The sequence below is a fragment of the Triticum aestivum genome, chromosome 3B (assembly GCF_018294505.1).
Source record: "Triticum aestivum cultivar Chinese Spring chromosome 3B, IWGSC CS RefSeq v2.1, whole genome shotgun sequence".
Taxonomy (NCBI): domain Eukaryota; kingdom Viridiplantae; phylum Streptophyta; class Magnoliopsida; order Poales; family Poaceae; genus Triticum; species Triticum aestivum.
In genome coordinates this window covers 756,358,436-756,430,524 of record NC_057801.1, presented here as the reverse complement: position 1 = coordinate 756,430,524, position 72,089 = coordinate 756,358,436, and the positions used below count along the sequence as shown (strand labels likewise).

The window sequence follows — 72,089 nt, the reverse complement described above, 5'->3', positions numbered from 1 at the left end:
CGCAGATAGGTTCAACTATTAGTGCTGTAATTAAGTACTTGTCATGTTTTAGACCTTGAATCTCGGTGTGATTATATATTGTACTCAATTAAATTGTGTATTGATGTTTAGACCATATTATGTCTATAAATCATTATATGTTCAATGTGTTTGCAATTCGCAATCCCTATAACATGTACAAATGGTACAATAATATTATTTTGCAATTGAAAAAATCTTTTTTTAACTCAAATACTAATTTTCCATCAATTAAGTCCAAAAAAATGTCTATGTAGCACAAAGTAGACTTAATTCGAGTAGAATTAATAGGCAAATATATATATATATATATATATATATATATATATATATATATACTAAATAAAGTTCAAGTCTTTACTTAAATTCACAACAATTGCAAAATTTATTACAACATGGCCATGATGATTTTAATTTACATACAAGTAAATTGATCAAATATTTGGTTCTCAATCTTGTAGGACAAAATGACCGTCAAAGAATTTGAAGAGCTTGCGCTCGACGGACACAACTATCCTACATGGGCTATGGATGTTAAAATCAGTCTTTCATCTCGTGGAATTGCAGCTGCACTCATACCTCCCGCAGACCCTCCCCAAGAGGGAATTGCACAATTAATCGAGCAGCAACAATATGCTGCGTTATACATAATAAGGCACCATATCCATCCAGATCTAAAATCTAAATATTTGATGGAGGAATCTCCAAGCAATATGTGGCAATCGCTTAAGACTAGATATGAACAGCAAAAGGCAGTTATACTTCCTAAAGCGAGTCATGAATGGACCTATTTAAGACTCCAAGATTTCAAATCGATCGGAGCTTATAATCATGAGGTTCATAAAATTTGTTCAAAGTGGCGGTTTTGCGAGAAGGAGCCTACAGAAGCACTTAAGATAGAAAAGACTCTATCCACTATGCTCCCGGCTGACAGGATCCTACAGCAACAATATCGTGCCCGCAATTATACAATTTACTCTGAACTTATACATGTGCTCCTCCAGGCTGAGAAACACGATGAACTTCTGCTAAAGAATAGTAATCAACGCCTAGTTGGGGCCGCTCCTCTGCCTGAAGTACATGCAAATTTTCAGAAAAACACCAAGTTCAATGGTTCTTTCAAAGGCCAAAACAAGAACTTTAAGGATAAGAGCAACCACAACAAGAAGAACAAGCCACAAAATTTAGACAAGGGGAAGGGCATAACAAAGAATAAGTTTGATAAAACTAAACTTTGCCAGAAATGTGGATGCTACAAGCATGTCACCAAAAAATGACGCACCCCAAGACATCTGGTAAACCTCTACCTGCAATCCATGGGACGTAACAGACCTGCCCAAGGAGCAAGATATGAAGCTCACTTCAATCTTCAACCTGATAACAACAAGGAAGCTGGTTGTTCGCAAGATGTTCAAGGAGCACCAAGTAACAACAAGGAATTCCATCGATCGCAGGACTCCATGGACACGGAGAATATGATGACCGAATACGCCGCCGACATGTTCGGGGACTTTGACTAGTCAATTGACTCCATTTAGATATTTTATTTGTTTACATCCATCAGATTGTTGTAATAAAAACATATTATTATTGTTGTTGTCATCGTTCTATATTGTAAAAACACAATATATATATTGTATCAGCACTTTGATATCAATAAAATTTGTATGTATTCTATATATCCAATAAAGTGTTTTTATTAAACTAAAAATTCCACATTTAATATATAGATTTCTACGGGAGTCAATCCAATGGAGGAGGAAATGTGCCTTGTGGACAGTGGCACCACAAACTCTATACTTAGGGAAATAAAGTATTTCCAAACTCTTACAAAATTGAATGGAGATATTTTAACAATCGCTGGACGTGATGCGGTAATTGTTGGCAAAGGACGTGCCATATTTACCCTCCCTATGGGTACACAAATTGTAATTGAGGATGCTTTATTGCATCCCGATTCAACTCGTACCCTCATAGGTTATAGAGATATCCGCAAAAATGGATTTCACGTTGAAACTTATGAAGATAACAAAGAGGAATATCTCCTCTTTACCAAAGACAATGGATATGGCAAACATATATTTGAGAAAAAACGCTCTTTATCATCAGGATTGTACTACACGTACATAAAACCCGTAGAGCATGTTGCGTATAAGGTAATTTTTCAGAATGTAAATGCATTCCAAACTTGGCATGATCGCCTTGGTCATCCTGGTATAGGGATAATGAGGAAAATTATCTGCAATTCCAATGGTCATGACTTAAATGAAGCTAAATTCCCACAATCTTCAGATTTTATGTGCACTGCATGTGCTACTGGGAAACTCATTTTAAGACCCTCATATCTTAAAATTCAAGCAGCACCACTACAATTCCTTGAACGAATTCAAGGCGATATTTGTGGTTCGATCCAACCATTGTCTGGACCTTTTAGGTATTTCATGGTTCTAGTAGATGCATCTACACGATGGTTGTCACGCCCAATATGCGACCCTATCCAAAAGGAACTCGAAGGTCCCACCAAGGATAGACCCGCATATTGAAATGCTTTTGCAAGGTGGATATCATTACATCAACATTACATAATAGATGGGGATACATACATAAGGCATACAATGCCACACGAATACAACATCACAATACATAAGAGCATCATCCGACTACGGATGAAACACAAACAGAAACTCAAACGACATCCACCCTGCTAGCCCAGGCTGTCGACCTGGAACCTATCCCCTGATCAAAGAAGAAGCAGAAGAAGAACTCCAAATCAAGCAAACATCGCTCTCGCGTCATGATCATCGCATAACATGTACCTGCAACTGTTGTTGTAGTAATCTGTGAGCCACGAGGACTCAGCAATCCCATTACCATGGGTATCAAGACTAGCAAAGCTTAAAGGGAAAGGAAGGGGTAAAGTGGTGAGGCTGCAGCAGCGACTAAGCGTATATGGTGGCTAACATACGCAAATAAGAGCGAGGAGAGAGCAAAAGAAATGGTCGTCAACTAGTAATGATCAAGAAGTGATCCTGAACTCCTACTTACGTCGAACATAACCCAGAAACCGTGTTCACTTCCCGGACTCCGCCGAGAAGAGACCGTCACGGCTACACACGCGGTTGATGCGTTTTAATTCGGATCTGGTGTCAAGTTATCTACAACCGGACATTAACAAATTCCCATCTGCCTATAACCGCAGGCACGGCTTTCGAAAGATTATACCCTGCAGGGGTGTCCCAACTTAGCCCATGATAAGCTCTCGCGATCAACGAAGGATATACCTTCTCCCAAGAAGACCCGAGACTCAGAATCCCGGTTTACAAGTCATTTCGACAATGGTAAAACAAGACCAGCAAAGCCGCCCGATGCACCGACAAATCCCGATAGGAGCTGCACATATCTCGTTCTCAGGGCACACCGGATGGGTCAGCCTACGAGTAAAACCAGACCTCGAGTTGCCCCGAGGTGGCCCCGCAGTCTGCCCGGTTCGGACCAACACTTAGACAAGCACTGGCCCGGGGGGGGGGGGGGGCTAAAATAAAGATGACCCTTGGGTTGGCCGACCCAAGGGAAGGGTATAGGTGGTGGTGAGGCAAATGGTAAAACCAAGGTTGGGCCTTGCTGGAGGAGTTTTATTCAAAGCGAACTGTCAAGGGGGTCCCATAAATCACCCAACCGCGTAAGGAACGCAAAATCCGGGAACATAACACCGGTATGACGGAAACTAGGGCGGCAAGAGTGGAACAAAACACCAGGCATAAGGCCGAGTCTTCCACCCTTTACCAAGTATATAGATGCATTAATAATATAAGAGATATTGTGATATCCCAACCAAAATCCTGTCCACCATGGAGAAATCTTCAACTTCACCTGCAACTAGCAACGCTATAAGAGGGGCTGAGCAAAAGCGGTAACATGGCCAAACAATGGTTTGCATAGGAAAGGTGTCAAAGGTTAGAGGTTCATGGCAAAATGGGAGGCTTCATAAACAGGTGATAGGTAGCACAACAAAGCGATATGAATCGAAGCAACTAGCATAGCAATGATAGTAGTGAGATCCAGGGTAGCGGTCATCTTGCCTGAAATCCCGCAAGGAAGAAGAAGAAGTCCATGAAGAAGATAAACGGATGAAGCCGAACCAAGCGTAGACGAACGAATCCTCACGATCGCAACGAAACGGGAACTATCGAGAAGAAGCACACAACATAGTAAACACACCACACATGAACAAGGCATGATGCACAACAAGCATGATGCATGACAAGGCTACATGAAGCTACTCATGGCAAAAGATGATGCAAACAAGAACAACACCTCAAGGCAAGTTTAAATGAGGCCCGGAACAACATATAACAAATCCGGTAAGTCCTCATATGCAAGTTTCGAAGTTGGTCCAGATCTGAATAGGCCTTATGTTCAAGTTGTTAAACAGCAAGTTAAGATGCATAAATATGATCTACACGAGATTCTAGTCAAGTTACATGTAAAGTTCATTTAGTTCGGAGCTACGGCCTAGAAGATATGAGCAAAACAAGTTAAACATGGCATTGATGCAAAATGCACCCAAACATCAAGCAAACACCTCAAAACAAAGATGCAACATGATAATATGAAGCTACATGCAATTCTAAGCAAGTTTCATATAGAGCACACTCAAAACGGAGCAACGGTTCAACACACACACATGAAACAAGTTTAAAGGACAAGCTGTCCAAAACAGCAACTAGGCATATTGCAAGCATCAAAACAATATGCTACAGCACCCCAACATGAAAACAAAAGGCATGGGCATGATGTACAGGTAAAGCATATCAAAACATGAACACTGAGCTATCTCCAGAAACTACTAGAACATGCTCAAACACACATGACAAGATTGCAAATAATATCCATTCAGACTTTGCAGAAAATAACATCAGGTTGCAATGTTCAGAGCTATCAAACAACATGTTACAGGAACTTATCATGGCAAACAAAGGCATGCCATGATACTACTAAATGCATAGAACAAGAGTCCCTTACTGACAATGAGCTAAAAAGGATCAGAAAATATGATGGCACTCGTGTAAACATGGCAAGTTATATTACAGATTCAAACATGGCAGAAACAGAATTATGAAGGCATGTTGGTGAGATTGTACCACTCACCACAGAGCAATACATAGCATGGCAAGGCAACCAACAGTAAGAAGGCATGTTTATTAAGCTAAGCATGGCAAGAGCAAGTTCATAGGGTGCATGGATCACTAACAACAACCTTGGCAAAATTGAATAACATGTAAACAATCTGCCAGGAAACATTTTGGAGCAAAAGTAGAGCACGAACATGACATTCTAGACTACTCCATAATTGCAACCAAGGGCAGGGATGGATAGAGCATAACCATATGTTCAAAACATCCTTACCGAAGTATCTCAAAATATGCATGGATCTCTCTGTAGCATCATGTTTACATGGCATCACAATAACAGCAGAACAGGGACTAAAATCAGCAATATCACGAAGCCTAGTTTGCATGATTGTGCTAGTCACCACATTGATCACAAAAATACATGGTAAGCAACTCTGTAAAGAAGACATAGCATAAATCAAAACACATGTAGACATCAACCTCATAGGATGCACACATCAATCATGGCAAAAATGACAAATGAGCATGTTCTGTTAACAGACAGCAGACAACATCATGAAGCACTCTTACAACGATGATTCAGACATCAAGATGAGCTCTAATGAATATGATGCAATGGAATGAAATGATATACTCGTTGAGACGAACAATTTGACATATTACACGCACAAAATGGAGCGACGGATGCAGAGATACGATGCGATGAACATGGCATGGTAATGTTAACATAACAGGGACTTAGTCAAATTCAGGAGAAAACAGATGAACGTCATATAGTTAAGCATCGCACGGGCGAAGGATAGGGGGCTGCTCACCCACGGGCTTCGGCCCAGTTCGCAAGGGAGGCCAGGCGGGCCGAGGAAGATGGGCCAGCTGGGCCTGGATCTGGGCCCGGGCGGGAGGTGCGGATCGGGCTCCTCCCGATCCCGCACGACGGCGGCGCGCGCGGTCGCCGGAGAAGGGCGGCGCGGCTAGGCGCTGGGCGACGGGGCCGGCGAACCTCGGCGGCACACGGGGAGGCGGCGCTGGCGCGACGTCGTCCGGCGACAGGCGTGCGAAGGTGGCCGGCGGGCGGAGAGGTGGCGCACCGGTCGGGGCGGCCGGGCGCCGGCGGCGGAGGGACGGCGCGGAGGAGGCCGGGCAGCGGAAGGGCGGCACCGGCGGCGGAGACCGAAGGCGCGCCGGCGGCGGCGGCCGGGCCTGGCGGGCCGGATCTGGGCCCGCAGGGCCTGGCGCGGCGCGGGAGGCCGGGGCGATGACGTGGCGGCTGTGGGTTGGAGGAGACGGCGGCGGAGGCGACATGTCGCGGTGCGATTGGTCGGCCTGAGGTGTCCGGTGGACATGTCCGGCACGGGCGGACATGTCCGGCGGCGCGAGGAAGAAAATGGCTAGGGTTCATCCGCGAATTCGGGGGAGGGGACTAATATATAGGTAGAGGGAGCTAGGAGAGTCCAAATGAGGAGCGGTTTTCGGCCACGCGATCGTGATCGAATGGCGGAGAGCATGGAGGTGAAAGTGCGTTATGTCGATTAGAGGGGGGGTGAATAGGCGATTTTTATGAATTCTTCACTCAGGAATTTGCTGGTGAGGAAATTCCTTAACGAAGAACTATTAGCAGCGGAATAAGTACTCAGAAGTAAGCATAACAGAATACAAGCATGGTCATCATGATGAAATGAAGACAAGCACAGAGTACAGAAAGCGTAATCACAGGATAACACAAGATGAAGACAAACAGACTGAAGAAATTGAACTGAGGAAATTGAGAAAGTCTTCAGTCAAAGTCTTGAAACACAGATATGAACAAACACTCAACACAGTAATGAGGAAATAAAAGGGTTGAGGAAATAGAACCAGTAGGTTGGTGAAGACAATGATTTGGTAGACCAGTTCCAACTGCTGTCTCAGTTGTATGTCTGGTTGGAGCCGCTGAGTATTTAAACTCGAGGACACACAGTCCCGGACACCCAGTCGCTGAGCACGCAGCTCAGGACACCCAGTCCTCACCGTATTCTCCTTGAACTAAGATCGCACAGATCCCGTCCAATCACTCGTGGTAAGTCTTCAGGCGACTTCCAAACCTTCACAGACTCGGTCACTCGGCGATCCACAATTTCTCTTGGATGCTCTAGACCTTGACGCCTAACCGTCTGGAAGAAGCACAGTCTTCAAAGGTAACAAGCGTCGGATCCATGCAGGATCAATTTTTTCAGTGATGCTCAATCACTTTGGGTTTGTAGGGGTTTGGTTTTGGGTTTTCCTCACTTGATGATTTTCGCTCAAAGTCCTCGAAGGATGGGTTGCTCTCAAATGACAAGTGTCAAGTTCTCTCGGAGCAGCCAACCAGCTAGTGGTTGTAGGGGGCGGCTATTTATAGCCTAGGGAGCAGCCCGACATGATAAGACATAAATGCCCTCAATGATATGACCGTTAGGTGGATAAGATATTTTGGGACAGCTGGCGCGCAGCACAGCAACGGTCGGAAATTTGACTCTCAAATTCCTCAGGGCTATCATGTTCCTCACTGTGTAGGTAATTCGCACTGACGAATTCCTAACTCCTCAGTCAGAACAAATTCATCAGTGACCAGAAGAACTTCGTCTCTGTCACTGAAGAAAGTGACTGAACTGTATGAGATTTCCAAAGGCTTCACTCGAAGGGATTGGTAGGTGTAGGATTTTGAGTTGAGCATCACATGGAAATTTTTCCTTAGTATTTCCTCGACCCCCTTTAACAGTACGGTGTTTCCTATGACTCAAGAAGGAGAAAATGAAACTACGAAAACAAAAGTCTTCACGCTTCATGTTCCACAAATGAATACCAAGTCTTCAAGGTCACACCAATTTCTTCACTTTCAAAGTCTTCAGAAAGTCTTCAGAATATCAAAGTCTTCAGTTGAAGAACTTCATTTTTAGGGGTCGACTTTCTCTGTAAATATCAAACTCCTCATAGACTTATAGACCTGTGTACACTCACAAACGCATTAGTCCCTTAACCTATAAGTCTTCAATACACCAAAATCACTAAGGGGCACTAGATGCACTTACAATCTCCCCCTTTTTGGTGATTGATGACAACATAGGTTAAGTTTTCAACGGGGATAAACATATGAAGTGTATACACTGATATTGAGGAATTTGATTACAAGATATAGTAGAACTCCCCCTGAAGATGTGCATAGTGAGGAATTTGCTTTTGAGGCAATGCACATTTGAAGAGTTGAATCATGGAGATCTCCCCCTATATCTTGTAATTCATACACGCATTTGATATATAATATGAAGAATTTGAAATGCATGATGAAATATGGTGCCTGATGAGATTCAGCATGCGTGCAATGTCATTAACGAGGAAATAAGCATGCAGAGCATAATGCAACAAAAGTATCAGCGCACCATCGGGTTTAAGATTACAACTCGATCCAAATAAAAGTTTCAGAAGAACGAGAGTTGTAACTTAAAAAATGCCCTTAATATAGACCCGCTTGAAGACTAACTCAGATTTCTCCCCCTTTGTCATCAAATGACCAAAAGGATTGAAACTGAGGACTAACGCCCCTGAAGAATTTCAAGTCGATGGAGGAGCGCCAGCGTTGTCGGGGTTGTTTGTTGTAGCAGGGCCTGCCGCAGTGTCGTCCAAATCTTCATACTCATCAGTGTCACGCGATGAAGAATAAGAGCTGGCCACCAAGGAAGGAACTTTGACCTTCTTGAATTTCTTCGGTGGAGGTGCAGACCAGTCAAATTCTTCCTTGAGACCCATATTCTTCAGATCTGCAGCGCTGTAGACATGAGAGAGAACAGCCCAGGTACGGTTGAAGGTTTCATGGAGGTAGTATTGGTTTTTCTTCACTGCATTGTGTGTTGAGGTCATGTTGTGAAGAATTGAACCAAACTGACGCTTGACCCATTTATGATTGCGATCAACCTTCTGATGAAGACTGAGGAGTAACTCACGGTCAGTCATCACCCTGGGTGCTGTGGCTTGAGGATTTTGCTTGGCTGAGGTATTTGCGGCAGAGTCATGTGTGGCAGAATCGTCATTGGTAGAGTAAGATGCAGCCTTGCGAAATTGACCATCCAATGGACGAATGCCTTCATCGATCACAGCAGCGGCCTTGCCTTTATCATCAGCTGATGAAACTGTCCGTTTGAGGACTTCAATGGGAGGCAAGTAGCTACCGTGGTTCAAAGTGTCAGCTTTGTAATTCAGTGAAGATCTTGCCCTGATGAATCTCATAATCCAAGGAGCATAGGGCTTCAGCTCGAATGGTGACATAGCAATATTGGCCAGAGTCCTCATGAAGAAATCATGGAAGTTGACTGGAACACCATGAATGATGTTGAAAAGCATATTCTTCATGATGCCAACGACTTCTTCATCATTTGAGTCGTGGCCTTTGATGGGACTCATTATCTTCGTCAGAATTCGATAGGCAGTCCGAGGTACATACAGTAATTCCTTGACGAGGAATTTGGTTCGTGGGGCCTGCCTTGGCTTCAAAGGCTTCATCAGCACTTGCATATAGTGATTTGAAAGTTCTGGTTCGTTGTAGATACAACGAGCATCATCAAGTGGAGGACTGAGTGGTAGAGCACGAAGCAATTCAGTTGCTGGTGCCTTGTAGTGAGTATTTTCAGACATCCAGTCTAATACCCAGGAGTTCACGTCTTCAGCGTCTCCGGTGATGTGCAGAGTTGCATAGAATTGAAGAATGAGTTCTTCATTCCAGTCACAGATATCAATGCAGAAATTCAGAAGTCCTGCATCGTGAAGAACACTGAGGACTGGCTCAAAGCCGGGCAGAGACTCCATGTCCACATGAGGAATATGTGCATGATCGAAGACTTTGTCTTTGTTGAAGAGCACTGAGGAATAGAAATTGGCTTGGCTGGCAGTCCAGAAACGCCTCTTCCTTATGCGAGCAGAATCATATGGATTATAATCAGTGAAGAATACATGCTCGGCAAAGAAATCTTCAGCCTTAAACTTCTGTTTGCTTGAGAACGGATTCTTTTGCTTTGGCAGAGGGGTGTCAGTGAGTTGCATCACCACCTCAGGAATCGCGAGCTCAGGTTCTTCAGGCTGAGGAATTTCTTGTTCCTCAACAGGTGCAGTCCGAGGATCAGCAGCAGCAGGTTCATCAGCACTAGTGGCTGGAATTTCTTCATGCACAGAGAGAGTGGGTTGAGTTTCTTCAGAGCCCATTTGAACTGTTGGTGCAGGGGACTGAGGAATCTGTTGGATTGGGGTGAAGAGAGGAGTATTGGGATGCTGACTTTCCCAAAAGTCATCATTCATCACAGGTGTGGTGCACCCTATATCCACATCTTCATCTTCAATTTCCTCAACACCAGCCTCTTCAGCTGTGAACTGAGGCATAGGTGAGGAAATGACTGGCGTTGAAGGGATTGCGTCCACTTCAATTTCTTCATCAATCTGCTCTGACGAAGCAGCAGAATGATGTTCTTCATCAGATCCGATTGGGATCTCATAGTCTTCTCCAAAAGGAACAAGATCCTTTGATGGCATGGAGGAAATCGGAACAACATCAATTGGATTTTCGAGTGAGCTGGTCATTGACTTCATTTTCTTCGCAGCCGAAGAACTTGACACAGCTGATGCCTTCCTTTTCTTCACTGCAGCTCGCTCTGCAGCCTTGGTCTTCTTCACATCAAAGGCAGATGGAAGAATTGGTGTTGGTGTAGGTGCAGATGGAGCTGAGGAATCTGGTTGATTTTCTTCAGGCGCAACTGATGCAGTTGCCCTGTCTTCTTCAATTTCTTCAGGCGCACCACTAGTGGATGCCCTGGCAATTTCTTCAGCGGCTGGAATGGGATCATCAGCCCTGGAACTAGCATTTTCATCAGCAGCCTGAACTTCATCAGCGGTGCTGGCATGTTCTTCAGTCGGCTGAGCTGAGACTTCAGCCTGAGGAATTTCATGTTGCGTTGGAGCAGCAACATTGGTGAATTTCTTCGTCAAGTTGACGAATCTGACTTTGGCTCCTTGCCAATCAGCATAGTAGGCATCAAAGTCATTGCTGAGGGCTTGAATTTCAGACTGAGCCTGGAGAAGTTCCCCAGGTGTCATTCTGACAACGTTTTTCTTCAGGAGCTTCTCCTTTCTGTATTGGGCTTTCTTAATCTCTCTTGCCTTTTCAAACTTCCATTTCTCTTCAGTGATGAAATGGGTCAATATATGACTTTGTCCAGCGGTCAGATGAAAATCAGGCATTGGGGTGTTTGGATCCTTGTGCCAGAGATCAATATAATCGAGGATTTTCCTCGGATCCAACAGCAGTGGCACAGATGTGCCTTTGTCTCTAGCGGCCTTCACCTGTCTGTCTCTGATGATTTCTGCAAGTTCATCATCAGAAGCTTCATCATCAGAAGGCACATGGAATGCGACCTATTTCTTCTTTGGACTTGGCCGAGGACCTCGTCCAGCTGTTGCTTTGGTCTTCAGCAGAGTCGGGCCAGATGATGACTTTGGTGCAGCTGAGGAACTTGCTAAAACACCAGAGGCAATCGAGAAACCAGTAGTCCTTTGACATGTAGTTAGATGCATAGGAGCTGAGGACTTTGGTGGAGCAGTAGCAGTGTGAGGAATTTGCCGTGAGGGCGCTGCTGAGGAACTTGGCCGTGAGGGCGCTGTTGGTGAAGCACTTGGTTTACGAGCAGGCTTCTTTGGCATGGATTTCCTCGGTTTGACCGAGGCCTCAGTAGCAGTAGCAGTGGCAGAATCCTCATTGAATTTCTTCACAGCCTCCTTGGCTTGTCTTGCCAATTTAGCTTGGCGCTTAGCCCATTCTTCAGGAAAGTCCTCACCACGTTTGATGCTTGTGGGGTCAGCTACTTGGCCAGGTGCCAATGGAGCTCTTGGGCATGGAGGATTGAGGGCGAATTTCTTCATGTACTTTGGAGTCACATATCTGTATTCCCTCCATTCCCTTGCCCATCTCCGTTCAATCTTCTGAATGTGCACCTTGCGCTGATTTTTGTTTTCTTTGCCAAATTTTGCTTCATCACGTGTGCAATAGTCAGCATAAATTTCCTCAGGGATTTCAAACGCAGTCATAACCTCAGGTTTCTTTCCTCCTTTCTGCGGCTTCTTACCGTCTGCCATATTCTTCAGTTGAGGAATTTGAACAATTGAGTTCTCTGAAGAAGTATGCAGTTTTTCTTCGAGGAACGCTGCAAATGAGTTAAGCTGATGAGAACCTAGTGATTCAGCAGCAGACATGAGTACCTGTGAACAGAGTACAGGTGCGAGGAATTCGGAGAGGTCATATGCGTTCTGAGAAGGTTTTTCGAAAAGAACAAGTTTTGAGGAATTTGACCAGATGAACCTTGAGGAATTTCACTAAGCGTTCTTGTCTTAGGTTCCAGAGTTGTACAGATCGAAGATCCACACAATTAGGGAATCTTGAAGAAAATGATTGCTTAGAGAAACAGTTCAAGATCATATGATGTGTGTGGTGTTCGTATGTGTGAAGATTTGAAGAATAAACACCTTTGAAGATTTTCAGGAAAGCTTGAGAATCAAAGCGAGTAATAAAAGTAACTTTTAATTACCCGAAGTGAAGAACACGACGAACTGAGAAGAACAGATGGGAAGTTCGTCAGGTTAGATCTTCCTTGCTCTAACTCGGTGGAGGAAGACAGCTACGGCGGCGGCGGAGTGAAGATTCCCGCGGTCGGCGTGAGTACGACGGCGACGAGGTCGAGGCAGCGAAGCTCTTCCTCACCGGCGATGATGGAGTAGCGGCGGCGCTAGGGTTTGAGGAGCTCGAGCGGGAGACAGAGGTCGAGCGGAGTAAATGAAGTGAGGAAGGAGACAGGGGTATTTATAGAGGCAGTGAAAAACTGTTCGCCCGAAGATTTAGGACGAACGTGCTCCTGACCATTCTCCTTCTCACGACATGTGTCACCCACGTACTGTGTAGTGGAGATAGTGTACGATCGTGGGTGAATAGAATAATGCATCGTGGGATGCGGAACAGTTTGAGCGGCAAAACCGAAAATTTGGATAAGATTTGTTTTAAAGTTTCGTTCACAATTTCTTCAGCTGACAAGGACACAGTGAAGATTTTGAACGAGTTTCAAGTAGAACGCACATGAAGAATTTGTGAATAGATTGGGTTGAGTATAGCATAGAGGGGGAAGGGTCCGATCACATTCACTTAGCAGAAAAAACAACTTGAAGAAATAGCTATAAGTGAATGCTGTAGAGGACGTAAACTCATATACATATATAGCCAGTGAAGAAAAAAGAAGGAAATAGTGAAGATTTTGCAAAGTCGAAGAATTTGAAAAACTGAAGAATTTCAAAAACTGAGGAAAAAATCAAATTGAAGATTTTCAACTTTTTGTGGTGGCGTGACCCACCGTATGAGAATGATGATTTCAGACACCGCGTACAATTGTCGTAGGGCTCTGAGAATCAAATTCTTCATTAATTTCTTCACACTTAGAGTGTTATTCTTCATTGATTGAAGAAAAATGTTTCTTCATGTGTTGCACATCTAAGTCATCAATTTTGCATAAGTGTTAGGATGTGTGTCCTTTTCAAAGAACATTCGAAGATTCTAAGATATTTAGCTCACACCGCAACTTGCTAAATCTCTTCTCATCCAAGGGCTTAGTGAAGATATCAGCTAGCTGTTCTTCATTCTTCACGTGCTCGATGGAGATGTCGCCCTTCAACACATGATCACGAAGAAAATGATGACGAATCTGAATGTGCTTTGTCTTCGAGTGCTGAACTGGGTTGTGAGCAATCTTGATGGCACTCTCATTGTCGCAGAGGAGAGGCACATTCTTCACGTTGACGCCATAGTCCTTGAGCGTTTGCTTCATCCAAAGCAGTTGAACACAGAAAGAGCCAGCAGCAATGTATTCAGCTTCCGCAGTAGACAGTGATACGCAGTTCTGTTTCTTCGAGGACCAACAGACCAAAGATCGTCTGAGGAAATGACAAGTGCCAGAAGTTGACTTGCGGTCCACACGATCACCAGCATAGTCAGAGTCAGAATATCCAATGAGATCAAAACAGAGCCCTTGGGGTACCATAATCCTAGTGTTGGTGTGTGAGCTAGATATCGAAGAATATGCTTCACAGCCTTATGGTGTGATTCCTTCGGTGCAGCTTGAAATCGGGCACACATGCAAACACTAAGCATTATATCTGGCCTAGATGCACATAAGTACAATAAAGAACCAATCATGGAGCGGTATACCTTGTGATCGAAGTCAATACCATTTTCATCAGTGCATAGATGGCCTTTTGTGGGCATAGGAATTTTGACGCCTTTGCAATCTTGCATGCCGAATTTCCTCAGTACATCTTTGAGGTATTTCTCCTGAGATATGAATATGCCATTGCGCTGTTGACGAATTTGAAGACCTAAGAAGAATTTCAACTCTCCCATCATAGACATTTGATATTCTTCACTCATCATATAGGCAAATTCATCACTATAACGTTGGTCAGTACAACCAAAGATAATATCATCAACATATATTTGGCACACAAACAGTTCACCATCATAAGATTTAGTAAAGAGAGTAGGGTCGAGTGAACCGGGTGTGAAGCCATTCTTCACGAAGAATTCCTTCAATGTATCATACCACGCCCGAGGGGCTTGCTTGAGGCCATAGAGGGCCTTATTAAGTCTGAAGACTTTGTCAGGATTCTTTGGATCTTCAAAACCTGGGGGTTGAGCAACATATACTTCTTCCTCAAGCTTACCATTGAGGAATGCACTTTTCACATCCATTTGATATAAGATGATATCATGATGATTAGCATAAGCAAGTAATATGCGAATAGCCTCAAGTCTAGCAACAGGTGCAAAAGTTTCATCGAAATCAATTCCTTCAACCTGTGTGTAGCCTTGAGCTACCAGTCGTGCCTTATTCCTTACCACAAGGCCATTTTCATCTTGCTTGTTGCGGTAGATCCACTTTGTGCCAATGATATTATGCTTGCGAGGATCTGGACGTTTGACCAGTTCCCAGACATTGTTGAGCTCGAACTGATGTAATTCTTCTTGCATAGCCTGAATCCACTCCGGCTCCAAAAATGCTTCATCTACCTTAGTGGGCTCTGTGATAGAGACAAAAGCATAGTGCCCACAAAAGTTAGATAAATGTGAAGCTTTTGAGCGTGTGAGAGGACCTGGTGCTTCAATGTCATCGATGATCTTGTCAACTTGTACTTCTTTTGCAACGCGAGGATGAGCTGGTTGTCGTCGAGGTATTTGATCATTTTCCTCAGCACCATTGTCTTCAGCATTATCTTCAGGTGCGTCAGCTCGACGTTCTTCGCGTACTGGAATGAATTCTTCAGCAAATTCTTTAGTAGGAATGACATCCTCAGTTGCCTTGAACTTGATAGAATCCTCAGGTGCTGGTTCATCTAACACAGAAGGTAGGTGCTCTCTTTGCGAGCCATTAGTTTCATCGAACCGCACATCTACAGTTTCAACAATCTTGTGAAGAGCGATGTTGAAGACTCTGTAGGTGTGCGAGTCCTTTCCGTAACCAAGCATAAAACCTTCATGTGCTTTCGGTGCAAATTTAGAATTGTGGTGAGGATCTCTAATCCAACATTTAGCACCGAAGACTTTGAAATAACTCACATTGGGTTTCTTGTCAGTGAGGAGTTCATAGGCCGTCTTCTTGAAGAATTTGTGAAGATATACTCTGTTGATGATGTGGCACGCAGTATCAATTGCATCAATCCAAAAACGATGAGGCGTTTTGTATTCATCAAGCATAGTGCGAGCCATCTCAACAAGAGTTCTGTTCTTGCGCTCCACGACGCCATTTTGCTGAGGAGAATAAGGAGCAGATAACTCATGAGTAATACCAAGTTCATCAAGATAGTCATCAAGACCGGAATTCTTGAACTCAGTTCCATTGTCACTTCTGATGTGCTTGATCTTCACACCAAAGTTGGTTGAAGCCCTCGAGGAAAATCGTTTGAAGACTTCCTGCACTTCATGTTTGTAAGTAACAATGTGTACCCATGTATATCGAGAGTAATCATCAACAGTGACAAAACCATATAGAGATGCATCATTAGTGACTGCTGAGTAATGATTAGGTCCGAAGAGGTCCATGTGAAGCAATTCGAATGGATGAGTAGTGGTCATGATAGTCTTCGCTGGATGCTTGGCCTTGGTCATTTTTCCAGCTTCACAGGCTCCGCATAAGTGATCCTTGAGGAATTTGACATTCTCAATGCCAATGACATGCTTCTTCTTCGCAAGCGTGTGCAAATTCCTCATGCCTGCATGACCAAGTCGTTGATGCCATAGCCAGCCTTCTGAAGCTTTTGCAAGTAGACACACGGCTGGTTGTGGTCCTGTAGAGAAATCAACAATATACAAATATGCTCTCCTAAAGCCTTCGAAGACTTTGGAATTGTCAGCTTCCATAATCACAACACAGCGATACTTGCCAAAGACAACAACCATATCAAGATCACAAAGCATTGAGACTGACATGAGGTTGTATCCTAAGGACTCAACAAGCATGACTTTGTCCATGTGTTTATCCTTAGAGATCGCAACCTTACCAAGACCCAATACCTGACTTTTGCCTTTGTCAGCAAAGATGATATGCTTCAGATGTGACGGTGATAAAGGAGCATCCATCAAAAGATTCTTGTCACCAGTCATGTGATTTGTACATCCACTATCGAGGACCCATTCAGTGGTTTTGAGTTGATCATCCTGTAGATGAATTAGTGTAACTTACAATCTCATATGCTTCATCAGTGAAGAATATGATATTAAGTTCATCAGATGAATTTCATCAAGCGGTAAACAGATATAGCAGTATGAGGACGTGTGAAATGAAAGTTCATTTCATCATGGTTAGCCTGCGTCCTTTCAGGCAATTTTGTCAGGTCCCCAGCAAATTCTTCAGATGTTAAGGCACGCCTGGAGACCTGATCCTGCAGAAGAGATTAGTTCTTTTTCTTCACCACCCACATCTGAAGGGGTGGCAAAGAGTTCATCACTCTGCGAGCACCATACGAGAATGGTGGCATAGAAGCCAAACCATTTCGTTTCACATAAGAGGGGTTAGGGTAAGCATATGAATAAGCAGAGAAATTCTTCGAGGACTTATGAACATAATGATTTGAAGAATAATGTGCATATTCGTAGCCCTTAGCTCTACCCTGCGAAACAGAGTTGTTAGCATGATGATAGTCATATGAGGACTTTGATCCAATTGAGGAATTTGATCCACGTGAGGAATTTGGTCCATATGAGGACTTGGATCCATATGAAGAATTAGGTCCATATGAAGAGTTTGTTCTGGGGTTCCTATTCTTCACAGGTGGTGTCATGAGGACATTCACCTGAAGACTTTCAACATAACTTTTGGGAACCCAGATTTTCTTCATAGGGGAACCGTTCCTGCAGTTAGTTCCAACATATCTAGCAAATACTTCACCATTCTGATTTTTGAACAATTTATAGTTGGAGTCAAATGACTCATCAGAAGAATGAGGAGATTCACATGTAAAGCCAGATAACATGGATGGATCAACTGGAGGTCCCTTTGCAGCAACCCATGAGGTTTTGGGGTACTTCTCAGGCTTCCAATATGTTCCATCAACATTAAGTTTCCTCTCAAAGGCAATACCCTCTTTCCTAGGGTTTCTGTTGAGGATCTGCTTTTTGAGCACATCACAAAGAATCTGATGCCCTTTGAGGCTTTTGTACATGCCTGTCGTGTACAGTTCTTCAGCCCTGCATCGTCAGTGATACTAGCAGTGTCCTCAGATGAGGAATTAGTGATAGCAGAGGCAGGTGAAGAATTTGTAACAGTTGAAGCATTTGAACATTCAGGTGAAGAATTAGCAGATTCACGTTCAATGCACTTTAAGCATGGAGGAACAAATTCTTCCTGAGAAGTGCTGATTTGTTGAGCAAGTAATGAATCGCGCTCCTTCTGAAGATCTTCATAACTCACTCTTAGCTTCTCAAGATCTTGCTTTCTTTGAAGAAATTCATAAGAAAGTTTCTCATGATCAGATAAGAGAGTGTTATGATGACTTTGAAGGTTATCAAACCTAGACTAAAGTCTCTGAAGATTTTCAGTCAGGGCTTTAGTGCGATCCATTTCTTCACCCAACATATCATCACTTTTGTCTAGCATGTTTTGAACCTTTTCAAAAGCCCTTTGTTGTTTTACAGCAATCTTTGCAAGTTTAGAGTAGCTGGGCTTGAGATTCTCATCAGATTCATTTTCACTAGATTCAGAGGAGGTGTATTTGAGTACCTTTGCACCTTTTGCCATGAAGAAATAGGTGGGAGCATAGTCATCATTATCTTCATCAGGCTGGTCGGTGGGGTCAGTTTCTTCAGTGTTGAGGATGGACTTGCTAACGAAAGCAGTAGCGAAGGCCAGACTCACCACACCAGATTCGGATTCTTCAGACGCCTCCTCTTCCTCATTTTCCTCAGATTCAGCTTCAGAGTCCATTTCCTTGCCAATGAATGCCCGAGCCTTCTTGGAGCTGCTCTTCTTGTGAGATGAAGACTTCCAGGATTTTGATGACGAAGATTTTGACGATTTCTTCTTCTTCTTCGCATCATCAGAACTGTAATCCTTGTATTTCTTCTTCTTCAATTCCTTTTCCCACTGAGGACAATCTTGAATATAATGACCAGGTTTCTTGCATTTGTGGCACAGCCTTCTCTTATAGTCACTTGATGAGGAATCACTGCTTCTTGAGGATTTTCCAAAGCGACCACGTCTTGAGAACTTCTGGGATTTCTTCACGAGCAGTGCTAGCTCATGGCTCAGTTCTTCAAGATCACCAAGGCTACTACCAGAGTCCTCAAATTCAGACTCAAACACAACCTTGGCCTTCAGGGCACGTGGTTTGCCATAGCTCGAACCATAGAGATCTCTCTTTTCAGCAAGCTGGAACTCGTGAGTATTTAGCCTTTCGAGGATATCGGCAGGATCAAGAGACTTGTAGTCAGCCCGTTCTTGTATCATCAGACCCAGAGTATCAAATGAGGAATCAAGCGAACTCAACAGTTTCTTCACCACCTCATGGTCAGTGATGTCAGTGGCACCGAGGGCTTGAAGCTCATTTGAGATGTCAGTGAGGCGATCGAAGGTTTGTTGGACATTTTCATTGTCGAGTCTTTTGAAGCGGTTGAAGAGATTCCGAAGAACATCAACTCGAGAGTCACGCTGAGTTGAGACTCCTTCATTCACTTTGGACAGCCTATCCCAGATAAGCTTAGTAGTTTCCAACGCACTCACTCTTCCATACTGTCCTTTACTCAGATGGCCACATATGATATTCTTCGCTTGAGAATCGAGTTGTTTGAATCTCTTCACATCGGTAGCATTCAGTGAGGGTGAAACAGAGGGAACACCATTTTCCACAACATACCAGAGATCATTGTCAATTGCCTCGAGATGCATTCGCATCTTGTTTTTCCAGTAGGGGTAGTCCATCCCATCAAAGGTAGGACACCCAGCCGAGACCTTGATCATACCTGCGGTCGACATAACTAAAACTCCAGGCGGTTAAACCAAAATCACACAGAACAAGGGAGTACCTTGCTCTGATACCAATTGAAAGTGCATTATGTCGACTAGAGGGGGGGTGAATAGGCGATTTTTATGAATTCTTCACTGAGGAATTTGCCGGTGAGGAAATTCCTTAACGAAGAACTATTAGCAGCAGAATAAGTACTCAGAAGTAAGCATAACAGAATACAAGCATGGTCATCATGATGAAATGAAGACAAGCACAGAGTACAGAAAGCGTAATCACAGGATAACACAAGATGAAGACAAACAGACTGAAGAAATTGAACTGAGGAAATTGAGAAAGTATTCAGTCAAAGTCTTCAAACACAGATATGAACAAACACTCAACACAGTAATGAGGAAATGAAAGGGTTGAGGAAATAGAACCAGTAGGTTGGTGAAGACAATGATTTGGTAGACCAGTTCCAACTGTTGTCTCAGTTGTACGTCTGGTTGGAGCGGCTGAGTATTTAAAGTCAAGGACACACAGTCCCGGACACCCAGTCGCTGAGCACGCAGCTCAGGACACCCAGTCCTCACCGTATTCTCCTTGAACTAAGATCACACAGATCCCGTCCAATCACTCGTGGTAAGTCTTCAGGCGACTTCCAAACCTTCACAGACTCGGTCACTCGGCGATCCACAATTCCTCTTGGATGCTCTAGACCTTGACGCCTAACCATCTGGAAGAAGCACAGTCTTCAAAGGTAACAAGCGTCGGATCCACGCAGGATCAATTTCTTCAGTGATGCTCAATCACTTTGGGTTTGTAGGGGTTTGGTTTTGGGTTTTCCTCACTTGATGATTTTTGCTCAAAGTCCTCGGAGGATGGGTTGCTCTCAAATGACAAGTGTCAAGTTCTCTCGGAGCAGCCTACCAGCTAGTGGTTGTAGGGGGCGGCTATTTATAGCCTAGGGAGCAACCCGACATGATAAGACATAAATGCCCCTCAATGATATGACCGTTAGGTGGATAAGATATTTTGGGACAGCTGGCGCGCAGCACAGCAACGGTCGGAAATTTGACTCTCAAATTCCTCAGGGCTATCATGTTCCTCACTGTGTAGGTAATTCGCACTGACGAATTCCTAACTCCTCAGTCAGAACAAATTCATCAGTGACCAGAAGAACTTCGTCTCTGTCACTGAAGAAAGTGACTGAACTGTATGAGATTTCCAAAGGCTTCACTCGAATGGATTGGTAGGTGTAGGATTTTGAGTTGAGCATCACATGGAAAATTTTCCTTAGTATTTCCTCGACCCCCTTTAACAGTACGGTGTTTCCTATGACTCAAGAAGGAGAAAATGAAACTATGAAAACAAAAGTCTTCACGCTTCATGTTCCACAAATGAATACCAAGTCTTCAAGGTCACACCAATTTCTTCACTTTCAAAGTCTTCAGAAAGTCTTCAGAATATCAAAGTCTTCAGTTGAAGAACTTCATTTTTAGGGGTCGACTTTCTCTGTAAATATCAAACTCCACATAGACTTATAGACCTGTGTACACTCACAAACGCATTAGTCCCTTAACCTATAAGTCTTCAATACACCAAAATCACTAAGGGGCACTAGATGCACTTACAGGAGGGGGTTTGGATGGGTTTTGGGCCAGTTTGGAAGGGTGTTGGGCTGCAAAGAGAAAGGGGGGTTTTACGGTTACCCGGTTAACCGTTGGAGTATCAAACGACCTCCAAATGGCACAAAACTTAACAGACGGTCTACCGGTGCTATACCAAGGCCGCTTGGCAAACCTCGGGCCATTCCGAGAAAGTTTAATACCCGCACACGAAGAGAGGCAGAAGGGGAACACCGGAGGTCATATGAGCGCCGGATTGCAAAACGGACAACGGGGAAAATGCTCGGATGCATGAGACGAACACGTATGCAAAATAAAATGCACATGATGACATGATAAAAATGCAACACGCAAGCAAATGACATGGCAACGACGGCGAATAACTGACGGACACCTGGCGCATCGAATCCGGGGCGTTACAATGGTCTCATGTGTGTTTACTATCTACACGAAACCATGCATTTGCCAAAATAATGAGACAAGTTATCAAATTGCAAGCTCATTATCCCGAGAATCAAATTAAATCAATTCGAATGGACAACGCTGTTGAATTCTCTTCACATGCTTTCAATGATTATTGCATGGCATTAGGCATTGAAGTTCGGCACTCTGTCACATATGTCCACACTCAAAATGGATTGGCCGAATCTCTAATTAAGAGAATTAAGCTCATTGCACGACCCTTACTAATGAATTGCAATTTACCAACTTCTTGTTGGGGTCACGCAGTTTTACACGCTGCTGACTTAATCCAATTGCGACCAACTGCATATCACAGCACTTGCAATTAGTACGTGGAAACCTACCAAATATTTCCCATCTGCGTAAATTCGGATGCGCCACATATGTGCCAATCTCACCACCGCAGCGTACATCCATGGGCCCACATAGAAAATTAGGGATCTATGTGGGGTACAAATCACCGTCGATAATCAAGTACCTTGAACCCCTCACGGGGGATCTATTCACAGTCCGTCATGCTGACTGCATCTTCAATGAGGACCATTTCCCAACATTAGGGGGAGACATCAAGTACCAAAAAGAATGGCCAGAAATCGATTGGAATGCCCAAGGCATTTCCTCCTCTGATCCATGTACTCAAGAAACTCAACTTCAAGTTCGTAAAAAAATTAATTTGCAGCACCTTGCAAATCACCTGCCAGATTCATTTACTGACTATAAAGGTGTTACCAAATCCTACAATCCTGCTAAAAATGCGCCCGAAAGAGTGGAGGTACCAACAACAACTACTCAACCCCCTGTTCAAAGGAAGAGGGGGAGAAGTACGGCCACAGAACAGGATTCGGCTCCTCACAAGCAACAAAGGAAACGGAGAAAGAAACCCTCTGAACCAGTAAATGTAAAACAACCTAGCGTTGATAATCATCAAATGGGTAACATACACCCTGTGGGAGAACAACCTCCACAACCCAGCTTAGTTGTGCACAAACTGACTGGGACATTGGAACACCCAGACTCAATCGTATTGGGAAATCATGAAGAGTCACTAGGGGTGCAGGAAATTTCCATCAACTATGTTGATTCTGGAGAATCATTTGACCGTAAGACTATGACTGTCGACATATATTTTGCTGAAAAGATTGCAGATACCCTTCTCACTGATCATGATCCAAAGACCATGGCAGAGTGCAAGAAACGCTCCGACTGGCCTAAATGGAAGGATGCAATCCAAGCAGAATTAGCCTCGCTCAATAAACGAAAGGTATTCACTGAAGCAATACCTACACCTCCCAGAGTTTTCCTCGTGGGATTCAAATGGGTTTTTGTTCGTAAAAGAAACGAGAACAACGAGGTGGTGAGATATAAATCATGGCTTTTAGCCCAAGGTTTCACGCATAAACCCAGCATTGATTTCAATGAAACATATTCTCCGGTAATGAGTGCAACCACTTTCCGATATCTTATATCTTTGGCAGTGCAAAATCGTCTATCTATGCAGTTGATGGACGTAGTGACCGCTTACCTTTACGGTTCACTTGATTCGGACATATACATGAAGGTTCCTGATGGAGTCCCAATCCCGAATCCAAACGCAAAACGCAACGCATATTGTGTAAAACTAAATAAGTCTTTATATGTCTTAAAACAGTCGGGTCGCATGTGGTACAACCGACTCAGTGAGTTCTTTTTGAAAAAAGGATACTCCAATAATGATGATTGCCCATGTGTTTTCATAAAAAAGAGTCCGCAACTGGATTTTGCATTATTTCTGTGTATGTTGATGATCTGAACATCATTGGAACCACACAAGATATTGATGAAGCACGCAATCACCTAAAGACGGAATTTGAGATGAAGGATTTGAGTAAAACCAAATTTTTCTTAGGATTACAACTTGAGTACCTTCCCTCGGGTATTTTGGTTCATCAAACCGCCTATATTCAAAAAATATTGGAGAAATTCAATATGGACAAATTCTATCCATCCAAAACTCCTATGGTAGTTCGATCTCTAGACGTAGAGAAAGATCAATTTAGACCAATGGATAATGGAGAAGAGATATTAGGACCTGAAGTTCCATATCTCAGTGCCATTGGAGTGCTCATGTATCTTGCAAATTGCACCAGGCCTGATATCGCATTTGCAGTCAATTTACTAGCTAGACATAGCGCAACTCCTACTAAACGCCATTGGACGGGAGTTAAGAATATCTTTCGATATCTCCAAGGCACAAAGGATCTTGGCCTATTCTTTCAATTTCAGAGAAATTTGGACATTGATATGATTGGGTATGTTGATGCTGGCTACTTATCTGACCCCCACAATGCCAGATCACAAACTGGTTTTGTGTTCCTACATGATGGGACAGCCATATCATGGAAGTCTTCCAAACAGACTCTAGTGGCTACATCCACCAATCATTCTAAAATAATCTCTTTATTTGAGGCAACACGTGAATGTGTATGGCTTCGCAGAATGATAAACCACATACAAAAATCATGTGGTAAAGGTTCTATCGAATCTCCAACCATTATCTACAAAGATAATGCAGCTTGTGTTGCACAAATGCAAACAGGTTACATAAAGAGCAATATCACTAAGCATATTTCTCCTAAATTATTTTTTCCCCATCAATTACAAAAGAAAGGAAAGATAAACATTTTGCAAGTCAAATCATGTGATAATCTAGCTGATCTATTCACAAAGTCACTCCCAGCTTCAACATTTGAAAAATATGTTCATGGGATTGGTATGCGACGACTTCGAGATTTGCAAAGATCAGGGGGAGAGTCTCTCTGAATCATAACCTGTTCAAACATTATACTGCACTCTTTTTCCCTTTATAAGTTTACTCTCATGGTTCTCATCAAGGTTTTTAATGAGGTAATATCAACATAAGAATATATGTCATACATCCTATTTTTCCCCACCGGGGTTTTTAATGAGTGTATACAAGACATATTAATTATCCTCTAAACTTACCAATGAGTTTTATTCTCAAGGTTTTCTCATATAAGTTATCAAAGAGACGATAACATATGTTGTAACATTTTCTCCTTATTTTTCCTACTGGGTTTTAATGCAGTTTTAACAACATATCAAGTTCTATTATCCTCATATTTTTCTCACAGGGTTTTTGGAGGAGTTATTAAAGATCATATACGCTTGTGATTAAGAGCAATATTCTCAAAGTTATACAAGGATGCAAGACATAGAAGAAGTAGCTTTGTACAGGGGGAGTGTTAAGAATAAAGCGACGTCATTAGCACTAAGAGTCGTCACGTGTGTCCAAAGCGCCGTACGGACGCGAACGTCTGTACGGGCGTCTTCTCGCGCCACAGGCACCTATTGTAAACAAACGCCTCTCCGGAGGCGCCCCAAATCCTTGTATAAATAGGGCTTTGCCCAGAATCAATAAACACAAGTTTTCTCTCGAATTCTTACAAATCCAACACATTTTGACAAACTGTGTCTTCTCTAGACAAGTTTGGAGCAACCTCTTCCGTCCCTCTGGTCTACCCGACTTTCACCACATACCGAAGATAATGTGTTCTCTAATTGGTGGTTGAGAATCAATTCTTTGTCTCCAGGTATCTTCAGACTGGGGCTTAACTCGCTGGTCACTTTGGGGTCCTGGATGTTGTGTAAGCATCCGAATGTTTGTGTATTTAATAGCCTCTAGCTTGGCCGGAGCTCTCTCGTGCTTGGCCGGAGCTAGAGGCTTGGTACAGCCTTTGCTGCTGCTACCTGATGATCGTGTTTTGAAGTTCTCTGGTCTTCGGCTTTTGTGTGATGTTTACAAGACCTGACACAAGTCACACAACCCAAACAACTAGATATGGATTGTATCCAAATCAATGCAACTTTGAGCATTTTCTATATAAATATGTTGCTACAACAGAAATAAATTTATGTTCAAACTAAAGTCTATTGTTATTGTTCTATTTTGTTATGGTTCAAGAAAATATTTACATACTGATAATCAAAATTAGAAAAGTGTTTCTGGTAGGAACTTGTACCCTACCAGGCCTGGGGCGTAAGCAGTAAGGGAAGGAGGGGGCTGGGCGAGGCGATGAGAGGCCGCGCCGGCGGTTGGGCGCCGTCGCGGGAGAGGAGGGTGGCGGCAGCGGCGCAAGGGCAGGGGTCGGCTAGGGTTCCGGCTCCTCTGGGAGCCGGGTAATAGAGATAATATTCTTATTGCTTGATTCCAGAAAGAGTCTTATAGCCTATATTTTATAACCTAGATAACTTGCATAAGAATTAACCTAAGATAACTTGCATAAGAATTAACCTAAGATAACTTGTGGGCTAAGATTACCCGGTGGGCCTAGCTAAACCGGTCATAACACTTCTCCCCGCGTGCACAAACAGCTCGTCCTCGAGCTGTAAGGTGGGGAAGTGCTTGCTGAACTTCTCGAGGTGATCAACCAGCGTCAAACACCTTCTCGGCCACCACCTTGCCGGCAGCTGGGGCGGCCAGGTCGGCGGCGACGGTGTCCTCCGGAATATAGTCTGTAACCTCCAGGTAGAAGAGTCGCGAGCAGGCATGGCCGGGCGTGTAGGGCTCCTCGCAGTTGAAGCACAACCCTTGGCGGCGACGCTCGAGTAGCTCGACTGAGGTGAGCCGGTGGAACGGACGCGCCGCGGTCGCGGCGAGGGGTGCCGCGGAAGCCTGCGCAGGCCGACCTTGCACAGAATCCGGCCCGGGTAGCGACCGAGCGGTCCAGGACGGTGATGCCTGCTGGATGGCCACCGCGCGGCGCTCGAACGCGCGGGCGTAGTACATGGCCGACTGGAGATCCTGGGGTCCCCGAAGTTCCACGTCCACGCAGATGTGATCCGGAAGTTCACCGACAAAGAGGTCGGCCCGCTGCTGCACCGTCACGCCCGACGCGTGGCACGCCAGGGCCTGAAAGCGGTCGGCGAAGTCCTGCACCGTGGAGGTGAAGGGAAGGCGATCGAGCTCCGCCAAGCGGCTTCCGCGAACCGGGGGCCCAAAGCGAAAGAGGCAGAGCTCGCGGAAGCGCTCCCAAGGGGGCATGCCGCCCTCGTCCTGCTCGAGGGCGTAATACCATGTCTGTGCTGCGCCACGAAGATGGTACGAGGCGAGCCAGGTCTGCTCTGAGGCGAGGGTGCGCTGCCCGCGAAAGAACTGGCCGCACTGGTTGAGCCAGCTGAGGGGGTCCTCCGTGCCGTCATAGGTGGCGAAGTCGATCTTGGCGAACCGCGGTGGTGTCTGGGTCGGAGTGCCGTGTCGAGATGGCTCGGAGGTGCGGAGCAGCGAGGCGGATGGCGCCTGGTCGGAGTACTCCGGATAGGGACCCACGGAGCCAGATGGTCCGCCGAACTGCGGAAACGGGGTCAGCTGCTCCGGAGCCATGGTGCAGACTGGTGAAGGCGAAGACCCAGCCGCCCAAGCTGGTACTGGCGACGGGGATGGCGGAAACCGGACTTGTTGTATCAGAAGGCTGGCCGGTGAGGGTGCCCCCGATCTAGGCAGGGCCGACGCCGGTGGTTGCAGCGGCAGCGGCGGGGGCTGGACAGGGGCGGTGGACGCCGGGGACGGCAACGGCTGCAGGTGCCAGAGGGGCACCGTCGACGGCGGCTGCAGAGGTCCGGTGGTCGCCGCCTGCGGCGTCTGCTGCAGCGGCCAGGGGCTCGCTGATGGCGCCGGCGGCAAGTACCAGAGGGGCGCCGTGGCGGCCGGTGGGCCGTTTGGTGGGGGCGTCTGGAACGGCAGCATGAGGGGGGGCCGTAAGCGAAGACGCCCTGGGACGGCCACAGCGTATGGCTGTAGGCGGCGATGGGCACCGTTGGTAGGGGCCCGTAGGGCCCGGCCGCGTACTGCTGCTGCTGCAGGTGAAAGCCCTGGACGTCGGCCACGAGATCCCACAGGGTGGACGTGACCTGCTCCAGTGTGAAGACGGCGGGTGGCGGTGGCGCAGAAGGAACCGGGCTGGCGGCGTGGACGGGGCCGCGGTGGACACATGGCCCGCCAGCGCGGTGGTCCCGGCGGCGGACGTTGTCGGCGCGGTGAGGGGCGGTGTCGTCGTCATCGGAGCGGTGGAGCCGCTGGACAGCGTCGGCCGAGGTGGTGGCAGCGACATGATCTGAACTTGGTCTCTGATTACCAAATTGGTAGGAACTTGTACCCTACCAGGCCTGGGGCGTAAGCAGTAAGGGAAGGAGGGGGCTGGGCGAGGCGATGAGCGGCCGCGCCGACGGTTGGGCGCCGTCACGGGAGAGGAGGGTGGCAGCAGCGACGCAAGGGCAGATGGGCGGCTAGGGTTCCGGCTCCTCTGGGAGCCGAGCAATAGAGATAATATTCTTATTGCTTGCTTCCAAAAAGAGTCTTACAACCTATATTTATAACCTAGATAACTTGCATAAGAATTAACCTAAGATAATCTGTGGGCTAAGATTGCCCGGTGGCCCTAGCTAAACCGATTATAACAGATTCCTCAACCAATATTTGAAACTACAATCGTAGTTTAATCCATTTTCTTTAACTCGATTCCACTATTTCCATACTCCCGCTCACATGTATATGTCCTATGTCATGATTGTGCTTGAATGGGCTACATAGTTTCAACATCTTAATGAGTTGAAGGTCTTAATTAGAACATGATAGACCCACAACAAATGACACATACAAATGTGTGTTCGATTACACTGTTATGATCTCAATAGCCTTATACGGAGTATATTTTTACAAAAGGTTACACTCACTGACTAACTTGACTTGGACGAGAACAGCAACATGCAACCTTAACAGCAAACTTGACTTGGAATAAACGAAAACGCAACCAATCTGCAGTTTAGCAATGTAGGCAAGCACACAAACACAGAGAAATAGCATAAAGTCACAGATAAGTTTTCCACCATAAACAGCATCAGAAGCACACAATAGGCACACAGGCATCGCACCAACCACTGCGGTGTCATGCCATAATCCATGTCCAGCCACTAAGAGTGCTAGCTGCTGACCTGCCTAATGTTCGCTAGACGGCGATCAAAATAAACTGCCATTGGCAAAAATTGATCCGCCATCCTGTACATTTCAAATGCTGTTGAGCATAATGGGGTAGGAGGCAGCACTAAGGAGGTATCCCCTGCAGATTCAGTATAGCGTTTAATCTAGCCGAATCTCGCCAACAAAATCCACGGTACCAAAAACCGAGCCGCACAAAAAATTCCCCCAGATGTAGGCCATGTTCTAGAACCCCTTCCCATATGTAAGCTTGGTTATAGATGAATGTTAGCTTAAGTGCATTTCCTTTCTACTCCATGTAACTGCCAGAACTGTTGTCCACGCCGCTGTCAATTGTCAAGCGATTGCATCTGGCCAGCAGATCATCCTCCACTGTCTGATATGAGTAAAGGAATGGTTAGTCATAATACAGAAAAGAAAAAAAAATGAAGTATCAGACAATGATGCAAGTGCAACTGAGTTCACCTTGTATGTTTGAAATGTTTAGTCATAATACAGAAAAGAAAAAAAAATGAAGTATCAGACAATGATGCAAGTGCAACTGAGTTCACCTTGTATGTTTGAAGCAAAAGTTGGCCACCAATCTGTTTCTCTCTTGCATAGCTGTCATAAGTTTGCATCAATGGAGCACTAACAACCTGCAACAGGAGCAGAGGCAGTACAAGGATGAGAAATATATCAGGAAATAGCATTTTGCATGATTCAAGCAGCTGAATTTCTGTGCTCTTGGTCAATTAAGACATTTGCTGATTTGAGGCAATCATAATATCATATTTTACTTTCGTATCTACATCTTATTTTGGCGTTTAGAAGCAGGACTAAAATATTACTAGTAACCAAATGTCCAAACACAGAGTACAGATATTGGTAACCGAATATGAATCATCAAATAACACAACAGAAGAGGTACCGACCCTACATGCTACTACTGGAAGAAGGCAAACATTTTCATGCTAAAAAGAAAAAACATTTTTTTCCCTTAATTAAAGAGAACCTTCAAACAGAGCTCTGTGCTATCTCCCTCAGAAATACACAGATAGTGCATCAATCTCATGGTTTCCTTCTCCATACAATCCTGGACCTATAGATAACACATATAAACAGTGTTAAGAAAATAAAAAAGGAAATAACACCTACTCAGTAACCCATTAGTTACGACCGACCTTGGCAAGGTAATCTTGTAGAGGGTACTGAACAATCCATTCAGAACTTTTCCTGGAGTAGTAAGCATATGTATCTTGAACAACAGCATTTTTAATGAAGGATTTGACTTCAGAGCGACATATGCCACGCATAATGCCCATCAAGATGTCCATATCAGCATTGCCTCCATCACGCTCTTGGAGAATCTGGATCAATCAATTGTTATGTACAGAATAAATGCTTTTAACAACAACCAAGCAAAAATAGCTATCTAAGAATTACCGAAGTCAGCAGAGCGTCTGATACTTCATGACTGAAGAAGGAAAAGACCTAGCAAAAGGGAAAAGGGCCATAAATATTAGGTAGAAAATGTGTAAGAAACTTGTAATAAAAATACGAAAAATGTGAAAACAAAAATATTTCTTGCATAACACTTAGTCACTTACTGTAGAGAAAAAAGAAGTGGCAGCAGTGTCTTCAAGACAAGGTAGCTTTCTTTGCTCAACAAAGCAACGGTCCAAATAGTTGAAGAAGCCAGATACACATTTAACCATGATACAATAGTTAGACCACATATTCGCAAGCTGTCTCAAAAGGTAGCCGTCTCTCTTGTGCATCAGATGGGGGCAAACCTAAGTAAATAAGCAAAAAAAGTCAACAGTGTGAAGAATGATGCATATCTCTGATGCTAACGAAGGCATTTCTTTAGCATCCAAAGCAAAGAGATAGATGGAAATTATATATGCATGCAAGAATATGCACTGGCCCCCTTATTTATCAAACCTGCTGCCCTGTAGTCTGAAAAGCATAGCAGCAGCATTTTCATTAGTTTGTTTTTAGTGCTTTAGCTAAGAACTATCATGAGAACGCAGGAAGTGCTGTGAAATAGCTATGTCAGCATAAATCACAATATTCTATATATGGTTTTCAAATGCAAATAAATTAGTTCCAAGTTTCCCTTTACAAGAAGAAATCCTACACAATATGACAAAGATAATCTGGCTTGTCTGGCTTGTAACTTGGTTCAAGATGACACAACACTATGGTACTAAACTTTTGTGAGTGTTATGAAAGTATGGACATAAGCCGTCCAATACTGAGATCTGCAGAACCATGCGTCCATTCCTAAATAAGTTTTCCAATAGTAGGTCAGCAGATAAGGTCTAACGGAGGAAACAAAAGTCAGTAGTTGAAAAACAAGATATCACTTATCATTTCCTCAGTCTTAAATGTGTCGATTGGTTAGAACTAAAAATACTGACTCAGCAATGGAAAACTGTGAAATGGAATGAAAGGTCAACATAGTACCAGTGCACGAACAGATTCTGCAAGTGTAGCCTTGTAACCATTGTACATCTCTTCACAATAGCTGGTTGTCTGCACAGCCATTCTATAAGCACAGCTGGAAAAGTATATGGACATATCATGAGCAAGAAATTTAAATGCTTCACTGGTACTCCCTTTCTAAACTAATATAAGAGCGTTTAGATCACTACTTTAGTATTCTGAACGCTCTTATATTAGTTTAGATCACTACTTTAGTATTCTAAACGCTCTTATATTAGTTTACAGAGGGAGTAATAGTTAAGATACATATTACACGCGAAAATGATAGAATCATACTCATAGCAATTCATGTACTCAGCAACAGTAGGCCTTGTACCAGTGGATCCCTCCAAAATCTTTGAGCATGTCACAATGCCCTGTTCCAGGACCTTCCAGCCATCCTCAAAGCTGAGGTGCACATTCATTTTTACTGCTCTGCTCCAACAGTGAACTGAAACAATGGAAATATCAGTAAGAGGAACTATATGTTGGATATCTAACAACTTTTACTATGTAAAGGCATCCAGAACACAAATAATTTTTTGTGTTAATAATATCACCCAACTTAGTTGGATATACAGACTCAATAAAGGTCTACGACACCACACAAACAATACTCCTAATTTCACTAATATGCAATGTTCCAGAAGCCTTCATGCACCCATTTAGGAAACTAGGCCGCAACTTCTGCAAGGAGATTTGAAACTTCGGCTATGCTTTCCAACATTCAAGTCGTCCATATTTAACTATAAACATATGATGCAAAAAAGAAAACCTATTTGTATCTATTTCCACAAGGCAGTAGCACTTGGCGGATTGTTTGTACAAGAACATCCGAGACACCAGGCACCCCACCAAATAAATTCTGCAAATGGGAGTCGAACCGTGGTGAGCAGGTTGGCGTTCAAGCACCCCCACCAGCTGAGAGACGCTCAGTTCTCAATAGAAAGCCTATCTATATCCAAAATAAGATGCACGTGTGTGCTTAAAACAACTATACAAGCACAAACTAAGGAAGATAATTTGACCAAAGTTTAGCATTCACTGTTAATTTGTAGTAACAGAACAATACTGCAAAGAACATGGTCGACCGTCTCCCCACCCCCAAACATGCATCGAGAAGGCGCGCACGGGGTGGATCTAACAAGACATGTATCAAGAAATGCAGGAACAGGGTCGATCTAACAAGGAAACATGACGCCTCAGTTAAACATCCCACCTTGGATTAGCATTAGTATTGCTCGCAGCAAGGAAAATACCAGGATAAACCTATTTACAATTCGAACAAGTTAGGGTTAGTCGCTACTAAGGAAAATTCAAACCTAGATGGGTGAATCTCCCCTCCCCACTCCCCACTCCCCACTCCACACCAGTCCAGTAGAGTGGGCCGGCGGGGAGGAACAACGGCCACACGATAGGACCGCTTCCGTGCTTCGACGGAGGAGGCCTGGGAGGAGAGAGGCCGCGCGGCGGCGAGGGTTCGATGACCCCGTCGGTGTCGCCGCGGCGAAAGAAAAAAAAAACTAAACCCTACGGCAGCGGCGGCATTCAGCGAGGCAGCGACGGCGAGCAGGCGACGGGATTCGCAACAGACCGACGGGGCGGACGCATTCGAGGACGGACCAGGCAGATGGATTCGGATTCCCGACCCACGGCGGAGCGAACAGACTGCTCGGAACGGAGCACGAATCGATCGGATACGGGAAAGCGGAATCAACCAGGAGGAGCGCGAGAGGAGGGGGAGGAGGTTACCGAGGAGGGGGGAGAGGATCGGGTGCTGCTCGCCGCCGCCGCCGTCTCGTGGGGTGGGGAGGGCAGCCGACGGCGGATGGGGGACTGAGGGGGGAGGGGTTTCAGCTTTTTCGAGGGGTTTGGCACTTTGGTGCGCTCCTCTTTAATAACATCTGGACCTACATATATATATATAATTATCATTAATAATTATAATTCATATTTACTCTTTACCTAATAAATATTTTAAATATTTTCCTAATAATAAAGCAGTTATCCCCTGTGTTTTTTATAATACAACCCGCAGTCCCTCTTTTACTAAAAACAATTCATTTTTTACAACGTCTTTTCCAGACGCAGCGGACAGGAGAAGGTGAGGTGCGGGCGGTAGCAACAGAAATTCAGGGGCGGCACGGCGGAGCAGAAGAAGTTGAGTGGCCGAGCCCTTGTCGCCAGACGGCTACAACCGTCTCCCGCTTCCTTTCCAGCCGCGGCGGAGCAGGAGAAGTTGAGGGGCGGGCGGAGCAGGAGAGGTTCAGGCGCGGCGCGGCGGGCGTAGTAGGAGAGGTTCAGGCGAGGCGCGGTGGAGTAGGAGAGGTTCAGGGGCGGTGCCGGCGGAGCGGCAGAGGTTCAGAGGCGGTTGATACGTCTCCAACGTATCTATAATTAATAAAGTATTAATGTCATGTTTACAATAATTTTATATGGTTTTGATATGATTTGCATAGAACTAACCAGGACTGACACTATTTTTAGCAGAACTATTGTGTTGTTATTTTTTGTGCAGAAATAAAAGTTTTCCAAATGCAACGAAACTTTTTGACGATTTTTTGGGAACAAAATAGCCACTAGAAGCTTTGTGGGAGGACCAGAAGGTGAAGGAAGTGAGCACAAGACACCTGAGCGCGCCATGAGGCCCAGGCGCACTCAGGTGGGTTGTGCTCACCTCGAGGTCCATCTTCGCGTGATTCCACCGCTGAAAATCCTATAAATAGAGAAATCATCAGAAATAACCCTAGATCAGAAGTTCCGCCGCTGCAAGCCTGTATCTAACATGTTACCCCAACAGAGGATAGGTGGCCATCTGTAGTCAAATTTTGGAAATTCCTTGTCAAATAATACATTGTGTGTAATAGGGCTATTTAACTTACTATTTCCCTTTGTACTCGCTTGACGGCATAGCCACGACATGGCTTTGCCACCGGCTGCGTCACTTTAGTGTTGGGCCACGCCCATGTAGTTCTAGATTACAAGATTATATGCAGCTTTTAGAGTTTGTGTTTATGAAAAAAACCGGCTCAATGTTGGATTCGACCCCACCTCCAAATTGTACCTACTTAAATATCCTCTTAGGGCATTGAATAAGGGTCTGAGACTAGCCACAATAGGTAGTAACATACAATAGTAACATACACATATCCCTATACTATGTTACTATCTTCATAGTGGGTAGTAACATAAGTGTGGTAACATGCAAAGCTTCATTTATTAGGTTATAGACTCATATTGCATAGGAACATGTGATGTTACAGTAACTAGCTAAGTTATTATAACTATCTCTCTCCTCATTTGTTGAGTTGGACTCGATGTTACTACTGAAGTTACTCCCACTGTGACTAGTCTCATTGAGTTTTAGTGTTTGTCATTCTTTTCTATATACAAGTCAATGACGCCTCGTAATAAATGTCATTGGAACTCCACTGTTTTTACCCGCAATTATAATTCCATATCTATTCTTGCTTGTTGTTTGGTTGCATACGCGGATTGATCTTCGTGATAAGTTTTGACCGTGTTTTCATCACCATCAATAGCCAAACCGCAGTTGGTTTAACACTCGATCAGGTGTTGCAACAATTCATCATCCACCAGAAACCAAACACAATTTGCCATCATGCATTCGACCAATGCGTATTTCCAAGTATCCTCCGAAGCGGTACAAATCATGCATACACTCGACTCCATCATATGCATATCCTTCCGAGAGTTTGTTGGCACTGAATTTCTCGCCAATCGCCACACAAAATTTTTGAGCTTTGCTGATACCTGAAATTTCCACACGCGCGCCCATTGTTTCATGGTTCTCTCAAGTGAATTTTCGGCTTGGTGTGTAAGCCAGTCTTCCCTCCTCTTCGTCCCCACGATCATTCTATATGCAAATCGTGCCGTGAATGTTCCTGATTTTTCATAGTGCCAAGCGCAAGTATCTGCAAAATTAGAGGAACTCAAAGTAATATTTAGCACAGGCTGTGCGTCAGTCGGTTGCAAGTGTTCTGAAACTGCATCCCGGTCCCATCTCCTTTCTGCTGCAACAATTAATTCGGACACCCGCTCTAGGGGATCAGTGGAGTTAGGAATCCAATTTTGGTTGCATATACTTGTACCCTCACCATTTCCCATCCTTCAAATCAGATCTTATTTCAAATTGCAGTGCCCTCGCAAACAGCCCTCCATGTCTGGGAAGGATGATTTCCTAACTCAGCTTCCAAAAGATCACAGTTTGGGAAATTAACAACCTTCAAAATCCTAGCACTGAGAGAGGATGGGTCTTGGAAAAAATCTTCCCATGTACTTAGGCATTGTTAAAGTGTGCCATGGGACCCATGCTGTCTTTCTTACCCCTTCTTTGCTTCCCAAAAAAACTTCCCGAACATCATGTCTATTTGCTGGCACAATCCCCTTGGGAAGATAAAACACGACATAGAGAACGTAAGTATCGCCTGTGCCACCAATTTTATCAGCACTTCTTTTACAGCAGACGCCATACAACTTTCCACCCATCCCTGGATCTTGAACCAAATCTTGTCCAGGTGTTGCCTGTAGGGAGCCTGTGCTGGGTAGGGCTACCATGGCACTTTAAGAAATGTAAATCTAGTGTGAAAATAGTCTCTAAATGTTTAGAAAATGTTTGTTTCATTCAGAAAAAATGTATGTGACATTAAATAAATGTTCACATATTTTTAAGCTTTTCATAAAATTTCAATAAAAGTTTGTTTAATTCAAAAAATATTTTGTGCCATTGAAAAAAGTACCTTATGTTTTAAAAATGTTCTTGCGTTTCAAACAAAATGTTTGTGTCATTTTAAAAACTGTTTATCCAATGTATACAAATGTTAACATAATTTAAAATTAATTTTTTGCATAATACGAAATTATTTTTTAACGTGTATTCAAAAAATGTTCAAAACAAGTATTTTTCTTAAAAAATTAATCATGTATTGAAAAATGTTAAAGTATAAAATATAATATTTTAGATGCATACAAGAAAATGTAGAATGTGTATGGAAAAAGTAAATATCAAAACATATATTTGAAAAATGTTAATCATGTATTTTAAAAATCTTAAACATGTGTGAAAAATGTTCCTGATGTATATGGAGAATGTACAATGTGTATGAAGACAAAAAGGGAAAAATGGAAGAAAGAAACAAAGTAAACTGAATAAAAAGGGGGGAAATGGAAAACGGAAGAAAATCAGAGGAAACCCAAGGAAAACCGATGCTACAACAATGAAAAGTCTGACAAAACCACAGACAAAACTCGCACTCATCTGCAGCCCAATAGCTGCCGCTTCATAGTCGATTCATAATAGGATTCAGTACGAGCGACACATAGTTCTCACGCTTCAGGCGTCCGATTAGGCGCCCGCTTTCGTGCAATGGTAGTGGCCTAGTGGGTCACGACCCAGTAGCGGGTTTCTCGCTCCTGTCTGGCTCAGTCGCTGGTTGTTCTACTGGTTAAAAAAGATAACTTCTGGTTTTAATAGAATGATAAATTCATACGTTTAAAATTATTCATGAATTTGATTTTTAATTATTTTTCTGAAAATTTGAAAAAAGAATGTTTGTGAGTTTGAAAAAAGTTCATGAACTTGGAAATGTTCACGAATGTGAAAGAAAGAGTTTGCAGATTTTAAAATTTTCATATATTTGTAAAATGTTCATCAACTCAGAATATGTTAATGGATTAGAAATAAAATCGAGTACACAGAGAAACAACCAGCTGAAAATTTGTATATGCCAAGTCATACTGAACGTGCAAAAGCGCTGTGTACGGTAAAGCTGTAAGCGCCGAATAGGGAATGTGGATAAACTATAAAAGCAAAAGGAAATGCGGGTGTTCATGGTTCATGTATAAATATGCCGAGCCTCCGCAAAAAACAAAAGTATAAATATGCCGAGAGATTGTGCAGGTTTTTGGGCCGAATCAATGTTGAATATATGAGCAAGTTACTACGAGATTTAATCGAATAAGCACAAAATAAATCATGACGGTAATGACAGAGACTAAACTAATCATGCGGACTAACATAGTAGATGAATAGATCGAATCTAGGGCACATACTAGAAACATGAATTCTACCACGATCTTGAACAAGAAGGACAGAATCACATACGGTGCAACAGAGCGGCACCGTTGATGTTGTCGCCCATGTCGTCGAGGAAGAGGTTGCCGAGGCCGGGGAAGAAGTTGTCGTTGGCGAAGTCGTCACTGCCAGCAGTCACGCGAATGCGCTCTCCAAAAACCTGATCGCCCCTCTCGCGTACAGGATCACGAGAGGCGGGGTTCCGGAGGCCTGCTGTCATGGTATTTCCTCGACATATGCCAACGGGTGGCTAATCATGTAGGGGGTCAATAGAACGTTGTCGGGCTCTAGAAGCGGGAGTAGGCAAGACCTCAAATGATGCCGGGTCTTACCCAGGTTCGGGGCTCTCCATGGAGATAACACCCCTAATCCTGCTCCGTGGGGTCTCCGCGTCACTATCATCAATAGCAAATACAAGGTGGCTCCTTGAGCTGTTCGGGCTAGAGGTGGAAGAAGGCAGCTAGTTCTACTTCTCCTTAGCTATGTGGGTGTGTGATGATCTAATGGGCTCAGCCCTTTGCATGGGTGTCCCTGGGGGGTTTATATAGGCCTACCCCCCAGGGGTACAATGGTAATCCAGTTGGTCATGAGACCCGGCAGTCAGTGCCTCTGAGCTCCGGCTTCTCTGCTGACAGCTGGGGTTCGCCGTCTGCCGTGAACTCGGCCGACATGTAGGGCCTGCCGCTTGCGGGCCAGGGTGACCAGGCTGCACCGTAGCCTTGCCCCTGATGAAGATGACTTGGTCGGGGGCGCATGGCTACAGTGCCGCCGCCTGGCGGGCAATCACTGTTGCCACACCCCGTCACCTCTGGTTAATTGTGCACAAACTGCAAGGGGAGGGGCGGCCACCTGCTAGGAGTCGGCCTTCCCTTGAGGCCGCCTGCTCAAGCCCTGTCATCTTCTGGGGATGCGTGGGCTGGTGGGGCCTGCCGCCTGCGGGTCACACCGACTACACGCCGTGGGGGCATGGCCCTGCCTGACGTAGGCATCGCCATGGGCCGCGTGGCTACAGTGCCGTGCCAAGCGAGGGGTGTCCGCCTGGTACGTCTGCACTGTGGCCACGTTCCTTCCGAGATTCGAGGGTGGCACGTGGCACTGTTGTCACGCCCGGTTTCGTCGTAGCAGGTGGGTGCAGACTTTGAGGTGGCAATGGGCCGCCTGTCAGGAGCCGGCCCAAGCCCTCGCCATCTTTTAAGGCACGCCGCCTTCTAGGAGGCGGCCTATCGGCTCCAGCCGGCCATGGAGGCCGGCCTTGTGACCAGTCGGACCGAGGGGCTAGGCTAGCCCTGATGTCTTGAAATCTGCTAAAGGTGTGGATGAGGCTACCCAGGGTCTACCCCCTGTCAGTAGTCCCCGAAGCTAGTGAGGTTCTACGGCTTGGGCAGCCGGAGAGCCTAAGCTTTTCCTCTTTAAGTGGCCTTCCGCCTTCTGCTCCGTCCGCCTGGGAGGAGTCGGGCGCCAGGAGCTAGACGAGGTCGCGGCCGCTTGACGAAATTTGAATAGTCGTGGTGGGGACCAGGTGGCGTGCCAGCTGGGCGACAGGCTCGCCGCCCGCTGCTTGGCCGCCATGCGGCACCTGCCCGCCAGGTTGGCCTGCCAGCCCACGCGCGCGACGGGGCGTCGCCGCAAGCCCGGGCCTGCCACTACAGGGCCTCGACACGCGCACAGATCCTGTCAGAGTAATAGGCCACGGGTAGCCCAACCTGAGTCCCTAAACCTTTCAAGACATTGGGCCTGCGGCGCCCCACGAGCCTCCAGAATGAAGCGCCGCCTTCTGGTGGCCGGTTGTCTCAAACGGCCGGCTGCCAGAAGACGGCCATGTACCAGAAGACGGCACCAAGACGGCCGACTCCTAGCCGGCGGCCTCCGGAGAGGCCGGCTCCTAGCAGACGGCCCCCGGCGCCCTCAAAGTCTGCGCCATCCCATTAAGAAGACAAGACAGGGTGAGGCCACAGTGTAGCCCATCATCCCCGTATCCCGGGCTCGGCGTGGTCACAGTGCCCCGTATAGGTGAAGATCTCCGCACGACGCGTCACTGTTGCCACTCCACCCTTGACGTCACCCCTAACAGGCGGGGCATGCTCCCACGACGGCCTGTTGGTACGGCCTGCAGGCGGCGGGCCCTACTAGGCAGCCAGGGCCCAGAGGGCGGCGTAGCCTGGCCAGTCGGACCCAAGGGGATCCGGCTTCTGGGAGACGGCCAGGCCCTCCCTCGGGGCCCGTGCGCCATTAACCAGACGAGAAGCGGTGAGGCTACAATGATATCCCACCAGACGACGGGACTGTAGCCATGCCCCTCCCCCGACCAAGCATACGCCATTAACATTGCAGCTATAGTAACCAACCAACCAGACCCGCCAGCGGCGGAGGAAGCCTGTCGGCTCCGTATCAGACCAGTCGGTGGGGCCACCAAGTGGCGGGCCCCAGCAGCCGGCGGAGAAGCCGGCGATCGGAGACACTGACAACCGGGCCCTGCACCCGGCTAGATTACCGATGTACCCCCGGGGGTAGGCCTATATAAACCCCCCGGGGCACCCATGCAAAGGGTTCCGAACCAGATAGAACTAGACTCATACATAGAGAGGGAAGAGAGCGAGCCCTGCCTCCTTCTGCCTCCAGCATACAGCTCGAGGAGCACCATTGTACTCGCTAGTGCCTTGGTGATCATGCGGAGACCCCGCAGAGTAGGACTAGGTGTGTTATCTCCAAGGAGAGCCCCAAACCTGGGTAAAGTACGCCGGCATTCATGTCTACGCCCCATCCCACTTCCGGGCATCGACGATGTTCTACTCGGTCCCACCATGATAAGCCATCCTTTAGCATATGTCGCACCCAACTCCTGACATTTGGCACCCACCATGGGGGCGAGGTGAACCATCGTCCGGAGACCTATTCTGGACAGGAACCTTGTTCCTTCCTGGCGAGCGCAGCCAACCCGGCATGCCCGACGACGTCTGCATCGACACGCTGCGCGGCGCAAAGGCCGCCTGCACGGCGAACCGCCTGGCCGATCTTTTTGACGAGATTCACCTCTCCGACGAGCCCGCGTCTGACTCGGGCGTGGATTGCCTCGAGAGCCGCCTTGTCAGCCTCCTCGACGAGCTCCATGTTGCCAGCGAGCCTGTTGTGGACTTGGAGTCGGTTGGCTCCACCGACCTGATGCTTGTCGACTCCAACACGATGTCGCTTGACGCATTCCCCACCAACGTGGTGATCTACGACGAGCCGCTCCCTTGCGAGGTCAGCGGCTCTAGCACCGTCACAGAGGTGCTTGTCATTAGCCATGGCGAGCATTCGGGCGGAGGTGTTCAAGACCCACTCGAGGCGGTGTTGTGAGACCTGTCTGAGCCCATCCCTGGAGACGCCGACGCTGAGACGCTGGAGGCACGCTGCGTCCAGCTCGTCTAAAGCGCCAACAGGCTGGCCAGCACGAGACACCTTTCGGAGGCCTACCGGCGTGAGATAGACCGTGCTGCCGTCGGCGGCACGTCGGCTCCTGGTGGGCCTAGCCGGATTGGCGTGATCCGGCAGCATGGCGCGGCCGTTGCTAGCATGTTTGGGGCAGAACGCCTCGTTTATGCCACGCCTACGAGCTGCCCAGGCGGCAACAGGCAAGCTAGACAAGCTTGATGGCGACGAGCGTCGCCACATGACGGAGCGCGTCCAGCAGCTCCTTGACGCGGCCGCCGAGCAGCATGAGGTCGACTGCCACACTAGAGCGCTCGACCAGCGAATTGACGATCCGCCTCCTCGCCGGGACCACGGCGCGACATCCCGGACACCGACTATAGGCGGCGCCCGCGAGCGAAAAGACAAGGAGCCGGCTGCTAGCCACAATCGGACTCGCTTCTCCATCGAGCGTGACGCACAAGGCCGCCCCCGAGCTGTGGAGCAACGAGGCAACCTGCCTCCCCCTCCACCTCGGGGGGAGAGATATCCCACCCCGCCGCTTGTCACGCACTCGACACTCAGCGACCGCCTTGGCCGCCGGGAAGGAGTCAGAGAGAACGACACCCACCACCGGATCAACCGCCTCAATCGATCCTTAGTGCTAGAAGATGAAGACGCTTTGGGTCCGCCCTGTTTCGGCCCTCGAATCTGAGATGAGCCCTTCCGTAAGGGGTTCACGCTTTCAAGAGATACGCCCAAGTACACCGGCTCCATGAAGCCGAAAGACTGGCTGGTCGACTACTCCACGGCCGTCAGCATAGCAAACAACAACAAGCGTGTTGTTGTGAAGTACGTCCCGCTCATGCTCCAGGGCACGGCCCGGACATGGCTGAACAGCCTGAAGCCCCACAGCATCAACAACTGGGTTGATTTCACCGAAGCCTTCATCCACAACTTCACCGGCACATACAAGCGGCCTCCCACGCCCCGCCAGCTCTCCTTGTGCGTCCAAGGCCCCAATGAATCAACTCGCGACTACCTCACGCATTGGGCCGAGCTGCGCTACTCTTGTGAGGGCGTGCACGAGGTGCCGGCCATCGAGTACTTCACTGCCGGGTGCCGAGAGGGCACCCTTCTCAAGCACCGACTTCTCTGCGACGAGCCGGCGACCCTCGATGAACTACTGATCATAGCAGACAAGTACGCTACGGCCGACTCCTCCATGAAGGCGGAGATTCAAGTCGACGCATCTGGCAAGGTGGCTCCTCAAGCTCCGCGGACTCCGGCTGGCAAAGCCAGTCGGCGTCAGCAGCAGAATGACAACAAGCGCAAGGCCATGCAGCCGACTTCCACTAGCCGGCAGGCGGCGACAATCGAAGACCAATAGCCGGAGGGGCAGCCTCCACCCAAGCCCAACTGGTTGCCTGCCTTCTCGTACGAGCAGACTCTTGATGCACCCTACAAGTTCCATGGCGGCACGAAGCCATCCAACCACACCACTCGGAAGTGCCATTCTCTCACCAGAATCGCCAAGGGTGACGGACTCCTGCCTCCTCCGCCTACCGGCCCGCCGCCTCCTCCACCCTAGCAGCCGGCGGTGCGGCCTATTGGCGCCATACAAGATGAGTATCCTGAGGAGCATGGAGCTTACGTTGTGTTCACCAGCGTGGCCGATGATAAGAGCAAGCGGCAACGACAGTAAGAAGTGCATGCAGTAGCATCGGATACCCCAGAGTTCATGCATTGGTATGAAAAGCCTATCAGTTGGAGCAGAGCTGACCACCCGGAGGTGATGCCCTCTCCTGGTTCTTATGCCCTGGTCTTGGACGCCACCTTCGCAACGGAGAGGCGGGCTGCTCGTTTCTCCTGAGTCCTGATAGATGGAGGCAGCAACATCAACATCATATACCGTGACACTATGGAGAAGTTGGGAATCAAACAGAAGTAGCTTCAGCCCAGCCGGACTGTTTTCCATGGCATAGTTCCTGGCCTTTCCTTCTCACCAATCGGCAAGACTCAGATTGACGTTCTCTTTGGAGACAAAAATCACTTCCGCCGAGAGCCAGTCTGGTTTGAGGTGGTGGACCTCGAGAGCCCCTATCATGCGCTACTTGGCCGGCCTGCCCTGGCCAAGTTCATGGCGGTCCCCCACTATGCTTACCTCAAGATGAAGATGCCAAGTACCAAGGGAATCCTAACCATAGTCGGAGACTACAAGAAGTCGTCTGCCTCGGTAGATAGCAGCCGGCTAGCCGAGTCCCTCATGATTGCAGCAGAAAAGCGGCTCCTTGACCGGGTTGTGGCGATGGCAGTTAAGCAGCCGGAAATGTCACCAAACCCCAAGGAGTCGGAAGTTGAGGGCTCGTTCAAGCTGGCAAAAGAAACAAAGAAGATACCCTTGGACCCAGAGCGCCCGGAGAGGTACGCTACCATAGGTGCAAACCTTGACAGCAAATAGGAAGGCAAGCTCGTCGATTTCCTCCGTGAGAATCGGGACATCTTTGCATGGTCTCCCAAGGACATGCCGGGTGTTCCGACGGATTTCACCGAGAACAAGCTACACGTCCGACCTGATGCCAAGCCGGTCAGGCAGCCTTGCACCGCCTATCGGAAGAGAAGAGAAGAGTTGTTGGAGAAGAGATAGCCCGGCTTCTAGCTGTCGGCTTCATCATGGAAGTGTTCTTCCCCGAATGGTTAGCCAACCCAGTCCTCGTGCTAAAGAAGAACAAGCAGTGGCGCATGTGCATTGATTACACGAGTCTCAACAAAGCTTACCCCAAAGATCCCTTTGCTTTACCAAGAATTGACCAAGTGATAGACTCCACGGCCGGATGCAAGCTGCTGAGTTTTCTGGATGCATACTTAGGGTATCACCAAATCAAGCTGAACCCAACCGACAGGCTGAAGACCGCCTTCATCACACCATTCGGAGCCTTCTGCTACCTGACCATGACGTTCGTCTTGAGGAATGCTGGCGCCACGCTCAGCGTTGCATGCAGAAGTGTCTCCTCAAGCAACTCGGCAAAAACGCCCATGTCTACATAGATGATGTGATGGTGAAGGCGGAGAAGCATGACACGTTGCTGGAAGACCTCAAGGAAACCTTTGAAAACTTGCGCCGATTCCAAATCAAGCTCAACCCAGAGAAATGCGTCTTTGGAGTACCAGCCGGCCAACTTCTTGGCTTTCTGGTCTCAGAGCACGGCATAGAGTGCAACCCAGTGAAGATCAAGGCCATCGAGCAGATGAAGGTGCCCACCCGACTGTTGTACATGCAAAAATTCACTGGCTGCTTGGCGTCCATCAGCCGTTTCATCAGTTGGCTGGGCGAGAAGGCTCTTCCCCTATACCAGCTCATGAAGAAGACCACTTTTTTCGAGTGGAATGACAAGGCGGATGAAGCTTTTCTCCAGCTCAAGAAGATGTTGACCACCCCGCCTATCCTAGCAGCTCCGACTGCTAAGGAGCCTATGCTTCTCTACATCGCCGCTACCAGTTGGGTGGTCAGCACAGTCATAGTTGTGGAGCGCAAGGAAGAAGGCAAAGCACTACCAGTCCAGAGGCCGTTGTATTACCTGAGTGAAGTGTTGTCCGCCTCCAAGCAGAACTACCCCCACTATCAGAAGATGTGCTACGGTGTGCATTTTGCCGCCAAGAAGTTGAAGCCATATTTTCAGGAGCACCCAATCACTGTTGTCTGCACTGCTCCGCTTGCCGAGATCATTGGAAGCCGAGATGCTTCGGGTCGAGTGGCCAAATGGGCCATAGATTTGGCCCCCTACACCATCTACTACCAGCCCCGCACCGCCATTAAGTCGCAAGCGATGGCCGACTTCCTCGTCGACTGGGCCAAGACCCAGTACTTGCCGCCAGCACCAGACTCCACCCATTGGCGGATGCATTTCGATGGTTCCAAGATGCGCATCGGTTTGGGAGCCGGCATCGTCCTCACCTCTCCCAAAGGCGACAAGCTCAGATATGTACTGCAAGTTCACTTCGCCGCCTCCAATAACGTAGCTGAATACGAAGCACTCATACACGGGCTCCGAATTGCCAAGGAACTCGACATTCGTCGGATCCTGTGCTATGGTGATTCCGATTTGGTGGTTCAGCAGTCGTCGGGCGACTGGGACGCCAAGGATGCAAACATGGCAAGCTACCATTTCCTCGTACAGCAACTCAGTGGATACTTCAAAGGGTGCGAGTTTCTCCATGTGCCAAGAAATGATAATGAGCAAGCAGATGCCTTCGTAAGGATCGGCTCCACCCGTCAAGTGATACCAGCCGGCGTCGCCCTGCAACACCTCCTTAAGCCATCTGTCAGGCTGTCGCCAGAATTAGACTCCATCTTCATGCCGGCTCCTCCTGAAGCAGTCGGATCCGACTTGAGGACTCCAGCAGCTGGTGCGGGGACTTCGGCAGGCGGCTCGGGGACTGCAGCAGTCGCACCCGGCCCGGGGACTGCCGCAGTCATCCCAGGGACTTCTCCAACTCAGCAAGCGGCAGTCGACTCCAACCCGCTGCCTCCCGGCCCACCCGTCCTCGTGCAAGTTGCAGTTCTGGTAGTCGAAGAAATAGCAACGCCTTCATGGGCTCAGCCCATCCTCAACTATCTGGTGAACAAAGAGCTGTCGACTGATGAGATCTCGGCTCGACAAGTGCAACGTCAAGCAACATCATACACCATCATCAACACAGAACTGGTGACGCGCAGTGTCACTGTTGTGTACCAGCGCTGCATAGAACCAGACAAAGGCCAATCAATCCTTAAAGATATCCACCAAGGCGAATGTGGTCACCAGCCAAAGCATTCCATCATGGCTTTTTCTGGCCGACTACCCTAGAAGATGCCAAAGACTTGGTCCAGAATGTAAAGGGTGCCAAAAGTTTCGTTCCAAGCCACATCTGCCGGCTTCTGCACTCAAGACCATTCCCATTGCCTGGCCCTTTGCCGTCTGGGGGCTGGACATGGTGGGGCCATTCAAGACAACACGCGGCGGCATGACTCATCTGCTTGTCACCGTGGACAAATTCACCAAGTGGATAGAAGCGAAGCCAATCAAGAAGTTGAATGGGCCGACTGCTGTGACTTTCATCGCGACAAAGGCACCGCACTGGGCCGCCTTCTCCTTAGCGGAGGTGCCCAGCTTGGTCTAGAAGAAGGCTCCCCACAACTCGATGGTGGGGAGGATGCCGAGGTAGCCCTCGCACGCCGTGACGAAGGCGGATAGTAGCGTCATGGTGTTGGGCGTCAGGTGGTGCGGCTGGAGATGGTAGAACTCCATGAAGGAGCAAAAGAATTGGCTCACCGGCAGGCCGAAGCCGTAGAGGAAGTGCGAGCGGAAGACGACCCGCTCATTTCCTTCTTCGGTGGCACACACACTTTGACAAAGTTCGCACCGGGCAGTCGATGTGTGGCCTGGAGGAAGGTGAGGTGATCGTCGATCACCAGCGAGCCATCCCAGTCCCCTCCCTTCTCGCGCGCCATGGATCCCAGGCGAGGTCGTGCGAGAAGCTTGGGGCGAAAGGGCCTGATGGCGGCGAGCTGTGGCGGCGCACTGGCGGAGCCTGGAGATGCAGCGGCAGTAGGAGAGGAAGAAGGTGAAAATGGCGATGGGAGGGGAGGGCGCGCGTGCTCCGCCGCTCCCCCTCCCCTACTTATAGCCCTCGGGCTACGAAGGCGAGGGGGAGGGGCGTGGGATTGTGGGATTAACTGCGCTCACGACCCCATGACCCCGCGATTATTCCACAGAGTTACTGCGCAGTAACTCCCCTTGGAATCGCAACCGTTCGCCCCAGCCAGAGTGAATCCGCCCGTGCGCCGAGGCCCGGCAGTGGCGGGCCCGGTCCACCGTCACGTCCCATCGAGAGTGTGGGTTGGCAGGGCTGGCCTGGCTGGCGGGTGCCACATGGCGTATCTACAGCAGGCGGCAGGCCTGGAGGCTTACCCGGCACGCCACCTATTTCCCGCCTTGGCGCTTCGAAATTATCAAATGAGCCCGCCTAGTAATGTCGGCTCTTGGCAGTCGGCACGTCAGCAGGCGGCCCATGTACTTGGCAAGAGCATAGCAAAGAGGGAAACTACTGAGGCTTCTCGACTTATCAGCTGCGGCGCCTCACCAGCTTCGGGGACTACTGTCGGAGTAATGGGCTACGGGTAGCCCAACCCGAGTCCCTGAACCTTTCAAGACATTGGGCATGCGGCGCCCCACGAGCCTCCAGAATGAAGCGCCGCCTTCTGGTGGCTGGCTGGCTCAAACGGCCGGCTGCCAGAAGACGGCCATGTACCAGAAGACGGCACCAAGACGGGCCGACTCCTAGCCGGCGGCCTCCGGAGAGGCCGGCTCCTAGCAGACGGCCCCTCGCACCCTCAAAGTCTGCGCCACCCCATTAAGAAGAGAAGACAGGGTGAGGCTATAGTGTAGGCCATCACCCCCGTATCCCGGGCTCGGCGTGGCCATAGTGCCCCGTACAGGCGGAGATCTCCACGCGACGTGGCATTGTTGCCACTCCACCCTTGACGTCACCCCTGACAGGCAAGGCATGCTCCCACGACGGCCTGTTGGTACGGCCTGCAGGCGGCGGGCCCTACCAGGCAGCCAGGGCCCAGAGGCAGCATAGCCTGGCTAGTCGGACCCAAGGGGATCCGGCTTCTGGGAGACGGTCAGGCCCTCCCTCGGGGCCCATGCGCCATTAACTAGACAAGACGCGGTGAGGCTACAATGATCTCCCACCAGAAGGTGCGACTGTAGCCACGCCCCTCCCCTGACCAAGCATGCGTCATTGACATTGCGGCTACAGTAACCAGCCAACCAGACCCGCCAGCGGTGCAGGCGGCCTATCGGCTCCGTACCAGACCAGTCGGTGGGGCCCACCAGGCGGCGGGCCCCAGCAGCTGATGGAGAAGCCGGCGATCGGAGACACTGACAACTGGGCCCTGCACCTGGCCAGATTACCAATGTACCCCCGAGGGGTAGGCCTATATAAACCCCCCGGGGCACCCATGCAAAGGGTTCCAAACCAGATAGAACTAGACTCATACATAGAGAGGGAAGAGAGCAAGCCCTGCCTCCTTCTGCCTCCAGCATACAGCTCGAGGAGCACCATTGTATTCGCTAGTGCCTTAGTGATCAAGCGGAGACCCCGCAGGGCAGGACTAGGGGTGTTATCTCCAAGGAGAGCCCTAAACCTGGGTAAAGTATGCCGGCGTTCATGTCTACGCCTCATCCCGCTTCCGGGCACCGGCGACATTCTACTCGCTCCCACCATGATAAGCCATCCTTTGGCATATGTCGCACCCAACCCCCGACATATCCGCTATGGCCGAGGCAGGCGGTTACTCTTCCCAGGGCGGTTAATACACGCCTTAAAGGCACAAAAGTCGCGGGGTCGTGGGGGGAGTGGGCGCAGTTAATCCCACACTCCCCCATGTATCGCCCCCTTGGCTCCGCCACTGCGGGGATATAAGTAGGGGGAGGAGGGGGCGGCAGGAAACACATGCGCCCTCCTCTCCCTTCGGCTCGCCTCTTCTTCTTCGCTGCCGTTGCGCCTTCTTCCCTTGCCAGAGCACTATCGCGACTCGCCGTCTCCGAGCTTCTCTTCTTGGCCGCTGCCTCGCGCCACTGCCGAGCATGGAGCCCATGGCGCTCAGCAGCCGTGCCGGCGATTGGGATGGCTCCACCGTCCATGAGGATCACATCCAGTTCCTCCGCGAGACGCGGCACCTCCCTTAACATACCAACGCCAAGGTGCGCCTCTCCCTACCCAGGGAAATCTCTCCGGCATTGAAGGGTGATGAGCGCATCGTCTTCCGGTCGCATTTTCTTCGCGGCTTCGGCCTTCCGGCGAGCGGGTTCCTCCGCTCGCTCATGGATTTCTACGGAGTGCAGCCCCACCACCTCACGGCAAACACTGTGGTGCTGCTCTCCGCCTTTGTTACTCTCTGCGAGGGCTACCTCGATACTCTGCCCACACTCGAGCTATGGGCAGAGCTCTTCTACCTCAAGCTCGACACCGCCACAAAGGGCGAGGCGGCGCAGTGCGGGGCCTGCGTCGCGGTGCGGTGCACCGAGACTGAGGACGGGGCTCGCTTCCCGGCCATCGCCCTGCTGCAGTCGGCCAAACTATGGCATTGGTCTTACTTCTACATCAAGAACCTCCACCCGACACGGAACTACGTCAACTTGCCGGCTTATGCAGCCGGCCCGCCTGCCGAGCCCCATGCCGATAGAAGCTTCCGGCCGAAGACCATGTTGATCCCCTCCGCCAGCGCCCTCGCCTGGCACCAGGTGATGCTGGACTCGGAGCGCCTCAATGCTTCCGACTTGCTGGCCGCCTTCATGGAGCACCGGGTGCTGCCTCTCCAAGGCCGGCCCCACATCATCAGCTCCATGAGTTGGTGTCGGGATCCATCCCAGATGTCCACCAAGGTTATGCTGATCTTGGAGGTCGTTCGGCTGGTGAACCACATCTCTGACTGCAAGCTATCAGAGTCGGAGTGGCGGTTCGGCAAGCCGCTGTACGACCTGGCTCATACGCCGCCTACACTAAGTCCTTTGCTTCTCTTTCTTTTTCTCTTTTGCTGGTCTGAGTTCTTCTCGCCGCCTAAGCAGTCGACCATGGTGCAGTACTTCCTGGGCCAGACGGCCACCCAACTGGCTCTGGGCGAGGAGTTCCTGCCGGACCGGTTGGTAAGCAACGAGGGCGACCCCGACTTGGGGGTGGCTGCCATGGAGGAGGACGACGCCACAGGCGGTGGTGGAGGGGAAGCAGGTGGCTTCTCTGGAGGCGGCCTGGGGGAGTGGCCAGACAACGACGCGGAAGACAACATACCATGCCACAACCACCGCACCTTCAGGGCGGGCACCAGCTCTTCGGCCGCGCCGACTGCGGCAACCGGTGCACCGAAGCGCCGGGCTGAGGGTGGGCTCTACGGCAGCCGGCCCAAGAAGCCGAAGACCTCGACCGCCGCGACCAAGCGGCAAGAGGTTGCTGCGAGGGCGGCCCAGTACCAGAGGGTCTCGAAGCCGCACCCAGTGGTGTCTACATAAGTGCTTCTGATTCTCCTTTTGTTGCTTTTTGCTTGTTTCTTTTTTGTTGTTTCTTCAATGCTCTTTCCTGCTTGCTTGAACAGGGACCCGCTGTCCCTCTCTTGAGCCCCGACTTATTCGATGGTTGGGGCAGCCGACAGCTTTGCCGTCCCCCGCCGCGTTGACCCGCTTGCCAACCTCCAGGAGGCCACTGAGAGGAACACGCGGGAGGTGCACGAGGAGCGGGAGAAGGCGGACAGGGCGGCGCAGGCGGAGGCCGACGCTGCGGCCAAGGCGGCAAACAAGGAGCAGGCAGCCGCGGCCGCCAAGGCGCAGGAGGCGGAGGTGTCCCATGGTCAGGCCTCTGGGCCCGTCGACTCGCAGCACCCGGAGCCGCCTATGCTGGAGGTCCCAGAGCCGGCTGGCGGGGCCGACATTGTCCAGCCAGCCGTGGAGAAGGAAGGAGGCAATCCTAGTCTTGGGGAGGAGGTTGTTCCACCCGCGCTGACTTCCGACACACAGGTCGGCTAACCCGAGGGGCCACAGGCGACACCGTCTGACGGCAGGCTGACGGTGGGGTCGCTTCCCATAGTCCGCATCCCGGCACACCAGCGCCCGACGAAGGCGAGCTCAGCGTTGCGGCTGGTGGATGTATGGGCCTCCAGCTTGGCGGTGCCCGATGTTGACACCAGTGCCAACACAGCGAACTGGGCGTCTGGTGGTGGTGGCGGCGTCTTGAACGTGTTGGTGCAGGACGTCCAGACCTAGCTTGGCGCCCAAGGTGCCACCCTCCATAAGTGCGTGTAGGAGTTCCTGACAACGCGAGCGGTCGTTCAGGTACGCGCTTGTTTTTTTCTTCTTGCAATCTTCCGTGGGGGCGCGCCAGCATACCCACTGGGTGTAGCCCCCAAGTTCTGGGCCGGCTGATGAGCAGGCGGCTCGGAACTTCAAGGTGAGTTCCGAGTGCTAACTTATTTTCTATTCTTCCTTTGCCCTTTCTACAGGACTACCACAACCTTCGCGCGGCTGCCTACAACTCCCACGTCAAGGAGCTGGCCAAGCGGGCCAGTGACTTGAACGAGAGCCGAAGTAAGCATTTCGCCTTTATTCTCATGGGGGCACGTCAGCGCACCTGCTGGGTGTAGCCCCAGATTCGGGCCGACCGCTGAGCAGTCGGGCCGGATCTTTCAGAAACTACCATCTTTTTTTCTTGTTGATGTTGATGTCTTCTTTTTTATCTTTGCAGAGGCGGCTGCTGCATTGCAGCAGCACTTGGGCGAGGTCAAGACCGAGCTCCATGCCAAGGAGCTAGAGCGCAGCCAGGTGGAACAGGAGTGCGAGCGCCTGACCAAGGAGCTTGCGGACCAGGCGAAGCGGCACAAGACGGAGCTCCAAAAGCTGAAGGGCGGCGAGGACCTCCTCAAGGCCGAGTTCGAGACTTAGTGCTCGATCTGGGCCAAGAAGGAGAAGTTCCTAAACGCCGACTATGAGGAGATCGAGGACATGATCGAGGTAAGTTATTCTCTTCTTCTTGAGTGGCTGCTGGCTGCTGCGGGAGCCGACTTCTACCTTCTCATATTTTGATATTTTTCCTTCTTAGAGTACTTCCTAGGCTACTCTCTTACCGTCACCCAGGCCATCGAGGTGCGGCGCACGACGCGAAGGGCGGCGGGCGTGGACATTGTGCCCAACGCGCCCCGTAGCCTTGACAAGCAGCTCCTGGCCGTCAAGACATGCCTACAGTCGGCCCATCGGATGATCCACCGTCTGCAACGCGTCAGTGCTCTTGGGTTGGCTGCCCTCTGGCCCTCTGGCCAGGTGCTCGGATTCCACGCACTACTGGCTGGACCATCGACTGGCTGGAGGCTGCAGTTGGCCGCTTCGAGGTCTGGAAGGGCGCCGCGGCTCGGGCGGGTGCTCAGACGGCCGTGGAATTCACCAAGGCATGGTACCCCAACTTGGACCTGACCCAACTGGCCATCTTCCGGCTGGAGGCCGGTCTAGAGCTGGCAAAGGTGGGCCCTGAGCTCACACAGCATGCGGCAGCGCTCGCCGACTACACCAACACTATCGTCTTCGTCCCCGACTTGGATGCTGATGGCAATGAGGTGACGCCCAACTGGTTTGGGCAGGACCCAATGCGCGAGGAGCACCCGGCGGAGAAAATCGCCTCCAGCGATGAGGGCGATGATGACGATGAGTTCGAGGAAGATGAGGATGATGCACTGGAGGACGGAGCGGGTGGCCAGCCTCAGCCTGATCAGGCTTCGACCAGCGAGCCATGGGTGGCTACGCCGTCTGCCGCTGATGCCGACCAAGCCGAGACCAACCAGCCAGCCGCTCCCCTGTCCGGCGCCGCTACCTCCGCGGACCCCTCGAACCCGCCTGCTGCTCCTCTGGCCTAGGCAACCACATTTATCTTGTCTTGTCCTGCCCTATAATCTCTTTGAACAATTCTATTAAGTGCGCACAATTCACCACTTGGGATGTAATTTAAACTTCATGGATGCTGGCCTCAGGCCTTTTGCAATGTATAGAAGTTTAAATTCTTGTTTGATTTATGCTTTTCTCTCTTTGGCTTTCTGCTTTGCCGCATTTCCTTGGCGGCCTCCTTGCCAGCCGGACAGCCGCTCTGTGGCTTGTGGCTGGGTCAGGGACATGGTCGTTCTTCAAAACGAGCAAGTTACTTGGGCCGCGTAGAGTGTATCTTGATCGAGCGAGAAGCCGGCCTATCGGCTGCTGAGCAGCTGGACAAGGGAGGCGGAGGGCCGACTGGGCTTGCGTTCTTCCTTAGTTGAATTTCGTGTGGGCGGCTGTTCCGGCCTTTAGCTCCCGCCAGTTGGACAGCTGTGTTGTGAGCTGTGACTTAGGGCGGAGAGAGGGCTTTCAGTGTCAGCACACTACTAGTCGGCTCCGACTGGTGCGAACTTAGGCCAAGGCGGCGAGCCCCTGGGCCGGCTGACCGGAGCCCAAATGGGGTAGGAATAGAAAAATTCAGGTCATGGCATAAGCTTAGCTCATAGATAGATAAAAAGGTAGCCCCCGAGTTCACCTCGGGGGACATGAGGTCTTTTACTTAATACAAAAGTTGGTGCGATACATACGTTCGAATCAACTGTAAAATGGGCAGAGCAGATTTGCGTTCCATGGCCGCTCCGTCTCTTCACCAGCTGTGCATCTCTTGCGCACCCTAGGCTTCTGGCTGTCAATGAGGTAGTACAAGTCGTTGCCCAGGGCCTTGCTGATGATGAAGGGGTGATGGAGTCCCAGATTAGGGGGTGTCCGGGTGACCGGACTATGACCTTTGGCCGGACTCCCGGACTATGAAGATACAAGATTGAAGACTTCGTCCCGTGTTCGGATAGGACTTTCCTTGGCGTGGAAGGCAAGCTTGGCGATACGATATGAAGATCGCCTCCCATTGTAACCGACTCTGTGTAACCCTAGCCCTCTCCGGTGTCTATATAAACCGGAGAGGTTTAGTCCATAGGACGAACAACAATCATACCATAGGCTAGCTTCTAGGGTTTAGCCTCTCTGATCTCATGGTAGATCAACTCTTGTACTACCCATATCATCAATATTAATCAAGCAGGAGTAGGATTTTACCTCCATCGAGAGGGCCCGAACCTGGGTAAAAACATCATGTCCCTTGTTTCCTGTTACCATCCGCCTAGACACACAGTTCGGGACCCCCTACCCGAGATCCGCCGGTTTTGACACCGACATTGGTGCTTTCATTGAGAGTTCCTCTGTGTCGTCACCATCAGGAAGGATGCCGCACCCCATCTTTAAAGACAGCGCCGTTGCTAAAGGAGCTTTGGCTATCAGCCAAACTCTCCGGCTAGGCGGTTTTCTAATGACCGCCTGTTCCGCCGCCGCGCCGACGATGACTTCTCGGGTCATCGAAAGCGATCTCCATGTCAACTGGAACTCGCTGAGCAATTAGATCCGATGGAGCTCTCTTCCTTAAATGAGCTCTTGGATCGCATCGCCGCCCTGGCAGTCGCTACAGACTACGATCAGATTGGGCTTAAACCCGATCCGAGAGAGATTGACTCTCCCCAGGTCACGAAGTGGTGCAGGAACAATGCGGCGAATCTTCACCCATCCTAAGGACCAGATATGTTCGGATTCCTCATCCCTCCAAGCTGGATACCCGCGGAGGGGAGGACGTCACTCAAGCCCTGAACCTAAAGTCAGACAGCGGGCCTGATTCATTGGACAACATCCAAGGACCCAAGCTTCCGAGTTCGGAAATTTCTTGGCCCCTGAGTCTCAGATTGGGCGAGGTTCCGGATTTAACACCACCCGCCCACCCAAATATAAGGGATCTATCCAAAATTCGGCAAGAGCCCAGAGAAACAGTACACCATTACTAGGCCAGATTCCTCCTGGTTATGAACATGATAGAGGACTGCCGCGAGGGGGATGCAATTTCATTCTTCTACAATAACTGCACGGACATCGGGATCCTCAACGCCATAAGTCGCCGTGAAATTACACGCTTCGCCGACTTGGCATCCATAGTACAAAAATACTGTGCAACCAAAAGCGTTCGGAATACCAAAACAAAATTCTGGGACAATCCAACCCTGAATACAATCCCAGTCCGAAATAAAAGGGGGCATTATCGCCCGACACCTGGGACAAACAACAAAAAACAAAAACCCTCTATAGGGTATGGAACCGTACTGGAGGGATGGCTCAATGGACCCTGTAAAATTCATAGTACAGAGGGCATCACACCAACTCATAGCCTTAGAGCATGTTGGATACTCCGGCAGGTGGCCAGAAGTGGCGAGGAGCTTCTAACTCAAGAATCCGCAGAGCATCACCCCAGGAATACCAGTATGGTATCAATAGTCTTCAAGACTTTCGCATCAAACAATGTGCGAAAACAAATGCTCCACAGCCTTACCGAAGTCTACCAGGTAGCAACAATAAACCCATGGAGTGACACGGCTATTACCTTCAATGCCAGTGATGAACCTAAATTTTGGACAGCCCGAGCACCAGGCGCACTGGTCCTCAGTCCGATAGTGGACGACTTTCGGCTTTCCAAGGTACTCATGGACGGTGGCAGCGGATTGAACCTCATTTATGAGGAAACCTTCGAAAAATGGAAATAGACTGGAGCCGCATTGAGCGAAGCAACACAACCTTTAGAGGAATAATCCCCAGTCGGGAAGCGTGTTGTACAGGAAAAATCACACTGGATGTAGTGTTCAGCACATCGGATAATTACAGATCCGAGGAGGTCACATTTCAAGTGATCCCATTCAGCAGCGGATACCACGCTCTGTTTGGGCGAGAGGCATTCACAATTTTTCGAGCTATACCCCATTACGGGTACATGAAGCTCAAAATGCCCGGACCCAATGGAATTATCACTCTTGCTAGTGAGCCAGACATAGCGCTCCGCGCCGAAAACAAGAGAGCAACACTGGCCCTTGAGGCATTATCCGAAGCCCTAGTGGCCGAGGAACTAACTGGGCTACGCTCCACGGTGGACAGGGACGACGTGATACTCGACAAAAGATCCAAGTCCACCTCCTTTAAACCGGCAGATGAAATAGTCAAATTCCAAGTCCATCCAACGGACCCTACAAAAACGGCCTCCATCGGGGCACAATTAAACCCTGATGTAGACACAGCACTACGAGAATTCCTACGCAAAAATTGGGACATTTTTGCCTGGCACCCTTCAGACATGCTAGGAATCCCACACAGGCTGGCCGAGCATAGCCTGAACATCCTAAAAGGATTCAAGCCCGTTAAGCAGGCTCTTCGGCATTTCTCCGAACCTAAGAGACAAGCCATGGGAGAGGAGCTAGCCAAACTACTGGAAGCCGGATTCATCAAAGATATAAAACATCCGGACTGGCTAGCAAACCTGGTGATGGTACCAAAGAAGGACAAATCCTGTCGCCTATGCGTCGATTTCAAAGACCTCAACAAGGCTTGCCCAAAGGATCCCTTCCCCCTCCCCCGCATTGATCAAATCATCGACGCCACGGCAGGACACGATTCATTGTGTTTCCTCGACGCATACTCTGGATACCACCAAATTAAGATGGCAGAGTCAGACCAAGCCGCAACAGCATTTATCACCCCATACGGCCCATTCTGCTTCAACACAATGCCCTTCGGGCTCAAAAACGCCGGTGCAACATATCAGCGCATGATTCAGACATGTCTGGCCAACCAGATCGGCAAAACAGTTGAAGCATACGTGCATGACGTGGTCGTCAAAACCAAGCATGTCAAAACTCTAATAGACGACTTGAGGCTCACGTTCGATAACCTCCAAACATACGACATTAAGCTTAACCCGGAAAAATGCGTTTTCGGCGTACCAGCCGGAAAGCTCTTGGGCTTCATCGTATCCGGTAGAGGAATTGAAGCAAACCCAGCCAAGATCTGAGCTCTGTCACAATTGGATATTCCAAAGGACCTCAAACAAGTACAAAAATTGACTGGATGCGTGGCGGCTCTAAGCCGCTTCATCTCCCGCTTGGGAGAAAAGGCATTACCCCTTTACCGCCTCCTCCGGTGCACCGAACACTTTGAGTGGACGGATGCCGCCACGGCCCGACTCAAGGAAATAAAAGCCATATTGGCGACAAACCCGGTCCTGGCTGCGCCTAACATCGGCGAACCAATGTTGTTGTACATCGCGGCAACTCATCAAGTCGTAAGCGCAGTGCTCGTCGTCGAACGAGAAACGGATGGACACAAATTCCCTGTCCAGAAACCAGTCTACTACGTGTCCACTGTCCTCACTCCATGCAAGTCCCGGTACCTGCATTACCAAAAGATAGCGTACGCAGTGTTCATGGCGTCCCGGAAGCTACGACACTACTTTTAAGAGTGTTCAATAACAGTAGCCTCCGAAGTACCTCTTAATGATATTATAAACAACCGCGACGCGACGGGCCAGATTGCTAAATGGGCCATTGAGCTCCTCCCGTTCGACATAACCTATAAGCCACGACGAGCTATCAAGTCGCATGTTTTGGCCGACTTTGTCGCTGAATGGATAGAAGCCGAACTCCCTAAAGAGTATGACACATATTCCAACTGGATCATGCACTTCGACGGCTCCAAAATGCTAGCGGGTCTGGGGGCTGGCGTCGTTCTGATGTCCCCAGCAGGAGATACAGTTCAATATGTACTCCAGATAATGTATACGAACTCCAACAATGCAACCGAATACGAGGCCCTTCTACATGGTCTCCGGATGGCAGTCTCCATGGGCATTCAATGCCTAGAGGTGCGTGGGGATTCGAACCTCGCGATATCCCAAATAAATGGAGGACTTTGATGCCAAAGATCCGAAAATGGCAGCTTATCGCAATGCCGTCCTAAATATGTCAGCTTGGTTCGAAGGGCTCGAATTTCACCATATAGCCCGGGAAAACAATCAGGCATCGGACGTCTTGGAATGCATCGGCGCAAAGGCGATGCAGTCCCCCCCAACATTTTCTTGGAAAGGCTATTCAAGCCATCCGTACAGTGGGAAGGGGAATCCGGAAATAACAATCAGGACCTAGCCGCACCACCTGACATCGAACATCCTGACGCAATGGAAGACTCTCCCAACGAGGTAACACCCTCAGCCCACGTAATAATGGCAGTAATCGCCCCATGGACAGAACCATTCTTAGCCTACTTAACTAGGCAGGAACTTCCCGAGGACCAAAATGAGGCACGCTGCATAGTACGGCGATCTAAAGCCTATAAAGTCCACGAAGGAGAGCTTTATAAGAAAAGCACCACCGGAGTCCTTCAAAGGTGTATCTCCGAAGAGGAAGGGCGAAACCTCCTGGCTGAAATTCATGCAGGACTCGGCGGGCACCACGCCGCAGGCTGGGCCCTTGTAAGCAAGGCCTTCCGTACTGGATTTTATTGGCCGATGGCCCGGGCAGATGCTCAGGACTTAGTCCAGCGATGCGTCGGTTGCCAATTATTTGCTAATCAAAGCCACATGCCACCTACCGCCCTCAAAACTATACCCATTATCTGGCCTTTTGCGGTCTGGGGGCTTGATATGGTTGGACCCCTTAAAGGAGGAACACACAAGCAAAAATACCTACTGGTCATGGTGGACAAATTCACCAAATGGATAGAGGCCAAGCCTGTTAAGACGGCCGAATCTGGACCAGTGATAGACTTCATATCAGGGGTCGTACACCGTTACGGCATCCCCCACAGCATCATCACTGACAACGGCACGAACATTACGGCCGACAAGGTTAAACTCTGGTGCAAAAACATGGGCATCAAGCTCGACTATGCTTCAGTCTATCACCCACAAACTAACGGTCAAGTCGAGCGAGCCAATGGTCTAATCATGAGCGGCATCAAACCCAGATTAGTGCGATCCCTCAAGGAATCTAACACGCACTGGGTAGAGGAGCTCGACTCCGTACTCTGGGGGCTGCGGACCACGCCGAATCGCACTACCGGATTCACACCATTGTTTATGGTATACGGCACAGAGGCAGTCCTGCCCTGCGACATAATTCATGACTCACCTCGCGTGCGCATGTACGAAGAAAGAGAAGTCGAGCTCGATCGGCAGGGCAGTCTGGACGCACTGGAGGAGGAGCGCGATGTGGCAAAAGCCTGTTCCGCATTCTATCAATAGCAGGCTCGAAGATATCAAAGCAGAGAAGTACAGGCCAAAACTTACACAGTTAGCGAACTAGTTCTACGCCTGTTGGACAAGAAAAAGGACAAACTCAAGCCCAAATGGGAAGGTCCCTTTGTAATCGACCAAGTCCTGACTGGTGGAGCGTACCGTCTGCGAAATGCATCGGATAACCGACTCGAGCCGAACCCATGGAACGCAGCATGCCTACGAAGATTCTACGCCTAGCGCCGGACTCTGTGTTCGTCTCCTTCCTCCGTCTATTTTTTACACATTAGCTGCCTTATATTTCTCTCCTTCTCCCTCCTTTTTTCTTACAAGCCTTAAGGGCTCACTTGCGCATTGTTCGCACATAATTGACACGCTATCCGCGCTCATTATACCAGGGGGCTTCTTTATCAGAAGCTTGTATACACGGGCCTCGTGCCCAACACATGTGTCACACTTCCGCATGTACCTTTTATTCACCATTATATGCATCGATATGACTTAAGTTTTAGCCAAGCTGGGTTGCCTGGCTCCTGTGCTTACCCCTACATTCCTGATTGTTCGGCTAGGTGGTAAAGGGAGCACCTCTGCGATTGTTACTGCCGGGTCAGCCGGATGTGTACCTCAGACTGGGTGAAGCCGAAAGCTAGCGTTCTTAAGGGAATATTTGGTCGGTGAACTAAAAGATGATTTTCACTTGTTTATTTATCCGCCCCCAGATGCTTTTCTGCTTTTTTCATAGTCCGGACATGCACTTTAGGGCATGCCTCCCAGGGAAAGGAACCCCTAATGGAACTATTCTCCATGGAAGATGTTTCTTACTAACCATGTAATATAACATAACTAGTTGGGCACTTGTCTGCTAAAGCACTAATGACCCCTACGTCTGGTCTCCACGCATGCCCCGGTTCTTACATAACCGAGAGGGTATTCGGACACACTCCGGACTATCGGGTCCAGTGGTTGAAGCGAAAAGGTCCGCAATGACAAATGATCTACAATCCGGTTAGAAGGCATTTTACATGTCATTTTAAATTACATAGTCAATTTGACTGGGTATATTCTTCTTCAATAACATCCAACAGGCTGTCCAATTTATAGTCCTGTTGGGAATACTTGGCGGCCAGCTCTACCTGGCCGTACACTAAACTGACAGGGATCTCCTTCTCATTGGGCCCTACAGGTCCGACCTCGGCCATGTGGTTTGGGTCAGCCTTCGTGTACCGCATCTTCACCATGGCCCAGGCCTCCCTGGCGCCTTGACGGCAGGCCGATATCTTCCATAATCGGAAGCGCTGCCGCGCTCCCTTTAGCTTCTCTGCAAGCTCTCTAAGGCCTTCGGGCATGGAGAGGGATGGCCACAAAGCCTGGACGACGCCTTGCATCGCCTGCCGAACTCGCTCGTGCAATTGCGATAGCTTGGGAAGAAGGTCACCTGTAGAACCGGGCATTTCCTCCGCAGGCCGACATGTCAGCATACCTACAGACATAACTCTGTTAATTGACTTCCTCGCCGAACTCTTTTTCGAAGATTCGCTCAAGCACTTACTAAATATGCCGCGTCAAAGTCGCCGATTCTCCTTTACGGAATCCGACAGCTGAGCACGAACATTCTTTAGTTCCTCGCCCAGCTGGGTATTGACATCTTGAAGCTTGTTCTTCTCTTGCCTCACCCTTGTAAGCAGGCTCTCGCCGGCCTTTAACTGGCACAAGAGTTGTTGCTTGTCCGGATTCACTCCGGCGCCATCTGTACTGTTATTGTCAGAATTGCACACATACCGCACTTCACAACATACTCATCTTTCGAAGCATATATTACCTGAGGGGGTCTCCTTGGCATCCCTTGTGGCGGCTAGTGCGGCCTCAAGTTGGGCCTTGCACCCTTCCAGCTCCTGGGACAGTTGCATATTCCTTTTTGTAAGGTCCTGCATAACAAATGAGCCTTAAATCAGTTATTTTAACTGTTTCAAGTCTCGGGGGCTACTGACATATATAACCATCAGATTTACTCACCCGTATGTCTTTTACATACTACTCTGTGGCTCTGGCTAGACCATTTTGAGTGGCACGGAGGTACGCATCTCCCGTATTAAAGGCGTCCAACGCCTCTTGGGAAAAACACGCATCACGAAGAACAGTCCGGCGACGCCTGTGGTTCATGGCACTCTCCACCTCTGAATTGGTGGCAGATAGCCCGTCCACGTCCTCTGTCGGAGGAGCGTCTGGTGCGCGCCCCATGTTCGCCTCCGCTTCCGGACCCGGCCTTGAAGCCTGGCCAGTGGATATAGTCCGGCGGGCGCTCTTCTTCCTGAAGAGAGCATGAGCGTTAGTATGCCTTGAAGGCATAAACCCTTTGTAACGCCCCGGATTCGATGCACCAGGTGTCTGCCAGTTATTCGCCGTTGTTGCTATGTCATCTGCTTGCGTGTTGCATTTATCCATGTCATCATGTGCATTTCATTTTGCATACGTGTTCGTCTCATGCATCCGAGCATTTTCCTCGTTGTCCGTTTTGCAATCCGGCACTCCTATGTCCTCCGGCGTTCCCCTTTTGTCTCCTGTTGTGAGTGGGTGTTAAAAGTTCTCGGAATGGCCCGAGGCTTACCAAGTGGCCTTGGTATACCACTGGTAGACCGCCTGTCAAGTTTCGTGCCATTTGGAGGTCGTTTGGTACTCCAACGGTTAACCGCGTAACCGTAAAGCCCCCTCTCTCTTTGCAGCCCAACACCCCTTTCAAAGTGGCCCAAAACCCATCTAACTCCCCTCCATGCTCTCGGTCGTTCGATCACGATCGTGTGGGCGAAAACCGCTCCTCATTTGGACTCTCCTAGCTCCCTCTACCGATAAATATGCCCTCCCCCACGAAATTCGCGGATGTTTTCCTACCCTAACCCTATTTTTCCCCTCCGCGTCGCGCCGGACATGTCCGTCCCGGACCGGACGCGTCCGCCGCTGCCGCCTGACGAATCCGAGACCGCCACGTGGCGCCCCGCGCCGTCCCCGCCGCCGTGGCCCGGAGAGCCCGGATCGGGCCCTCCCGGCCCGTCTCCCCGCGCCGCCGCCCGCATCTACCGCCGCCGCCCGGACTTCGCCGTCCCGCCGGAACCCTGCCGCCCCTGGCCGCCGGTGACGCCGCTGCCCGGCCCGTCCACGGCCGACGGCGCCCGCGCCGCCCGTCCCCGCGAGCCGCCCTGCTGCGCCGCGGATCCTCCTCGCCGCCGGCCTCCTCTCGCCAGATCCGGGCAGGGGATGGCCGGATCTAGCCATCCCCGCCGTCTGCCGGTCGCCCCTGCTCGCCGGAGCGCCGTCCTGCTTCGCCGGCGCAGCGCCGCCGCCTCCCCCTGCGTCGGCCGCTTCGAGCAGGAGCTCGAACGCCCCGGCGTCCCGATGCCCTCCGAGGCCCATCGCGCCGGCCTCCAAGGCCCAGCCCAGCTGGCCCCTTTCCCGTGTGCTGGGCCGAGCCCAGTGGTGAGCGCCCGTTAAATCTCGCCCGTGCGTGTTTTAACTATATTGCACTCGATCTGTTTTTTTCAGAAACTGCCAAGTCCCCGAATTTGTGTAATTTTCATGCCATGTTCATCATGCTGTATCTCTGCATCCGTAGCTCCTTTTCGTGCGTGTAATATGTCAAATTGTTGTTCTCAACGAGTACATCATTTCAATCCATTGCATCATATTCATTTGAGGTCATCTTGATGCCTGAATCATCGTTGTAAGAGTGCTTCACGATGTTTTCTGCTGTCTGTTATCAGAACGAGCTCTTTTGTCATTTTTGCCATGATTGATATGTGCATCCTATGAGGTTGATGTTTACATGTGTTTTGAACTATGCCATGTCTTCTTTACAATGGTGTATGCCATGTAGCTTTCTGATCAATGTGGTGACTAGCACAAGCATGCAAACTATGCTTCGTGATATTGCTGATTTTAGTCCCTGTTCTGCTGTTATTTTGATGCCATGTAAACTTGTTGCCACAGAGAGATCCATGCATATTTTCAGGTACTTCAGTAAGGGTGTTTTGAACATATGGTTATTGTCTATCCATCCCTGCCCTTGGTTGCAATTATGGAGTAGTCTAGCATGTCATTTTCGTGCTCTACTTTTTCTTCAAAATGTTTCCTGGCAGATTGTTTACTTGTTATTCAATTTTGCCGAGGTTGTTGTAGTCGATCCTTGCATGCTATGGACTTGTTCTTGACTTGGTTTGTTTCACAAACATGTCTTCTTGATGGTTCTATGCTTATCTTGTCATGCAATGACTTGTGGTGAGTGTATCGAGCTTGTTAAGTAGTGTACTCGCTATTGCTGTTTTGCTAGGCTGAATCTGTTATTTCGTGATGCTATGTAAACTTGCTTCTACTAATCATTCTATGCATAATCTGGAGATTATCACTAAATATCTTTTGTTCTACATGTCATGCTCTATCCATCCATGCCCCTGGTTGCAATTATAGCTTGCTGTAGCTCGTTCATATCTTGCTTCAAAGTTGCTTGATAATGTTGCTATCAGCCTGTTAACATTAAGTTCAGTTGTTGCCATTTGTTTTCCTAGTGTTCCATGCATCCTATGAGCTTGCTATTGCCATGCTTAGCTTCACAAACATGTCTTATTACTGTTGGGTGCCTTGCCATGCCATGTATTGATCTGTAGTGAGTTGCACAAGCTCATTTACATGCCTTCATAATTCTGTTTCTGCCATGTTTGAATCTGTAATATAACTTGCTATGTTTACATGGGTGCCATCATATTTTCTGATCCTTTTTGACTTATGGTCAGCAAGGGACTTTTGATCTATGCATTTAGTAGATTCATGCCATGCCTTTGTTTGACATTATAAGTTCCTGTAACATGTTGTTTGATAGCTCTAAACATTGCAACCTGATGTTATTTTCTGCAAAGTCTGATTTGTTATAACTTGCAATCTTACCATGTGTGTTTGAGCATGTTCTAGTGATTTCTGGAGATAGCTCAGTGTTCATGTTTTGTTGTGCTTTACCTGTACATCATGCCCATGTCTTTTGTTTTCTTGTTGGGGTACTGTAGCATGTTGTTTTGATGCTTGCAATATGCCTAGTTGCTGTTTTGGACAGCTTGTCCTTTAAACTTGTTTCATGTGTGTGTGTTGAACCGTTGCTCCGTTTTGAGTGTGCTTTATATGAAACTTGCTTGATTTTGCATATAGTTTCATATTATCATGTTGCATCCTTGTTTTGAGGTGTTTGCTTGATGTTTGTATGCATTTTGCATCAATGCCATGTTTAACCTATTTTGCTCATATCTTATAGGCCGTAGCTCCGAACTTAATGAACTTTATATGTAATTTGACTAGAATCTCGTGTAGATCATCTTTGTGCATCTTAACTTGCTGTTTAACAACTTGAACATAAGGTTTATTCAGATCTGGACCAACTTCGAAATTTTGCATATGAGGACTTACCGGAATTGTTATATGTTGTTCCCGGCCTCATTTAAACTTGCCTTGATGTGTTGCTCTTGTGTGCATCATCTCTTGCCATGAGTAGCTTCATGTAGATTTGTCATGCATCATGCTTGTTGTGCATCATGTCTTGTATTTGTGTGGTGTGTTTACCTTGTTGTGTGCTTCTTTTTGATAGTTCCTGTTTCGTTGCGATCGTGAGGGTTTGTTCGTCTACGCTTGGTTCGGCTTCATCCATTCGTCTTCTTCATGGACTCGTTCTTCTTCCTTGCGGGATTTCAGGCAAGATAACCGCTACCCTGGATCTCACTACTATCATTGTTATGCTAGTTGCTTCGTTCTATCGCTATGCTGCGTTACCTATCTTTTGCTAATCAAGCCTCCCAAATTGCCATGAACCTCTAACCTTGATACCTTTCCTATGCAAACCGTTGCTTGGCTATGTTACCGCTTTTGCTCAGCCCCTCTTATAGCGTTGCTAGTTGCAGGTGAAGTTGAAGATTTCTCCATGGTGGACAGGATTTTGGTTGGGATATCACAATATCTCTTATATTATTAATGCATCTATATACTTGGTAAAGGGTGGAAGACTCGGCCTTATGCCTGGTGTTTTGTTCCACTCTTGCCGCCCTAGTTTCCGTCATACCGGTGTTATGTTCCCGGATTTTGCGTTCCTTACGCGGTCGGGTGATTTATGGGACCCCCTTGACAGTTCGCTTTGAATAAAACTCCTCCAGCAAGGCCCAACCTTGGTTTTACATTTGCCTCACCTAGCCTTTTTTCCCTTGGGAGTCGCGCTCTCGAGGGTCATCTTTATATTATCCCCCCTGGGCCAGTGCTCGTCGTGAGTGTTGGTCCAACCTGTCAGCCGCCGGTGGACACCAGGGGCAACTCTGGGCTGGCCTATCGGAAGTTTGGACAATCCGGTGTGCCCTGAGAACGAGATATGTGCAGCTCCTATCAGGATTTGTCGGCACATTCGGGCGGCTTTGCTGGTCTTGTTTTACCATTGTCGAAATGTCTTGTAAACCGGGATTCCGAGTCTGATCGGGTCTTCCTGGGAGAAGGTATATCCTTCGTTGATCACGAGAGCTTGTCATGGGCTAAGTTGGGACACCCCTGCAGGGTATAATCTTTCGAAAGCCGTGCCTGCGGTTATAGGCAGATGTGAATTTGTTAATGTCCGGTTGTAGATAACTTGACACCAGATCCGAATTAAAACGCATCAACCGCGTGTGTAGCCGTGATGGTCTCTTCTCGGCGTAGCCCGGGAAGTGAACACGGTTTCTGGGTTATGCTTGACGTAAGTAGGAGTTCAGGATCACTTCTTGATCATTGCTAGTTCACGACCGTTCCATTTGCTCTCTTCTCGCTCTTATTTGCGTATGTTAGCCACCAGATCATGCTTAGTCGCTACTGCAGCCTCACCACTTTACCCCCTTCCTTTCCCTTTAAGCTTTGCTAGTCTTGATACCCATGGTAATGGGATTGCTGAGTCCTCGTGGCTCACAGATTACTACAACAACAGTTGCAGGTTCAGGTTCTGCGATGATCATGACGCGAGAGCGATGCTTGCTTGCGTTGAGTTCTTCTTCTGCTTCTTCTTTGATCAGGGGATAGGTTCCAGGTCGGCAGCCTGTGCTAGCAGGGTGGATGTCGTTTGAGTTTCTGTTTGTGTTCATCCATAGTCGGATGTTGCTCTTATGTATTGTGATGTTGTATTCATGTGGCATTGTATGCCTTTTGTATGTATCCCCATCTATTATGTAATGTTGATGTAATGATATCCACCTGGCAAAAGCGTTTCAATATGCGGGTCTATCCTTGGTGGGACCTTCGAGTTCCTTTTGGATAGGGTCGCATATTGGGCATGACAAGTTGGTATCAGAGCCTCGACCGACCCTAGGAGCCCCCTTGTTTGATCGTGTAGTTTGGCCGATGTTGAGTCTAGAAGAAAACTATTTTCGGAGTCTAGTTATATCGGAGAGTAGGAATTCTTTTTACTCCTCTGCCCCTTCGTCGCTCTGGTAAGGAATTTTGATGTAGGTGTTTTGGATTACTCCTCTTCCCTTTCAAACTTTCTTTAGGATCACGCAGTTGGTTTTCCGATCGATGTTCCTCAGCTCTTTTCATCCGGTGCATTTCTCGTCAAGTTGACTCGAGCCTCTTCATCTTTGATTTCAATCCTCAGTTGTTTTCTTTCCCACCCGCCCTCCCTTCTTCTTCTCGGAATAGGAGTCCGTAATCGAGTATCCTTCCTACTCGTGCGAAGTCTTTGCTTTCTTTCCTCAATGATTTCAACCAGTGTTTTATCTTCAAGATATTCGTCGATTTCCCCTTCCAAGTTGCCTTTGTTTTCCCGCCCTCCCACCCTTTTCTTCCCGGAGCCTGAGTCTCTTTCGAGCATCAATTTCATTCGTGCAGAGTATCTTCAGTCTTTCGTTAAATATTTCAACCGGTGAATTCTCGTCTCGTTCGTCATTCTTCATCCTTTTCTTTTCCGATGGACTCAATTCAAGTTTCTCGGGTTGATCATATTCTTTTCCTCGAAGTGTTCTCCTTGCTCGTTCGCCTCTCGCTAGTTTATCCTTCCGGAGTGCTCAAGACATCTCAGGAGATTCGTCTGTGTTCCAATTAATTCGAGGTTGTCACCTCATTCAAATATTTCAATTATTCCGGTGCATCATCTATCTGTTCATCATCCTTTTCAACGGTGTTGTTCTCTCCAATGGGCCCTAACACACAGGTCTTTTTCCAGGATCTTACCTGACTCTTCTAATTCCCCCGGAGTTATTCTCAATTCTTTTCAAGCGTGACGTAAGAATGGATCCCATCAGTCACATGTCTTTTCCAAGATCGCATTTCTAATCATTTCATTGTTGGCTCAACCTCTTTGCTTTCCATTCTCCCGGAGTATCTCAGTAATTTTGGTGCTATTTCTCGTCGTTATTTGAAGATCGAAGAAGAGTTTTTCCTCTAAACCTTGTCCGTCCTCCCGAAGATTCGTGGTTCTAGCTTCATATCATCCTCTCGAATTATTTCAGTTTGTCAGATATTCTTTCTTACCTATCCGGAGTATTTCAGGAGTTGTTTTCCCGTTTCTTTCACCGGAGGACATCATTTCAGTTACCGTTATCCAATTATTCCGGTGCTTCGTTCAAGTGTTCTTTAATCAGCTCATGATCTCTTTGTCCTTTTGCATCTAATCCCCTCTAACATATTTGTTGTTCTAATTCTTCCCGGTGATTAAGTCTCTTTCGTCAGTCATTTCTGAATTCTTACGGTGGTTCGTTCAAGATTCTTTTTCTTTGTTTATCATTTTAATTCATTCGTTCTTTTCAATCCTACCGGTGGTTCATGAAGACCTTCTCAAGTTTGTGATATGTCACTTCTCAATCCATTTCAAGAAGAATAAGTGGTATGCAAAATCCATTGCTTATCATCAATTTAATTTGATGAAGGATAAGCATACAATAAATCTTATTCTTATTTCATCCAAGTGAGTAATCCCTTCCTTCGGAGTTTGTTCGTGAGGAATAAATTCTAGTTCCGAGTGTTTTCATTTTTCTTTCTGGAGTTCAATTTTCCTCAGCCATTTCGTCAGAATCTCCATCTAAATCATCGCAAGGCTCATCTTATTCTTTTCATCTTTAATTCTATCTCATCATCCTTTTGTCAACGGAGTTCTTCATGGTGGTTCTTCATGATTTAATTCATTTTTCAAGAGTTCATCAAGATTTTGTTGGAGGAATTCAAGTATCTTTTCTTCTCGCATCTCGAAGTGCAAGTAATTCTTCATTTTCTTTTGAAGTGGAGTTTTGCATTTCTTCTTTCTTCTCAGCTATCCAATCATTTCCGTTTTTGGCTGGTTATCACCTTATGATTTTGAGATGTTACCTATAAGTCCACAACAAGCTTATTCTTTCGTTGTTGATTTTCTCAACAACTCCATTCAATCTTTTCTTCTAAGGTTGCTTTCTATTTCATTCGTGGCACAAGTTGTCATTTTCTTCTCCGTTATTTTCATTCAACTCTTTTAATTCTTTCCAGAGGTTTTGTGGTGTTCCTTTCATCAAGCATCATTCCATCCTCTCGAGTTCATGTTCTATTCTTTCCATGTTTAGCCGGAGTGCTGCCTAAATCCTGTCAGTCTTCTTTGTTTCTTATCTCGTTCTAACCGGAGTGGTTTCATAGTCTATCTAATTCCGTGAGCTTTCGATTCTCGTCATTCTCGTTGTTCCTCCCTTCTTCTCGAGTGCTCTCGATTCTTTGCTTCTTCTTTTGAGTTATTGCTTCACCTCATCCCTTTTCCCTTCCATCTCGGTCCTAAGATCTTGGGACGAGATCTCTTGTTAGTGGAGGAGTGTTGTAACGCCCCGGATTCGATGCACCAGGTGTCTGCCAGTTATTCGCCGTCGTTGCCATGTCATCTGCTTGCGTGTTGCATTTTGCCATGTCATCATGTGCATTTCATTTTGCATACGTGTTCGTCTCATGCATCCGAGCATTTTCCCCGTTGTCCGTTTTGCAATCCGGCGCTCCTATGTCCTCCGGCGTTCCCCTATTGTCTCCTATTTTGAGTGGGTGTTAAACGTTCTCGGAATGGCCCGAGGCTTCCCAAGTGGCCTTGGTATACCACCGGTAGACCGCCTGTCAAGTTTCGTGCCATTTGGAGGTCGTTTGGTAGACCACGTAACCGTAAAGCCCCCTCTCTCTTTGCAGCCCAACACCCCTTCCAAAGCGGCCCAAAACCCATCTAACTCCCCTCCATGCTCTCGGTCGTTCGATCACGATCGTGTGGGCGAAAACCGCTCCTCATTTGGACTCTCCTAGCTTCCTCTACCGATAAATATGCCCTCCCCCACGAAATTCGCGGATGTTTTCCTACCCTAACCCTATTTTCCCCTCCGCGCCGCGCCGGACATGTATGTCCCGGACCGGACGCGTCCGCCGCCGCCGCCCGACGAATCCGGGACCGCCACGTGGCGCCCCGCGCCGTCCCTGCCGCCGTGGCCCGGAGAGCCCGGATCGGGCCCTCCCGGCCCGTCTCCCCGCGCCGCCGCCCGCATCTGCCGCTGCCGCCCGGACTTCGTCGTCCCGCCGGAGCCCCGCCGCCCGCGGCCGCCGGCGATGCTGCCGCCCGGCCCGTCCACGGCCGACGGCGCCCGCGCCGCCCGTCCCCGGGAGCCGCCCTGCCGCGCCGCGGATCCTCCTCGCCGCCGGCCTCCTCTCGCCAGATCCGGGCAGGGGATGGCGGATCTACCCATCCCCGCTATCTGCCGGTCGCCCCTGCTCGCCGGAGCGCCGTCCCGCCTCGCCGGCGCAGCACCGCCGCCTCCCCCTGCGTCGGCCACTTCGAGCAGGAGCTCGAACGCCCCGGCGTCCCGATGCCCTCCGAGGCCCATCGCGCCGGCCTCCAAGGCCCAGCCCAGCCGGACCCTTCCCCGCGTGCTGGGCCGAGCCCAGTGGTGAGCGCCCGTTAAATCTCGCCCGTGCGTGTTTTAACTATATTGCACTCGATCTGTTTTTTTTCCAGAAACTGCTAAGTCCCTGAATCTGTGTAATTTTCATGCCATGTTCATCATGCTGTATCTCTGCATCCGTAGCTCCGTTTCGTACGTGTAATATGTCAAATTGTTCTTCTCAACGAGTACATCATTTCATTGCATTGCAGCATATTCATTTGGGGTCATCTTGATGCCTGAATCATCGTTGTAAGAGTGCTTCATGATGTTTTCTGCTGTCTGTTATCAGAACGAGCTCTTTTGTCATTTTTGCCATGATTGATATGTGCATCCTATGAGGTTGATGTCTACATGTGTTTTGAACTATGCCATGTCTTATTTACAGTGGTGTATGCCATGTATTTTTTTGATCAATGTGGTGACTAGCACAAGCATGCAAACTAGGCTTCGTGATATTGCTGATTTTAGTCCCTGTTCTGCTGTTATTTTGATGCCATGTAAACTTGTTGCCACAGAGAGATCCATGCATATTTTGAGGTACTTCATTAAGGGTGTTTTGAACATATGGTTATTGTCTATCCATGCCTATCCTTGGTTTCAATTATGGAGTAGTCTAGCATGTCATTTTCGTGCTCTACTTTTGCTTCAAAATGTTTCCTGGCAGATTATTTACTTGTTATTCAATTTTGCCGAGGTTGTTGTAGTCGATCCTTGCATGCTATGGACTTGTTCTTGACTTGGTTTGTTTCACAAACATGTCTTCTTGATGATGCTATGCTTATTTTGTCATGCAATGACTTGTGGTGAATGTATCGAGCATGTTAAGTAGTGTACTCGCTATTGCTATTTTGCTAGGCTGAATCTGTTATTTCGTGATGCTATGTAAACCTGCTTCTACTAATCATTCTATGCATAATCTGGAGATGTTCACTAAATATCGTTTGTTCTACATGTCATGCTCTATCCATCCATGCCCCTGGTTGCAATTATAGCTTGCTATAGCTCGTTCATATCTTGCTCCAAAGTTGCTTGATAATGTTGCTGTCAGCCTGTTAACATTAAGTTCAGTTGTTGCCATGTGTTTTCCTAGTGTTCCATGCACCCTATGAGCTTGCTATTGCCATGCTTAGCTTCACAAACATGTCTTATTACTGTTGGGTGCCTTGCCATGCCATGTATTGCTCTGTAGTGAGTTGCACAAGCTCATTTACATGCCTTCATAATTCTATTTCTGCCATGTTTGAATCTGTAATATAACTTGCTATGTTTACATGGGTGCCATCATATTTTCTGATCCTTTTTGACTTATGGTCAGCAAGGGACTTTTGATCTATGCATTTAGTAGATTCATGCCATGCCTTTGTTTGCCATTATAAGTTCCTGTAACATGTTGTTTGATAGCTCTAAACATTGCAACCTGATGTTATTTTCTGCAAAGTCTGATTTGTTATAACTTGCAATCTTACCATGTGTGTTTGAGCATGTTCTAGTGATTTCTGGAGATAGCTCAATGTTCATGTTTTGTTGTGCTTTACCTGTACATCATGCCCATGTCTTTTGTTTTCTTGTTGGGGTACTGTAGCATGTTGTTTTGATGCTTGCAATATGCCTAGTTGCTGTTTTGGACAGCTTGTCCTTTAAACTTGTTTCATGTGTGTGTGTTGAACCGTTGCTCCGTTTTGAGTGTGCTTTATATGAAACTTGCTTGATTGTTTCATATTATCATGTTGCATCCTTGTTTTGAGGTGTTTTCTTGATATTTGTATGCATTTTGCATCAATGCCATGTTTAACCTATTTTGCTCATATCTTCTAGGCCGTAGCTCCGAACTAAATGAACTTTATATGTAATTTGACTAGAATCTCGTGTAGATCATCTTTGTGCATCTTAACTTGCCGTTTAACAACTTGAACATAAGGTTTATTCAGATCTGGACCAACTTCGAAATTTTGCATATGAGGAGTTACCGGAATTGTTATATGTTGTTCCCAGCCTCATTTAAACTTGCCTTGATGTGTTGCTCTTGTTTGCATCATCTCTTGCCATGAGTAGCTTCATGTAGCTTTGTCATGCATCATGCTTGTTGTGCATCATGTCTTGTATTTGTGTGGTGTGTTTACCTTGTTGTGTGCTTCTTTTCGATAGTTCCTGTTTCGTTGCGATCGTGAGGATTCGTTCGTCTACGCTTGGTTCGGCTTCATTCGTTCGTCTTCTTCATGGACTCGTTCTTCTTCCTTGCGGGATTTCAGGCAAGATGACCGCTACCCTGGATCTCACTACTATCATTGCTATGCTAGTTGCTTCGTTCTATCGCTATGCTGCGTTACCTATCTTTTGCTAATCAAGCCTCCCAAATTGCCATGAAGCTATAACCTTGATACCTTTCCTATGCAAACCGTTGCTTGGCTATGTTACCGCTTTTGCTCAGCCCCTCTTATAGCGTTGCTAGTTGCAGGTGAAGTTGAAGATTTCTCCATGGTGGACAGGATTTTGGTTGGGATATCACAATATCTCTTATATTATTAATGCATCTATATACTTGGTAAAGGGTGAAAGACTCGGCCTTATGCCTGGTGTTTTGTTCCACTCTTGCCGCCCTAGTTTCCGTCATACCGGTGTTATGTTCCCGGATTTTGCGTTCCTTACGCGGTCGGGTGATTTATGGGACCCCCTTAACAGTTTGCTTTGAATAAAACTCCTCCAGCAAGGCCCAACCTTGGTTTTACATTTGCCTCACCTAGCCTTTTTTCCCTTGGGAGTCGCGCTCTCAAGGGTCATCTTAATATTATCCCCCCGGGCCAG

General features: G+C 48.4%; 1 protein-coding gene across 1 annotated transcript; it reads right to left on the bottom strand.

Annotated features, from left to right (window-relative positions):
• Positions 1–28,619: 28,619 nt before the first annotated feature.
• On the bottom strand, positions 28,620–33,096 carry LOC123072235 (cullin-1). Its single transcript, XM_044495804.1, has 9 exons — positions 32,979–33,096; positions 31,524–31,677; positions 31,209–31,302; positions 30,347–30,532; positions 30,183–30,230; positions 29,921–30,106; positions 29,752–29,838; positions 29,309–29,395; positions 28,620–29,133 (listed from the first exon to the last, which is right to left on the bottom strand). The coding sequence occupies exons 2-9, from the start codon at positions 31,649–31,651 to the stop codon at positions 29,047–29,049; spliced, it is 903 nt and encodes a 300-aa protein (XP_044351739.1). The 5' UTR covers positions 31,652–31,677; positions 32,979–33,096; the 3' UTR covers positions 28,620–29,046.
• Positions 33,097–72,089: the final 38,993 nt, after the last annotated feature.

Bases quoted from the DNA above. Each gene is read 5' to 3' on its own strand.
- LOC123072235 (XM_044495804.1), bottom strand. From the start codon at position 31,651: ATGAATGTGCACCTCAGCTTTGAGGATGGCTGGAAGGTCCTGGAACAG. The intron at 30,533-31,208 runs GTACTATGTTGA...TTATTTACTTAG, and splicing joins CAGAATCTGTTCGTGCACTG to GTTTGCCCCCATCTGATGCA. The intron at 30,231-30,346 runs GTAAGTGACTAA...CCCTTTTGCTAG, and splicing joins CCACTTCTTTTTTCTCTACA to GTCTTTTCCTTCTTCAGTCA.